The 60,948-nt window shown below is 52.1% G+C and overlaps 2 protein-coding genes and 1 long non-coding RNA gene across 8 annotated transcripts; 2 read left to right on the forward strand and 1 right to left on the reverse strand.

Annotated features, from left to right (window-relative positions):
• The first annotated feature begins 24,860 nt into the window (after positions 1–24,860).
• On the forward strand, positions 24,861–26,379 carry LOC311615765. Its single transcript, XR_014793806.1, has 2 exons — positions 24,861–26,175; positions 26,315–26,379. It is a non-coding gene; the product is annotated as an uncharacterized lncRNA (long non-coding RNA).
• On the reverse strand, positions 25,758–41,227 carry IKBKG (inhibitor of nuclear factor kappa B kinase regulatory subunit gamma). Of its 4 annotated transcripts, none has more exons than XM_084871106.1 (10): positions 40,816–41,227; positions 38,495–38,746; positions 36,796–37,007; positions 35,550–35,668; positions 33,300–33,452; positions 31,734–31,809; positions 30,242–30,385; positions 29,814–29,956; positions 29,572–29,621; positions 25,758–29,370 (listed from the first exon to the last, which is right to left on the reverse strand). In XM_084871106.1, exons 2-10 carry the CDS (start codon positions 38,679–38,681, stop codon positions 29,228–29,230), a joined length of 1,227 nt encoding a protein of 408 aa, XP_084727232.1. In that variant the 5' UTR covers positions 38,682–38,746; positions 40,816–41,227; the 3' UTR covers positions 25,758–29,227. The 4 variants fall into 4 exon arrangements, with proteins under 4 accessions (XP_084727232.1, XP_084727231.1, XP_084727234.1 ...); XM_084871105.1 differs by having other exon boundaries at positions 31,713–31,809; positions 40,816–41,226; XM_084871108.1 differs by having other exon boundaries at positions 31,713–31,809; positions 40,513–40,890.
• A 182-nt stretch (positions 41,228–41,409) lies between these two features.
• Positions 41,410–59,824, forward strand: G6PD (glucose-6-phosphate dehydrogenase). Of its 3 annotated transcripts, none has more exons than XM_084871085.1 (14): positions 41,410–41,545; positions 41,765–41,865; positions 42,411–42,541; positions 53,572–53,609; positions 53,701–53,809; positions 55,110–55,327; positions 56,017–56,175; positions 56,306–56,431; positions 57,198–57,291; positions 57,970–58,156; positions 58,349–58,584; positions 58,774–58,850; positions 58,965–59,057; positions 59,149–59,824. In XM_084871085.1, the coding sequence occupies exons 2-14, from the start codon at positions 41,769–41,771 to the stop codon at positions 59,237–59,239; spliced, it is 1,656 nt and encodes a 551-aa protein (XP_084727211.1). In that variant the 5' UTR covers positions 41,410–41,545; positions 41,765–41,768; the 3' UTR covers positions 59,240–59,824. The 3 variants fall into 3 exon arrangements, with proteins under 3 accessions (XP_084727211.1, XP_084727213.1, XP_084727212.1); XM_084871087.1 differs by having other exon boundaries at positions 42,414–42,541; XM_084871086.1 differs by having other exon boundaries at positions 41,493–41,604; positions 42,414–42,541.
• The last annotated feature ends 1,124 nt before the right edge of the window (positions 59,825–60,948 follow it).

Here is a 60,948-nt window from a genome sequence, read left to right on the forward strand (position 1 = left end):
CGCTGCTTCTGAAATCAATGGGAAAAATATCCAGTGAAGATTTTTTTAAAAACACGATACTTATATATATATATATATGCACCCAACCTGGGAGCACCAAAATATATGAAACAATTATCAATATAATTAAAGGGGGAAATTGACAATAATAGTGGGGGACTTACTTACACCTATGGATAGATCACCCAGACAGAAAGACACAAGGATGCCGAAACCAGTGTGACTCAGTGGACAGAGTGTCGGCCTTCGGACTGAAGAGTCCCGGGTTCGATTACGGTCAAGGGCATGTACCTTGGTTGCGGGCACATCCCCGGTGGGGGGTGTGCAGGAGGCAGCTGATGAATGATTCTCTCTCATCGATGTTTCTAACTCTCTATCCCTCTTCCTTCCTCTCTATGAAAAATCAATAAAATATATATATATTAAAAGAGAGAGAGAGAGAGAGAGAGAGAGAGAGAGAGAGAGAGAGAGAGAGAGCGTGAGCCGAAACCGGTTTGGCTCAGTGGTAGAGCGTCAGTCTGTGGACTGAAAGGTCCCGGGTTCGATTCCGGTCAGGGGCATGTACGTTGGTTGCAGGCACATCCCTGGTGGGAGGTGTGCAAGAGGCAGCTGGTCGATGTTTCTCTCTCAACGACGTTTCTAGCTCTTTATCTCTCTCCCTTCCTCTCTGTAAAAAATCAATAAAATATATTTAAAAAAAAAAAAAGAAGAAGAAAGAAAAGGAAGTCACAAGGAAATATTGCTCTTGAACCACACATCTGGCTGGGTGGATTTAATGATATTTGTAGAATTTTCCATCAAATCACGATATAGAAAGAAGACTCTGAGAAGGTGCTGGTGAGACACTGGGTGTGTTTTTATTTGTTTGGAGGTTCGGCAGCACACCCCTGGGTGCAAGGCTCCTTTCTTGTGGCCCGTGCAGATCCAGCAGCTAGCTGCAGGGTGGCTCTGGAAGCCACACACTTCCTGATCTTAGACCACAGCCAGGGGGAGTGTGTTCCCGGAACCAGCGGTGGAGTCAGCAGCTCCCTGATTCCCCACCTCCCTGTGGCCCGGGGACTGACGCCCTTGGCAGGTCTTTTCGGTGGTCACCGGGCCATTCCCGGCCTCAGCCTACATGCCACTCTTTATATGTCTATACCAGCCCTTTACATGTTCTGTAAGCACCTGCTCCCTGTGTAAAAATAGCCAGAGGCTTGCCGTACCTGCGAATGAACCACACCCACTACATGAGGATACTCCAAGTCATCCTAAGATGCCCGCATCTGCCGATGGAGTGCCAGTCAAGGCGCCACAGGAAACGAGTGGAACCTGTGAGGTTTGCTGCTAAGTTGTGCTTCATGTAAGGACCCTGCAGGGAGGTGTGAGCAGGGGCCAGGGACCAATGAGCAGAGGTGGGTGGGGGTGGCTCATGGGGGCTCCCAAGAACTGAGTGTTAAATCACTGGAAATTTGGGAGTTGGATGTTCAGTGCAGCCAATAATAAAAGCTTATTTTATCCTATTCTCCTAAGCATTTATTGAGGTATGCTTAACAGGTAGAGGGCTGAGCATATTTAATGTATACAACTCTACGAGGTTGGGGGTAAGCATACCCCTTAGCCATCACCCCCATCAAGGGCATAGACTATCATCAGCCAAAGTCTCCTCCCACCCCTTTATTATTTTGTTGGTAAGAATATTGATCATAAATCTCAACAGAGCAACTCTTAAGGCTATAATACAGTAATGTTCACTATAGGCACTGTGCTGCATAGTGATCTCACAGGTCATTTCTCTTGCATAATTATTAGAACCTTAATTACATGAAATTACAATCCAATTATAACTGAAATGAATTCTACTTCTGAAAGGTACAAAAACACCACTTTCTAATGGTTTTACTACATGGTACTGTCATCTACGCGCTTGTAGCTAATTTTGTGTGCTGGGGCTGCCAGGTGGAAATGGTGTACAATCCTGAGCGAGGACACATCTCTGCCTGACACGGGTTCCATGACATCCGCTGGTGGTTTGAAATCGGCCAGAGTTAGAATGTTGACACCACGGAAATTGGCAAATGGTGCAAATCAGGCCATGGCTTATTGCAGTGGTCGGCAAACTCATTAGTCAACAGAGCGGCAAACCATGGCTTATGAGCCACTTGTGACTCGTGAGCCCTGGTTTGCCAACCTCTGGCTGATTGTCTTGTAGATTGCCTAGACTTAAGGAAGTGACGGAGGAAAATATACTAATGAGATTAAATGTATTTGAAATTGTGTGTTACTTGTAGCTGGCCCAATGTGAATAGCATAAAAATGTGAGGAAATGCGTTTGCCATATTCCAACATTATGATTTGACAACATTATGATGGATGGATGTCTGTGCTGTTTTTGCCTTACTCAAGAACATGAATGAAAATATCAAGTGACAATCATGTCTGGACCACATTGGCAATTACAGATTGGCTACAGGTATAGGAGTTTGGCAAAAGTCAGCTAAAACAATCTGTGGGAATCCATGAAGTCCATGAAATTTACAATAAATAGTATCTTATATTTTATTATACTTTTAAATTGGGGGTACTACACATTCCTTATGGGAGTCAGAATTGTAACAGAGCTAGAATTCTAATAAACTTCTATACAGATGTATGTGCATACTTTCCAATTTCCCCACCTGCCCACACACCAAGAACAAGCTGACAAACATTTACCAGTATGCCACAGCCACCAAGGGTGGTCAGGCACCAAAATACAAAAACATCTTCTCAATTTATTCCTTTTCGTTAAGCCTCGCCTGAGGAAAAGCCACCTTGCCTATAGCACAGCCCGGGCCAAAGGGGCGGGACAGGGCCAGTGCTGCTGCAGCCCCTGAGAGCTGAGGAATGCGGCCATGCCCAGAGCAGCAGGGAGCCCCAGGAGCTGTGAGGAGACAAACACCCTTGCTTCCGACTCCTCCCACCCTCTGGTCTCCACTGGCTGAGCCCAACTGGCATCCTGGACCAAGGAGCGCCCTGAGTGGTGCCACCCACCTGGGCAGCTCTGGGCACAGAGCAGGGCTGGGTAAGGACAGGCACCAGAGCAGCAGGGAGAGGGGGGCCAGAGCAGCGGAGAGGAACGCAGACGTGGCCTGCGGCCCCCCTGTGCCTGAGATGTGGGGGTGGGGCCTGGCACAGGAGCAGGAGCATCAGCACCCCTGCAGCAGCCAGCTGGGAAGCAGGGTCTCCCAGGCCCCAGCCCAGGGGGGGAGGGCACTCCCAGGTGAACTTGAGAGAAAGTAGTGTGGGCCTCCATAGCTCTGTGATTCCGGGAGCTTCCTGAGGGCATTGGGATGGGGATTGCTTTAACAGATTGTTATCACAAAACCTTAGTGCACTGTCCTGTCCTGTCCTGTCCTGTCCTGTCCCGTCCCGCAGCTGGGAGTACCTGTGCGACCCGAGCACCTCCTCCTGTCACACAGAGACCGTGGACTCGCCATCAGTTAAGATGCTGTTTCGATATTTGGTCACATCCATCCTTAGCTCCCCGTTAAAAATACAAACACATAATGGAGTCAGGGAGGAGCACTCGGCTATGACTGAATGTTTGGGTCCTTCCCCGGCTCCCGTAAAATCCATGTACACTGAAGCCCTGACCCCCCGCCAGACGGTATTTGGAAATGGGGCCTTTGAGAGGTAATGGGGCTTAGATGAGGTCATGAAGGCGGGGCTGCACGAGGGGATGAGTGCCCTGAAGACACCCCTCACGCCTAACCTCCCAATTTGGGGGACAACCTTTTCTTGGAAATCACGGGCCTGTCCTGATGCTTCTGTCTGGTCTTTGGATGCATGTGGGGGAGGGTAAGGGGTGTGCAGGTGAGGCGGTAGCTCATGTATGTGGGGGAGGGTAAGGGGAGTGGAGGTGAGGCGGTAGCTCATGTATGTGGGGGAGGGTAAGGGGAGTGGAGGTGAGGCGGTAGCTCATGTATGTGGGGGAGGGTAAGGGGAGTGCAGGTGAGGCGGTAGCTCATGTATGTGGGGGAGGGTAAGGGGAGTGGAGGTGAGGCGGTAGCTCATGTATGTGGGGGAGGGTAAGGGGAGTGCAGGTGAGGCGGTAGCTCATGTATGTGGGGGAGGGTAAGGGGAGTGGAGGTGAGGCGGTAGCTCATGTATGTGGGGGAGGGTAAGGGGAGTGGAGGTGAGGCGGTAGCTCATGTATGTGGGGGAGGGTAAGGGGTGTGGAGGTGAGGCGGTAGCTCATGTATGTGGGGGAGGGTAAGGGGAGTGGAGGTGAGGCGGTAGCTCATGTATGTGGGGAGGGGAAGGGGTGTGGAGGTGAGGCGGTAGCTCATGTATGTGGGGGAGGGTAAGGGGAGTGGAGGTGAGGCGGTAGCCCCTATTGCCTGCCTGGAGCAGCAGGTTTGGGAGCTGCTGTCGCGGCCGTGGGAGTGGAAAGCCTAAAGGCATCTCTTGGGGTCTCCACGAGCACGGGGGCCTTCTACAGCCGTCCTCGGGGGCAGTGAGTTCCTGGGTTGCCCCGAGGGAACTGGCTGCTTGTGGGACAGGAGCCCATCAGTACGTTTTGAGAAATACTGTTTATTCTCAGATTCCTAAAAGTCTGAGGCTGGAGGAGACTTTTAACATGGCCAGCTGTCCCCCAGCGGGCCCCCCGCCCCTCGCCATTTACTGATGGACACACAGTGAGCCCACAGGGACACCGGCCATGTCCTCCCTTCAGGGCACGGCCTGCAAGCCCGAGGGCTGGTGCTCCTGCACGGCTGAGGCGGCCATGTCTGGAGCCTGTTTCCCGGCCACATTCCACCCACCTTTCTGCTGGCTTCCGGTGGATGGTGGACGCACTCCGCCTCCCAGCACCCAGGCCTTCATTCCAGACCGGCCCTTCCAGGAGGGCGGGGCCCGCACAGAGGGGCGGGGCTTCGTGAAGCACGAGGGGCGGGGCTTCGTGAAGCACGGAGGGGCGGGGCTTCGTAAAGCACGGAGGGGCGGGGCTTCGTGAAGGCGCCCAGCCACTCCTCTCGCGGGCTCTCCCTGCAGGCAGAGGCAGCGGGGAGCCAATCCAGTGCCGGGAGCCGCCCCCAGGTCAGTGTGCGCAGGCGCAGCCTGCAGGGGGCGGAGCTTCTTGGGAAGAGCTATTTTCTCACCGTGTGAGTGTGAGGGGACCTCCGGCTTGTGGTGACAGAGCAGCCATGCAGGCGCCAAAGGAGGACGACGACGGCAGGGGTGGAGTGGACGGCGGTGCTGGGCTACCCGATGGCCCAGAGGGCGCCGTGGGCTCTGGAGACCAGAACAACCCCAGAGAGGAAATCCCTGCTGCTGAGGGAGCCCCCGAGGTCGAGAGGGCCTCGCGGGCCTCGCGGGCCTCGCGCCCCTTGAGGACCTCGCGGGCCTCGCGGGCCTCGCGGGTCTCAGGGCAGGCTGCAGTGGATTCCACCTCCCACAGACGCCAGAGAGCTCGAGTGTCGGAGTTGTATCTTTTCCATGGAGCCCCCTCCCGTGGGAGGAAAGGGTGAGGGGATGGGCGGGAGGTGGGGGGACTGAGGGGGTTGGGCAGGATAGGCTTCGGGGTCCGGGGTGGAAATCTGGGAGGACAGGGGGACTAATGGAACCAAGGTGGCTGGGGGAAGCAGCCGTGGTGGCCTGGAGACACGGGAAGTGGCTCACCAGGGGCTGTGGTTCAGAGTCCTTGAAGGGTCATCCTGGAGGGTCATGGGGGGCCTGAGGGGTGGCCTGGGGCAAGACCGGCCTCCGCTGGGCAAGGGGGCTGAACCGAAAAGTCTGTGTGGATGGAGCCTTTACCTTAACCCCACCAGCAATCTCACGGTGCCTTTCCTGTCCTACGTGGATGCGGAGGTGGCCCGCAGGTATCTCTTGGCAGGTGCTGAAACCTACCACGGGAGGGTTCACTTGAACCTCTCGGTGACTGACTGCGACCTGTTTATGTAAGTTCCAGAAGGGACTGGGCGGGGGGGGGAGGGCGGGGGGGGTAGCAGCAGGGGGCGGGCGGGGCCGATCTCTGGCCCAGGGGCGCTGTTAGCGATGTGGGGACCCCAGAAGGGTGGCCTCAGGGTGGCCTAAGGGTGGCCGTGGGGCACCGGGGCAGCCTGGGCGCCTCCCTGATGAAGGAGATGGTCAAATTGCCAGTGGGGGGAGGGGTTGGAATGAGGAAGGCGCCGAGTTACAGCCTCTAAAATGATTTTTCTTCTCCCCTCGCTCTTAGCCGATTAACATCTGAGGACGCTGACCTCCTGCAGATTTCTACTGCTTCCCTGCTCCACCGGCTTTCCATCGTGGTGCAGACCATGCAGCACTTCGTCCCCCAGTTTTGCTGTAAATGTCAGACCCAAAAGGGCGCTTGAGGACACAGGGGTGTCCCGTCCCCAGGAAATACATCCTTCCCTGGGGCCATGATTTTTGCAGTAGCTGCCGTTTGATTTGGGGAGTGGGGTTCCTTCGCTGTTTGCCTACACCAGCCCTGGGGCACTCTGCCCTCTTGTTTAATTGCTGCTTAAATGTCGCCTAACTCCAGTAGTAAAAGTGACCTGCTATTTTGCATCTGAGTTTCTTGTCAGCGTCGTTTTTTCTTGCCTTTGTCCTTGGGTTGGAGGGAAGGTTCTGGGGTTCCAATAATCAAAAATATTCAAATATTAAATGGAAGACGTTTTCGGAAACAGGAACCAATGAAAGCTACTTGGATCTTGTCAACTAGCAGTTGGGAACACTTTTATAGTTCTGGAATTGTAGGTCCACAGTGAATGTAGATTTTTCAAGGTTAGCATTGGGGGTTTTTTTCCTGAAATTTTCTCATCTAGTATCTGGGCCTTAGTTCTTATTGAATGATGCATGGAAGATGCATTATAATGTCATTATTCAACACGCGAATCATTTTCATTTTCCCCATTATACATAATGTGTTAGTGGGTTTATTGTATATAATATCTGCATGGTTGTTTTCTTAAGATAGTAGATTCCAACAGGTAGATCTATAATGCAAACTTGATTTCCAGAAAATGTGCCCACCCACACCAGAATGCCCACATCCCTGTCACTGCTGGAATTGTTTCCTGCCACCAAATACACACACACACACACACACACACACACACACAGATACACACACAGAGACACACACACACACACACAGTTTGCATGAACAGAGCAAAGAATCCAGAAACACTAGAATAAGAATTGTGTGCTTTCCCTGGCCGGTTTGGCTCAGTGGATAGAGCGTCAGCCTGCAGACTGAAGGGTCCCAGGTTCGATTCTGGTCAAGGGCACATGTCTGGGGTGCGGGCTCAGTCCAACAAGCAGGAGGCAGCCGAGTAATATCTCTCTCTCATCATGGATGTTTCTATCTCTCTCTTCCTCTCCCTCTCTGAAATAAATATATATATATATATATATATATATATATATATATATATATATATATATATGTTAAAAAAAAAAAAAAAAGAATTGTGTGTTTTACTGTCCTTGTTTCAGGTCAGAGAAGCCAAATGCTGGGGCAGATGGTTAAGACTTTGGGGCAGGGAGAGGGGGAAGCAGTGTACTATAGTCTTCGGGAACTATAATTAAAAACAAAGCCGAAACCGGTGTGGCTCAGTGGATAGAGCGTCGGCCTGCGGACTGAAAGGTCCCAGCTTCTATTCCGGTCAAGGGCATGTACATTGGTTGCGGACACATCCCTGGTGGGGGGTGTGCAGGAGGCAGCTGGTCGATGATTCTTTCATCGATGCTGCTAGCTCTCTATCCCTCTCCCTTCCTCTCTATAAAAATCAATAAAAAATATTTTTTTAAAAGATCTGTATGTACTTGACCGACATTGTTATATACACTGAGTGGCCAGATTATTATGATCTCTGGCAATCCTATATAATAAAAGGGTAATGTGAAAATTGTCCCCTCGACCAGGAATTCGACCAGCAGGCAGGCCGACCAACCGCCCATGTCCCCTCCCCCTGGCCAGGCTGGCCGGACCCCACCCATGCACGAATTCATGCACCTTGCCACTCAGTGTATAATTCTCAAAACAACCCAGTGAGCTAGATACTATTATACCTTTTGAAGCTCAGAGAAGCTAAGTAACTTTCTCAAGGTCACCCAGCTAGGAAGCATCAGAGGCTGGATTTGAGGTTTTATTTGATCCAAGCACCCACTCTCCTAGCCACGGTATCATACTTCCCTCAGCACTGCCACCTGGAGCCCCCGGGAGGCTGGGGTAGTGCTTTCCCTCCCGGAGGCTCTGGGGAAGGCCCATGTGACTAATGTGGGGGGCAGGAGTGGACAAGTGCAGGGAACGGAGAAGAGACAGGTTGGTAAGAGCCCACCCCCGCCCCTTTCGGGTGGCTTTCCTATGCTCCCAGGTCCTTCCATATCTTGAAACACTTCACCCTCTTTGAGCTGGGGGCAATGCTGATACCCGTTTCCCTCCCCCCCCCTCAACCATGAAGAGGGCGCTTTTCAGGAACTTTTAGTAGCCAAGGAATAAAAAGTAGGACTAAACCTTCTGCCCCCCAGGAAACGTCTCCCTTACAAAGGCAGCAGTAAAGCAGTTTTGTGATTGAGTAACCATTGCACCTGATGGACATCTGGGCAATCTGCTAAGAGATTCCAAGGACAGAAAGAAATGTAACCCTTCTGCATAGCCAATACAGATCTCGTCCTCGAATAAGAGAACTTGACGCCACCGGTCTCATATACAGTTCATCCTAAGCTTATCTGGTAACTGGGTGACCGTGCGTATCAGATCACTGGGGTTTTCTGTGGGTTTTGTATTTTTAAAAAATATTTTTACTGGTTTCATGAAGGAAGAGGAAGAGAGAGAGAGAGAAACATCAATGATAAGAGAATCATTGATCCGCTGCCTCCTGTTCGACCCACACTGGAGATTGATCCCGCAACCAGGCACATGCCCTGACCAGGAATCAAACCATGACCTGGTTCACAGCTCCATGCTCAACTGAGCCTCAGGGCCAGGCAGTTCACTGGTGATTTGGACCGAACGTTTGTGTGTCTCCCCGCCCCCACCCCATTACCTCAAAGTCATACACTGAAGCCCTAAACCCTGCATGGCTGTATTGGGAGATGTGGCCTTTTAGGAAGTAACTAAGGTTAAATGAGGTCCTATAAGATCAGCCTCCTGGCCCTGGCCAGTGTGGCTCAGTGGATAGAGCGTCAGCCTGCAAACTGAAAGGTCCCAGGTTCGATTCTGGTCAAGGGCACATGCCCAGGCTGTGGGCTCTATTCCCAGTGGGGGACTTGCAGGGGGCAGCCAATCCATGATTCTCTCTCATCATGGGTGTTTCTATCTCTCCCTCTTCCTTCCTCTCTGAAATCAATAAAAATATATTTTTTAAAAAGGTTGGCCTCCTTATAAGAAGACACCAGAGTTCATTTGCACTACCTTCTCCTCCTACTCCCCCTCCTCCTTCTCCCTTTCTCTCTCTCCCTCTCTCTCCCTCTCTCTCTCTGTTCCTCCCTCCCTCCCTCCCTCCCTCCCTCCTCCCCTCCCTTCATTCCTCCTTCCCTTCCTCCTTCTCCCCCTCTCTCTATCCCCTTGCACCAGGGAAGGCCATGTGAGGACACAGGAGAAGGTGTCCACCACAAGCCAGGACGAGTCCTCCCCAGAAGCTGGATTTCCTGGCTCCTTGACTGTGGGCGCCCAACCTCCAGGTCCCTAAGGAAATAAATGCCTGTCGTTTGAGCCCCCCTGTTGGCATTCTGCTGGAGCAGCTGGAGTAGAGGGAGATGGATGCCTTGTTTCTGTGTGACAGGAGCGAGTTTTGCAGCTTGGAGCCAGGCGTCCACTGGAGTTAGGCTTCCACCTCCCACAGAAACCGGAGGAGGGCCGCTAACTTGCTTGATGATTCCATTGCAAAGAGCTGCTCCCCGGGCCCGTGAAAAAGCTATTCCTGGGCCAGAAAGCTGGGGAGGGGCCTAACAATGGATACGTGCCTCCTGCACTGGACTGTGGGTGGGTGCGGGCTGCTGGGGAGCGCGGGGAGAGCTACTGAGGGCATCTCCCCTGTTTGCAGGGTCCACCCCGTCTCGTCCACACCCTGAACTTCCTCACGCCTGTCTCCCCAGCCTCGGGTGCCTCCTGGCCCCTGGGGTCTGCGCACTGAGTGCGTGGCTCAGAGCTGGTTTGTGCGAGGCCTTAACTAGGAGAATGTGAGGGGGTCCTGCCTCAGGCCGCACAGGGGCGGTGCTGGAGCCACAGCTGTGCTCGGCCCCAGTCTCACCGGCTCTGGGTCCCTTTCTGGGCCTGTGTTTGGCATGGGGACAGGCTGCCTGCGTCGTGGAAGGCAGGCAGAGGACAGGCGGTGAGGTGTTCCTCATGCTCGGAGGATCCACCCTGTCCCTTCCCACGGGACAGCTGGGGGACTGCCGGGGACTGGGCCTGAGGCTCACGGAGGCGGTGTGGGTGCATTCAGATCCTAAGACGTGGACTCCCCACGTGGCTTTCTGGGGATGAGCAAGATGGCTTTCTGCACATCCAGGTAGTGCCTAGTGGCCAGTCACGGGCTGGTTTCTTGTCTCCTGCAGAAAAAGAAATGCACATGCTTTCAAAGAGGCATGAAGTTACAAGCTTTCTAAAGTAAATGCTTTACAGAAGGGGAAGTGGGGATGTCTCCTATGGCAACAGGGAGAACTAAGCCTCTTATTTTGAACTTTTACACGTTCTTCTAGTTGCTCTCTCTAAAAAGATGTTGCCTTGCCTGACTGGTTTGGCTCAGTGGATAGAGCGTCAGCCTGTGGACTGAGGGGTCCCAGGTTCGATTCCTGCCAAGGGCACATGCCTGGGTTGTGGGCTCGATCCCCAGTTGGGGGGGGTGGTGCTGGAGGTAGCCAGTCAATGATTCTTTCTCATCATTGATGTTTATATCTCTCTCTTTCTCCCTACCTCTCTGAAATCAACAAAGAAATATATTTCAAAAAACAAATAAATAAAAAATAAAAAGATGTTGCCTCACCTGACTGGTTTGGCTCAGTGAATAGAGCATTGGCCTGCTAACTAAGGGGTCCCGGGTTCGATTCCAGTCAAGGGCACGTCGTACCTTGGTTTCGGGCACATCCCCAGTAGGGGGTGTGCAGGAGGCAGCTGATCGATGTTTCTCTCTCATCCATGTTTCTAACTCTCTATCCCTCTCCCTTCCTCTCTGTAAAAAAATCAATAAAATATATATTTTAAAAATAAAATAAAATAATAAAAATAAAAAGATGTTGTCTCCTGCAAACTTGCGAAACTCCCTGATTAGTCCAGTAGCTCTTCTGCAGAAACCGTCAGATTTTCTCTGTGGCGATCATCTCTGCAAATAAAGGACCGTTTTTCTTTCTTTCCAGCCTTCTCTTGCATGATTCCTCTCCTCATTATTGGTTGTTGTTTTTTCTGCTTCTGATCGGCTTCTGGATGCCAGACATTACAATTTTCCCCTCAGTGCAGGGTATCTTTATAGTCCTAGACGTACAATGTGGGGCAAAAGTAGGTTTACAGTTGGGAGTATGTGGAACAGAGTTTATCCTTGTGTCATTGTTTTTTATTTATTGTTTAATTTTCCATACAAACAACTGTAAACCTATTTTGCCCTACCCTGCATCTTTTTTTTTTTTTTTTTTTTTTTTTTTTTTACCTTGCATCTTTTGAGCTTTGTCCTTGATGCTGTTAAGTGTCTTGGAAACGGTTGGATCCTTTAGAATCTGGCTCTGAAGATTTGCTGTGTGGGCCCTTATTTGAAAAATTATATTTTTTATTGTTTTTTTTACAGAGAGGAAGGGAGAGGGATAGAAAGCCAGAAACATCGATGAGAGAGAAGCATCGATCAGCTGCCTCCTGCACACTCCCCACTAGGGATGTGCCTGCAACCAAGGTACATGCCCTTGACCGGAATCGAACCCAGGATCCTTCAGTCCACAGGCCGACGCTCTATCCACTGAGCCAAACTGTTTTTGGCCCTGTGGGCCCTTTCTGTGTAGGACTCATTGTCCCCACACTACTGAGGCAAGACCCTTCTGAGCGCCCGCCCTGCCCGGTGCCTCCCGAATCCTGAGGTCTGCCATCCTGGCTGCCGGGGACAGCCACAGTCCCTGTCCTGCGTGAGCGCTAGGCAGCAGTGCCTTTCACCCTGCGGTGGCTACTGCCCAGCCCCACGCAGTCCCTCATGCACGTGTGCTGGTCAGTGGTCAGCGGGATAGTCCGGGGGACCCTCTGTGGACACGCGGGGGTCCCGCCCTCTGCCACTCTTCCCTCTGGGCCTCCACCCCCCTAAACTCTGGGTGTGAGAACTCCAGTTCCTTCTCCTGAATGCGGGGTGGCCTCTGGCCTCTGCCAGGAAGCCCCTCCCCACACCGTCCTGGGGCAGAGGCAGGCACACCTCCTGTTTCTCCCAGACAGCTCGGTCCTTCATTGTCTGACGCCCCTTTTCTTTACAGCCTGTGCTTCACATATTGTGTCTGGTTTGGAGGTTCTTTCAAGGAAGTGGCAGGGCCAGGGCAGTCCCTGTTACTCCACCGGTGTGAACAGTCTGCCACTGAGAGCTGGGGGCACATTGTGAGCTGGAGGGAGAGAGGTATGTCGATGGGGATACTGCTGGTGGTCATGACAACAGTGAAGCATCTCACCGGACAGCGTGCAGCTGCTGTAGTGGCTACAGGGAGGGTCTCAGTCCTCCCTCCACCCATACATTCCTCCCTTCTTTTTTGTAAATTTGGCCTTTTTTTCTTCCTTCCTTCCTCCAATTTCTCTTGCTTTCCTTCCCCTCTCTTTCTTCCTCCCTTTCTGTCTTCCTCCTTCACCCCATCCTTCTCTTTCTCTTCCTCTCTTTCTTGCTCCTTTCTTCTTTTTCCTTTCTTGCCCCTTATTTTTTAGAAATTAATTGACAATGAACAGAAGAGAATTCAGCCCTGACTGGTTTGGTTCAGTGGCTAGAGCATCGGCCTCTGGACTCAAGGCTCCCAGGTTCGATCCCGGTCAAGGGCATGTACCTTCATTGTGGGCACATCCCCAATAGGGGGTGTGCAGGCGGTAGCTGATCAATGTTTCTCTCTCATCAATATTTCTAACTCTTTATCCCTTTCTCTTCTTCTCTGTAAAAAAATCAATAAAATGTATTTTTTAAAAATAAGAGAATTCAGCCATTTTACAATACTGTCCACTCTCTTCTGCTCCTCACTCTTCCATTATGATTCTAGTACATTTTGTTCATTTATGAAAATTTGGATATTTATTGGTTAAAATAGTACAATTCATTGGATGTTCTATGTGGCATTGCCAACAAAGGGCACAGGAGGAATCCAGAGCTCCATTCTTCCACGCAAGCAACTAATTAGCTGGCAAAAAGTATCAGATCAACATTTACAGAAGTCTGGAATCTAGACAAAAATGTACCACGAGGGCCTGGCCCGCGTGACTCAGGGGTTGAGTGTCAACCTATGAACCTGGAGGTCACAGTTCAGTTCTCGGTCAGTGCACATACCCAGGTTGTGAGCTCAGTCCCCAGTGTGGTGCGAGCAGGAGGCAGGCAATGAATGGATTCCCTCTCATCAATAACCTCTCTCTCTCTCTCTCTCTCTCTCTCTCTCTCTCTCTCTCTTTCTCTCTCTCTTCCCTCCCCATTCCTCTCTGAAATCAATAAAAATATATTTTTAAATGTACTACCAGGGAAAAGCTTGGCGAAAAAAGAAGGTGTTGATTTGTAGTAAGAGAGTGCAATGACATTTTAAATTGCCTGCCCCGCATCCTTAATATCCAAACCAGCAGAGGCTGGAGCGGGCAGCCAGCACACTGGGTGCAGGTTGCTGGTGCCATCACCTTTCCTGCTTCCTTCTCCTTTGAGCAGAGAGGCTTATACAGCATGTACACAACAGGGCTTAGAATCTGTGTGGCTATCCTTAAATTCTACCCTCCACAGAAAAGGATTGGGGAAAGGCCCTGTGTGTGAATTATAATCTCTACCTTTTATGGTTTTGTATGTATCATGGAAGTATTTTACTTAGAGCACTTGTCAGTTTTTAAATGGAGAACCAATGAATATTAGAGTGTATCCTATATAATAAAAGCCTAACATGCAAATTGCCCCTCTGCTGGTCGTTCAACCAGGAGACCAGGAATTTGGCCACTCACTAGGAAGTGTGCTGACCACCATGGGGTGGCACAGAACATGGCGGGCATCGGCGACGTGCTGTGACCTCTCACCGGCTCCCTGGAGGCAGGGGTGACAGGGACAGAGGTGTGGTGAGAATAAGGGGGTGTCTGCTGAGCTGGCTCTCACTCCCCCTGCTACCCTCCCCTGGATGCCAGGGCTTGCACTGGGGAAGTCAGGTGTCAGGCACCCACAAAGAGCCCACCCGGCACCCGCATGTCTCTTCTGGGTGAGCCAGGCCACAGCCACCAGGACTGTAGGGGCCAATTGGGCTTCCCTTGGGTCCGCACAGTAGCCGGTCTGCAAGGCCGGCTTGGAGAGAGCGTGCTGCCCCGCCCGGTTTCCATGCAGCGCACTGGGCAGCCCAGAGGCCCACACTGTGCCCTGGCCCACAGTGTCTGGCCGCGCTCACCACATCTCGCATGAGGACTTGGGCACCATAACTCAGGTGGAGGGGGGCACACGGGGACCTGGGGGCCCAGGTGATGCCCAAAGCCCCGAGGTCAGCTGGGAACTGCCTTTCCATGCCAGATGCTTGCGCTTCAATCACCAGGCAGACAATATATCGTATACACTGAGTGTCCAGATTATGATGATCTCTGAACACATAATAACCTGGCCACTCAGTGTATATCCTATGTAATAAAAGGCTAATATGCAAATTGTCCCCTCGACAAGGAGTTCAACCAGCAGACAGGCCTGCCAACCACCCATGTCCCCTCCCCCTGGCCAGGCTGGCCGGACCCCACCCATGTACAAATTCATGCACCGGGCCTCTAATATATATGTATACACACTAAGTGGCCAGATTATTATGCATTCAGAGATCATAATAATCTGGCCACTCAGTGTATATGTACATGTGAGGAAGTTGGGGCAGTAGGGAGCCTTTGAATGGTGTCAGGGGGAATCAGGGAACACTGATAGGTTTCAGGACAGGGCTGTACCATGTACCAGCATTCTCTACTCGTCCTGGCTCAGCCCCTCCTGTCCTGAACAAGTTGTTTTTCTCCTGGGCTCTCTAGACTGGGCCTGCTGGCTGTTTCTTTCCTAGTCATGTGCTGTCAGGCACGTAGGATAGCAAGAGGTTACCGTTGTGGGCAATTTACTTAACGTCATGGAGCATCACCGGCTCAAAATAAAAGCTTGCCCTTCATAGAGAATGTTCTTTTCATTTAAATCACTTCTGATCTTTTTGTTAAGCTCTTCCCTTGCTGTCCTGAGACACACGGCCACTTGATCACACTCTCGGGCCTGGTGGTTGCGCTGGAATGTCGGAGGGTGTCCTAGATCCTATGACTGGTCGGGAATGTCTGGCCGGTGGGCTGTATAAGGCCCATGAAATCATTTGGTCTGTCCCTGCCAAAGCATTAGGGGTGAGTTAATTAAATGTCTGACCATACATAGCAGGCTAATTTCTGAGTGGATGATTGTATATGGCCTGTGAATGATGTTATACAATATCCAAAAGGCCCTGGGAGGAAAAAAGGTTCCGCGCCTCTGGTCTAAGATAATAAAATCCTGTGAACCCCAGCCTTCTCTTCACCCTAGAAAGGTCACACTCGTTCTTTCCATTTTGGAGCTGAGGCTTTTTGTTTGGCTCTCTGAGGTCCCTCAGCAAATTTCCTAAACAAAAACTGAAATCCGCACACCTCCTCTGGCATTGCCCTCTGCCCCATGGCCTCGCTGCCCACCACGTGCAAGTTCAGGTGCAGGAAGCAGAACCAGAAGCAGCCTGACACGTGGGACAGTGGCTCCGAGCGTGGGCTCTGGAGCCAGACTGCAAGGACTCAGTCGAAGGCCCTCCCCTTGAGAGCTAGGTGACCTTTGACCAAAAGCCACCAGCTCTGGACCTAGGCTTCTGGGTCTGGCTACTGGAGATGGTAGAATACCTACCTGGCAGCATTGTCTTGAGAAGTAATTCAAATGGATATAGTTAAAGTGCTTGGAATAAGGACGTGTACAAAGTCAGTGTCATGGAAAGCTTAGCATCCATATTTCATTGTTTTGCTGTGGCAACATAAGAAATCACCCCCAAAGTTAAGCTACTTAAAACAGCCACATGTTGCGGGGAGGCTGGCTGAAGTTGTTGGCAGAGTAGGTGATCTTGCTAGCAATGCCTCCCAGAACCAAACTGGAAGTTACAACTAAATTAGGGAACAATCACCCTGATTTACCAAGTGAAAACTCTCTGAAGAGGAGACTTTTAGCCAAGGACTGGCAGAAGTCACCTGGAGACTGGTAGGAAGGGCAGAGACCTAAAGGGGCTGGCCCTGCTCCTACAGGCGGCAGGCCAAGGTTATGGAGGGATAGCTCAGCTGTGGGAGGTTCCCTCTGAGGGGCGTGAAGTCTCAACCCCAGACCAGGTCCCCCAACCCGGAACACAAGAGCCAGGAGCAGGCACCCTCATAGCATTCCGCTGTGAAAGGCACAGGGTTTATGTCCACCAAGGGGAGGCAGAGCCTGCTGCAGACACAGCCACCCCTTAAAGGGCCAATGGACAATTCTTCCCAGCCACTTACCCTGGGCTCCTGCAGAGGAAGGTGGTGCAGACTGGAGTTGCCTGAAGAGTCTGGGGCGGGTGGCTTTGGGAAGACATGTGGGAGAGCAGCCACTGGGACTCTAGGGCTGGGCCACCCTCTGCTACTGCAGCTGCCATTTTTCTTGGGAGAAACGATCCCCTCCAAGCAGCATCAGCCTGGAGAAAAGCAATTTCCCCACCTCTGAAATCCCACTCATCCCACCCTGCATCTTAAGCCCTGCTGAGGAGTCAGTGGTATGCAGGGGTCTTCAAACTACGGCCCGCGGGCCACATGCGGCCCGCAGAGGAGTCTGATCCGGCCCGCCAGGTTTTTTGGGCAGTGAGCGCAGCCGAGGTGTTACAGTAGGAATTAGTAGTTCATATAGTCCGGCCCTCCAGCTCTCGGAGGGACCGTGATCTGGCCCCCACTTTAAAAAGTTTGAGGACCCCTGGGCTAGGGCATAGAGGTCTGAGCGGTCTCAGGGGGTGTCATAGACTGGCTTTGGCGGGGGGAGGGCATTCCCCCCACTTTCTCATGAAACTGACTGGCACTTCCCCCTCTCAGGAGGTCAGATAGAAACGCCCTTCCTGCTTCTGGCAGACCCAACCTCTGTTCCAAGTCCCACCCACTTGACTACTAGGGGCTCTGCCCTACTGAGGTCATGGAAAAAAATCTGGGACAAACTCAGACATGTGGCTCTGGGGCAAGGAACACATCCATCATCTTCCCTGAAATCTGAACAGCACCACCCCCTCACAGGAGATTCAATCGTCCCATTCTCCGGATTCCGCCAGAGGCTCTTTCAGAGACAGCCTTTTCAGTGACTAAGCTGGCAAGCTGAGGCAGGCAGAGGCGGATTCCTGGGCTCACTTTGGACATTTGCTGACCCACCCCGAGGCCCTGTGCTGGTAAAACCGGGCCTTGGAATATGGCTTAGTCCTTCCCATGTTCAACCAAGCCCAGCAGAGGCAGCCACAAACTATGGATCACTTTTCGTTTCAGAAAGATTGTCAAGGGCAAAGCATAGACAGCATCTGACATTGCCTTACATCAGAGAACCTCCCCTGAGGCCTAGAACCAACACACCAAGTGGTCAGCTTCAGACAGCATTGGAGCAGGATCCAACTAGCTTCACAAACAGCATACCCAAAGGGAGATCACAGCAGGCACTAAACTGCTGCAGAAAACTCCACTTTTTTCGTTATTCTTTTCCTTTTTTTATACTTTTCTATTTTTTTATTTTTCTCTGTTTTCCTTTCTATTTCTTACTAGAGGTCTGGTGCACAAATTTGTGCATGGATGGGGTCCCTCAGGGTGGCCCCAGCTCGAACCTCCCAGCCTCACAGCCCTGCAGCCCCACCTGGCACCCCACCTTGGCCCGGTCGCTGTCTGTGGGGCAATCAGCGGGGCAATCAGGCCCTGCTCATACTCACCTTGGCCTGGCACTGCCCGCTCACCTGCTCCACCATCCCGCCAGGGTCCTGCTCTCGACAGGGCCCATCAGGGCCGGCAGCGCCTCCACTGCTGCCCACTGCCAACTGTGTCGCTGACACCCACCATATTCCACGCCACCCATTGGTGGTCCGCACACATCATACCTATCAATAATAACCTTAGCCCTAGCTGGTGTGGCTCAGTGGATAGACCATCAGGCTGTGGACTGAAGAGTCCCAGGTTCGATTCCAATCAAGGGCACATGCCCAGGCTGCGGGCTCAGGAAGCAGCTGGTCATTGATTCTCTCATCACTGATGTTTCTATCTCTCTCTCCCTTTCCCTTCCTCTCTAAATCAATAAAAAAAAATATATTAAAAAATAATATGCCGAAACCGGTTTGGCTCAGTGGATAGAGCGTCGGCCTGCGGACTGAAAGGTCCCGGGTTCGATTCCGATCAAGGGCATGTACCTTGGTTGTGGGCACATCCCCAGTGGGGGATGTGCAAACGGCAGCTGATCTATGATTCTCTCATCGATGTTTCTAACTCTCTATCCCTCTCTCTTCCTCTCTGTAAAAAATCAATAAAATATTTTTTAAATAATAATAAGAATAAGAATAAGAATAACCTTAAATATAAAAGGATTAAATGCTCCAATAAAAGGACATATGGTAGCTGAATAGATAAGAAAATGTGACCCATGTGCCCACTTCAGAACAAAAGATTCCCAGAAGCTGAAAGTGGAGGGATGAAAAATATATTCCATGCAAATGGAAACAAACAAACAAAAAAGCTAGGTTACCAATACTCACATCTGACAAAATAGACTTCAATGCAAAGGCCATTAACAACATCCAAAAAGGTCACTACATAATACTAAAGGGATAACTAACAAGAAAATATAACCCTTGTAAACATATACACATTCAATAGATGAGCACCTGAATATATTTTTAAAACTCTTGGTAGACTTTAAGGGAAAGATCAATAGCAATACAGTCATAGTAGGGGACTTAAAAACCCCATTGTCATCACTGGATAGATCTTCCAGACAAAAAAATCAACAAAGCAACAGGGACTTTAAATAACAAACTAGCCGAAACCGGTTTGGCTCAGCGGTAGAGCGTTGGTCTGTGGACTGCAAGGTCCCGGGTTCGATTCCGGTCAAGGGCATGTACCTTGGTTGTGGGCACATCCCCGGTAGGGGGTGTGCAAGAGGCAGCTGGTCGATGTTTCTCTCTCATCGACGTTTATAGCTCTCTATCTCTCTCCCTTCCTCTCTGTAAAAAATCAATAAAATATATTTCAAAAATAAATAAATAAATAAATAAATAACTAGATCAGATGGATTTAATTGATATTTACAGAACATTTCATCCCAAAGCTGCAGAATATACATTCTTCTCAAGTGCATATGGGATATTATAAAAGATAGACCACATGTTAGGACACAAAATAAGCCTTAACAAATTCAAAAAGATTGAAATCATATCTTCTTGGATCACAATAGCATGAAACTACAAATCAACTATGATAAAAATAACTCAAAAACACTTAAACACGTGTAGGCTAAATCACATGTTATTAAACAATGAATGGGTTATCAGTGAGATCAAGGAAAAAAATTTTAAATGACCTGAAAACAAATGAAAATGAATATAAACAACCCAAAATCTATGGGGCACAACCAAAGCAGTCTTGATAAGGAAGTTCATAGCATTACAGGCCTACCTCAAGAAACAAGAAAAATCTCAAATAAACAATCTAATCTTACAACACAAAGAACTAAAAAGAGGACAATAAACGCCCAGAGAAAGCAGAAGAAAGGAAATAATAAAAATTAAAAAATCAATGACATAGAGACTAAAAACAATACAAAAGATCAATGAAACCAAGAGCTGGCCCTTTGAAAAAATAAACAAGTTTGATTAACCTTTAGCCAGGCACATCAAAAAACAAAGAGAGAGAAGAGAACCAAGATGGTGGCATAGGTAACAACTGTACTTGCTGTCTCTCACCACCACATCAAAATTACAATTAAAAGGCAAAACTACCACCCAGAACCACAGGAAAGCTGGCTGAGTGGAAATTCCACAACTAAAGAGGTGGAGAAAGCGCATTGAGACTGGTAAGATGGCCCTGACCAGTTTGGCTCAGTGGATAGAGCATTAGCCTACAGACTGAAGAGTCCCAGGTTCGATTCCAGTCTAGGGCATGTACCTTGGTTGTAGGCACATCCTCAGCAGGGCATGTGCAGGACACAGCTGATCAATGTTATTCTCTCATCGATGTTTCTAACTCTCTATCCCTCTCCTTTCTTCTCTGTAAAAAAAATAATTTTAAAAAGTTTTTTAAATAAATAAATAAAAGAGACTGGTAAGAGGTACAGAGGCACAGGAAGTGCTGGCACCTGGGTGTGCTGCTCTTTTAATCGGGAGGGAGATACAAGCTCTTGCTTGCTCTGAACTCCAATTCTGGGTGAGACTCTGGGGAACCCAGACACATACAGGGAGAAACTGGACTGTCTGGCACCAGGACAGGAACATGAGGGAAGATTTCTCTCAGAGGTGCTCACAGTGATCATTGTTCCTGCATGGAGACGAAGGATGCAGAGACCCAGGGACCTCTCTGGTGCAGGGCTGACTGGCAGCCATTGTTGTTTGCTCTACCCTGGTGATTCCCAGAGACCCCACCCCACCCAATTTACAATCCCACCCAAGCTGTGCACATTGGCTTTTGAATATGAATGGCCTGTCCTTTCTCCACCTAAAACCTGTCAAACTGCAGCTGGGTCAGAGAGCCCCAGAGCATCCAAAAGAAGGCCCGAGGCCCGGCAGCAGCAGCCCACCTTGCATCACAGCTGGGCCTCATCTGGGCACTTCCAAACCCCAATCAAAGAGGAGGAATCTGCAGATCTCTCTGTAGCTCCTGCTGGGTGATCCCACCCAGTGGCTGACCTTGCACCTCCTTGGAGATCCAAGAGCCAGTGTACCCAGTGGTCAGAGTGAGACCATACTGGATTACAACTCTTCACATCCATAAGAGACTCACTCAAGGGACAGACTCAGTGAGCACCAAAGCCCCACTGAAGCAAGTCTTGCCCCATAAGAGTGTCTCCTTGCAACAGATCTTCCAGTATAGACACAGATGGTCATCACAGCAATTGTCCTGGAGGTCAATTCCTCACAGTGATACCAACAACAATCAAGGCTTAACTACAACAAAACTGTGCAAACAGCCCACAGAGGTGTGCACCAAGAGTGTTCACCTCAGGTGACTGGGCCACTGGGCCCTATAGGACACCTACCACAGAAGGCCACTCTATCAACTCAAGGAGACTTAGCAGCTACCCAATACATAGAAACAAACACAGGGAAACAGCCAAAATGCAGAGTCAAAGAAGCAAGTCAAATGAAAGACATGGATGAATGCAAAGTACTGGGTATAGAGTTCAAAACCATGGTTATACAGATACTCAAGAATCTTCTAGAAACCTCCAAGAAATGTAGTGAGAACCTCCAGGATATGAAAAAGGACCAATCATAAATTAAGCATACACTGACTGAAATAAAGAATAATATACAAAGATTCAAGAGCAGACTAGAGGATTCCAAGAATTAAGTCAAAGATTTGAAATACAAAGAAGCAAAAAACACCCAACCAGAAAAGCAAAAAGCAAAAAGAATCCAAAAATATGAAGATAGTGTAAGGAGCCTCTGGTACAACTTCCAGCGTACCAACATCCAAATTATGGGGGTGCCAGAAGAGAGAGAGCAAGATATTGAAAACCTATTTGAAGAAATAATGACAGAAAACTTCCCCTACCTGGTGAAAGAAATAGACTTATAAGTTCAGGAAGCTCACAGAACCCCAAACAAGAGGAATCTAAAGATGACCACAGCAAGACACATCATAATTAAAATTCCAAGGGCAAAAGACAAAGATAGAATCTTAAAATCAGCAAGAGAAAAACAGATACCTACAAGGAAGTACCCATATAACTGTTAGCTGATTTCTCAACAGAAACTATGCAGGCCAGAAGGGAATGGCAAGAAATACACAAAGTGATGAATAGCAAGAACCTACAACCAAGATTACCCAGCAAAGCTATCATTTAGAATTGAAGGTCAGATAAAGAGCTTCCCAGAGAAGAAAAAGCTAAAAGAGTTCATCACCACCAAACCAGTATTATATGAAATGATGAAGGGTATTCTCTAAGAAGAAGAAAATGTTAAAGATTAAAAAAAAAATGAACAATAAAGTGACAACAAATACATATCTATCAACAAGTGAACCTAAAAATCAAATGAATAAAAAAAAATCTGATGAACAGAACAGATTGGTGAATGTAATAGAATCAAGGGCATGGAAAGGAAGCATACTGAGAATTCTCAGGAGGAAGGGGTTGTGGGGGGTGCAGGAAGAGATTAAACAAAGAGCTTACACCTATGGATGAGGTCAGTAGTAGGGGGAAGGCCTGGAGTGGGGTGAGAACTGGGTGGAGGGGAACTATGGGGGAAGAAAAAAGAAACATCTGTAATAATCTAAACAATAAATATTTTTTTAAATAACAACAACAAGGAGAGCCCTGACTGGGTAGCTCAGTTGACTAGGCATTGTCCTGATATGCCAAGGTTGTGGGTTCAATCCCCAGTCAGGGCACATACAAGAAACAACCATTGAATACATTAATAAATAGAACAACAAATTGATGTTTCTCTCTCTCCCTTCTATTCTCTCTAAAAATCAATCTTTAAAAAAAATAAAAAAGGTACAAAGAGAGAGGACCCAAATAAATAAAATCAGAAATGAAAGAAGTAAAGTAACAACTGACACCATATAAATACAAATGATCATAAGACAAGTACTATGAACAACTATGTATAAGCCAACAAGCTGGACATCCTGGATGAAATGGACAAATTCCTAGAAAAATACAATCTTCCAAAACTGAATCAGGAAGAACCAGAAACCCTGAATAGGCCAATAACAGCTGGTGAAACTGAAGCAGCAATCAAAAAACTCCCAGCAAACAAAAACCCTGGTCCGGGTGGCTACACAGGGGAGTTTTAACAAATATTCAAAGAACTAACACCTATCCTCCTTGAACTATTCCAATAAATCAAGAGAAAAGAAGACTTCCAAGTTTGAAGGGGTACCCATCTCTTTTCTCCACTTGGCTCACAGCCCACTGAGTGTGCCGTGAAGCCACAGCCCGTGCATATACAGCCACCTAGTGACAAGGGCCTCCAACTGCACATTTTGTCCTCTTAGAAGTCACAGGAGCCTCTGTAGTTCCTCCTAAAAAATCATTCCTATACCAGCAGGAGGTGAGCATGTCATCCCTTCTTTTTTCTTTTTTTTTTTCTTTCTTTTTCTTTTTTTAATATATTTTATTAATTTTTTTACAGAGAGGAAGGGAGAGAGATAGAGAGCTAGAAACATCGATGAGAGAGAAACATTGATCAGCTGCCTCTTGCACACCCCCTACCGGGGATGTGCCTGCAGCCAATGTACATGCCCTTGACCGGAATCGAACCTGGGACCTTTCAGTCCGCAGACCGACGCTCTACCACTGAGCCAAACCGGCTTCGGCTCATCCCTTCTTTTTTAAAATATATTTTATTAATTTTTTACAGAGAGGAAGAGAGAGGGATAGTCAGAAACATCGAAGAGAGAGAAACATCGATCAGCTGCCTCCTGCACAGCTCCTACTGGGGATGTGCCTGCAACCAAGGTACATGCCCTTGACCGGAATCGAACCTGGGACCTTTCAGTCTGCAGGCCGATGCTCTATCCACTGAGCCAGTGTTTCCCAAACTTTTGACATATGTGTAGCCCTTCTATAATTTTCGTAACGCTGAGTACCCCTCATACTCATGAGAACGTAGAATTAGGTGCAGTGCATATCCAAACCAAACTCTGGTGCAACGCGTACCCCGACCAAACTCTTCCTGTACCCCTGGGGGTACGAGTACCACACTTTGGGAAACACTGAAGCCAAACCAGTTAGGGTGCCATCCCTTCTTGATGACACTCTCCATCAAGGAGCACCCTCAGAAAGTGCGAGGTGGTTTGTGATTAGCAGGTACTTATTGGTCCAGCTGGGGAAAGCCGAGACCCCCATCACACTGCAGGAGAGGGAGGCAGAGAGCCCAGCTGTCACCGTCCCCCGTGGGCAACTGGCTCTCTGAGTGCTCTCTGAGGGCCAGCTCTGGGATTTGGGCAGAGGCTGCCGTGAAACCATTTTTAAAAGTGATGCCGAGACCGGTTTGGCTCAATGGATAGAGCGTCGGCTTGGGAACTGAAGGGTCCCGGGTTCGATTCCGGTCAAGGGCATGTACCTTGGTTGCGGGCACATCCCCAGTAGGGGGTGTGCAAGAGGCAGCTGATCGATTACTCTCTCTCATCGATGTTTCTCTCTATCTCTCTCCCTTCCTCTCTGTATAAAATCAATAAAATATATTTTAAAAAAAATAAAAATAAAGTGGAAGAACAAATATGCAAGAATTTGGTGATGGGAACTTATAATTTGATGAAGATGATATTTTAATTCAGTGGGGAAATATGGGTTAGTCAATAAATGGTGTTGGCACACCTAAAACTTTGAAGAGAAAACAAAGTTAGATCCTGATGTCCTTTGTCACTGAAATAAATTTCCCGTAGATTAAAATGTTAAAGTACTAAAGGATCTTGTGAGTGGAAAGTTTTATAATCTTATCATCACTTTTTCATAGGACACAACATCCAGGAAACATCATGAAAAATTGATCACATGAATACATTTACACTTTTTATTTATGCGTAGAAAAGGACTGTGAACAAAGTTAAAATGCAGCAATGAGTAGGAAAAGTATTTTCCAATTAGGATAAAGATTTGATATTCTGAACGTGTACAGAATATTTACTAATTAATAAGAAAAACATGACTGTCCCAGATAGACAATTCTCAGATGACTAGATGCCACTGGGCAAATGTCACACACATTATCATTCAATTGTATTAAAATCAAAAGGAAAGTGGAACACTGCTGAGATGTGATTTCAGTTACTATATGTATTTAGTTTTACAAAAATGTAAAAGTTTGAACATATTCTGTGTGAGGTGGGTAGTGGGAAAATGGTCTTTCATACACAATTAGTTGGAGTTCAAATTGGTGCAAACTTTGGGAGGCAATTTGATGATATGTATCAAATACCTTTTCGTTTTGTCTTGTTTTGAATATTGTTGGAGGTATTACATATGCCCCCCTCTTTTCCCCCATTGACCCCCTCCAGCCTGCCCCGCCCCAGGCCTTTACCACCCTATTGTGTGTGTCCATGGGCTATGCATATATGCACACAAGTTCTGTGGTTGATCTCTTCCCACCCACCCACCTTCCTCCAACATTCTGCACTCTGTTCCATGCTCCCGTGTCTCTGAATCCACTCTGTTCATCGGTTTATTAATTAGATTCCACATATGAGTGAGATCATGTGATACTTGTCTTTCTCTGACAGGCTTATTTCACTTAGCGTGATACTCTCCAGGTCCCTCCATGCTGTCTCAAAGGGTAAAAGAGTCTTCTTTTTACAGCTGCATAGTATTCCATGGACCAAATACCTTTAAAAGGATTATACTTCAACCCAACAATTCCCCTTCTAAATATATATTGCACAAAAACAAATGTACCAGTACAGTATATTGATTTCAGCACTGTTTATAATAATAAAACGAGAACCGAATAAAGGCCTATACATAGGGGACTGGTTAAAATAGCTATGGAATATACATCTGTGGATTATTATATAGCCTACTGCCTCCTGTTTTGGGATAGAGAAACTTAAAATCACAAAAAGGTGCCCAATGGCTCAGTAGGTGAGCATTGGCCTATGAACCAAGTCATGGTTCAATTCCCGGTCAGGGTTACGGGCTTGATCCCCAATGTGGGGTGTGCAGGAGGCAGCCGATCAAAGATTCTGATCATTTATGTTTCTATCTCTCTCTTCCTCTTCCTTCCTCTCTGAAAGCAATAAAAATATGTATTCTTTAAAAAGCACAAAAAGGTGGGGGAGGGAGAGGGAGAAATAACATCCATGCAAGAGAGAAACATTGATCAGTTGTCTCCCGTACACACTCTGACTGGGGATCAAACCTGAAACCCAGGTGTGTGACCTGACCAGGAATCAGCCTTTCTCTGCATGGGACAATGTCCCAACCCACTGAGCCACACTGTCCAGGGCTGGAAAGATGTTTTAAAGGATTCCCCAGGCATCTTTGAAAAGAGAAATAAACTAGACAAATATCTGGAAAGATTGAGATTTTTTTTTAAAGTTACACATTCTGAATAGAAATGATACGAGTAAAAAGTATATAATACAGTACAGCAGAGATTTTTAAATGATAGGATAAATTTATTGCAGTAAATTTGAAGTGATTAACTGAACACTGTGCTAAGAAAATATAACTTACTCAAGAAACAAAACACCTGAGTACAACTAAATTCAAGAAATGTTCAAGAAAATTGAATCAGTGGTTTAAAATCTACCCTCACCCATATGAAATCCATTAGATCTAAGCAGTTTTACCAAGCATTCAAAGAGCAGCTATTCCTAATGTTATGCAAACATTTATATAGAAGAATTATGAATGTTCTCACAGCTCACTTAACAAAGCATCATATATTAATTTCATGCACAAATACTGGTTTGTATCCTTAAGAGAAAGGGCCTTGTTTTTTTTTGTTCAAAAGACAATAATACCATTTCCCACTCAAATGGTGGCAGGGTATGCATCTGCAGCTTTTACTCTTTTAAAATATATTTTACTGATTTTTTTCAGAGAGAAAGGGAGAGGGATAGAAAGCAGAAACATCGATCAGCTGCCACCTGCACACCCCCCAATGGGGATGTGCCCGCAACCAAGGTACATGCCCTTGACCGGAATTGAACCTGGGACCTCTCAGTCCGCAGACCGACGCTCTATCCACTGAGCCAAACCGGTTTCGACAACTTTTACTTTTTTATTGGGGTCATACTTTATACATAATTTTGTCTACTGGCTTTTTCACACCAAACTGCTACAGAGCACGCTCCACACTGCAAGATGTTCGCAAGCCTCGCTGTGTGGGCCCATGTGGACCAGAGGGAAGCCTCCTCTTTCACCATAACTTTTGGCAGCTACAAATGATGAAGCAGCCCGGCCAGTGTGGCTCAGTGGTTAGGCATCAACCTATGAACCAGGAGGTCAAGGTTTGATTCCCAGTCAGGTCGAGGGCTCAATCCTCAGTGTGGGGCGTGCAAGAGGCAGCCGATCGATGATTCTCTCTCATCATTGATGTTTCTATCTCTCCTTCCTTCCTAAAATCAATAAATATTAAAAAAAAAAAAAAAAAAAAAAAAAGAGCAGAGGTTCCCAGCCACAGCTAGTGCCGTGTTCAGCCTCTGACAGGTGGTCCAGGGCCCGGGCAGAAACATTTGTAAAGCTCCCAACTGCTGCCTCTGCGGTGCAGCCCTCATGGGTGCCACTATCAGAGCCTCGGGAAAGTCCCCCCCAAAAAAGAATGTCCACCTCTCACTGCTGTGTCATTACCTGCTTTCTCTCAACCCCCCTTCGGAAGAGGGAGCTGGTCAGAGGACTCCTACATGCCTTTGTTCACCCTGTGAGAAGTACAAAGCCAGTAGCCACCACCCAGGGCGCAGCTGGTCTGACAGCTCCATCGTACTGCAGCCTACCCCCTCCTCCCACTCACATCTGCTGGAACAGTATCAGACTTCTGGAACATGAGGAAACATGGCTGCCACCACTCACCCTGGGTGGTGATGACCTCGGGAAGGACAAGAGCATGTTGGGAAAAGGAAAAGTGTACTTGGGAGCCTGGCTGGTGTGGCTCAGTGGTTGAACATCAGCTTGTGAACCGGGAGGTCACAGTTCAACTCCTGGTCAGGGCACATGCCCAGGTTGTGGGCTCCATCCCCAGTAGGGGGCGTGCAGGAGGCAGCTGATCAATGATATTTCTATTGTATCCATCATTTATGTTTCTCTCTCCTCCTCTCCCTTCCTCTCTGAAATCAATATATATAATATATATAATTTTGAAGTGTACTTTCAGCTGGCCAGCATAGTTGAACATCTACCTATAGACTAGGAAAGTCACGGTTCGATTCCCGGTCAGGGCACATACCCAGGTTGTGGGCTCGATCCCTGGTCAGGGACGTGCCTGAGGCAGCCAATCAATGATTCCCTCTCATCATCGATGTTTCTCTCTCTCTCCTTCCCCCTTCCTCTCTGAAATCAATACAAATATATGAGGTGGCCACAACTCCAAACCCAAAGAAGGCGGGAAGGGTGGGGAAATGTGCCTACACAAAGATAACAAACTTCAAGTCCAAACCGCGCTAGTACCAAGTCAGGGTGGGAAAAAGATCACTGCACCTTCCACCACATGGCAGAGCTGACCCCACTAAGGGCCAAAGAGCTCCTACAAAGCGAGGAACAAGAGACTAACAGCTCAAGAGCAAACTGGTCAACCGATACAAACAGGCCATTCACAGGTTGACTATACCCTCCCCAGGGCAAGACTATGGGGAACGAGGGGAGAGCGGGAAACCACACTGGCGGGCACAGGCACCATCTACCCCGTTTGCAGATGCTCAGTGTGGCCGCTTCTAAGAATCTGACCCAAAGACACACAAGGTTGACCCAATGCATTTTCACTGCGACATTATTTATGATAATAAAAAGGCTGGCAACAAGGCAAATGCCGTGATGCAGCCTCCCAGCGGAAGAGCACACAGCCCAGGACTGTGCCGGCAGCGCATGCGCTGGAGCTGGGCCAGAGGGAAGGGCTCCCTCCCATCTCAGGCTGGGAAGCAGTCCTTCTCTGAGAGCCTTGACCTTGATTCCTGACTTCCCCAGTGGAGGTGGAAGAGGGAGCCCGAGAGGCAAGTGGTTCAAGCAGGCAGAACGGACGAAATGAGCACAGCGGCAGGCTGGGACCCCGTGGGCCCTGAAAGAGGCAAACCAGCGGCCGGGGAAGCGGAAGCGGAAGTCCCTGCAGCTAGCTCGGGGCGCTCAAAGAAGCAGCCTGCTCTTCGTCACCTCGCCTGGAACGAGGCAGGCGGGAGAGGAGAGCGGAGATTGCACTGTCCTGGGCTGGTCGCTGGCAGGCGGCTCTACTGAATGCACTCCATGACGTGGATCTGCAGGGTGTCCATGTCAGGAGCCTGATACTGGCACTTGGGGCAGCAGAAGTCAGGCGGCTCCTCGGGGGGGCTTCTCCTCTGGTTGAACAAGGCGGGGTGAAAGGACTGGTGAGCTGCAGAAGGAGAACAGGCACCCGGTTACAGCACAAACTGCAGGGGGGGAGGGGACAGAAAGTCCTGAGACCTGATCGGACCATCGGATCCAAGTACCAAGGTCACTGCCACTAGCGCCTTCCCATTCGAGCTCCTGCCGCCCAGGCTCCCCAGGCTGCCAGCACCCTGCCCTGCCCAGCCCCTCCTCCTGCAGCTCTCACCTTGGGCAGGGGGCTGCGAGACCTCATGCCGCTTCCTCATATCTTCAATCCTTTGAGAAGAGAAACTATGCAATCAATACGTGCAAGCCAAGCTCCGAGCGGGGTGCAAAGCTGACGGAAGGACGGGGCGGCAGGAGGAGAGACGGAGGGCCAGAAGCCCGCGGTCTCTTGCGCTCGCTGCTGGAGCCCCCATAGCGCCCATCCCGCTCTGCTCTGTGTGGGCCACGTGCTCCCAGACCTACCTGGCCGACTCCTGACAGCTGGCCTTCAGCCTGCTGTACTCCCGCTGCAGCTGCTCCAGCTGCTCCTGCAGAAACTCCTTCTTCTCGGCCAGCTTCTCCCGGGCCTGCCTCTCAGCCTGGAAATCAGCCTCGTAGATATCCGCCTGGCAACGCCAAGAGAGAGGAACGTGGCCCCCATCCGTCAGCCACTCACTGGACACTGTGCCGGGCACCAGAGGCGAAGGCAGAGCCCGCTTCCACCCTCCCATGGCCCATGGCACAGAGTCCCCAGGTGCACTGGGAGGCCAAAGTATAGTCACAAGGTCAGGGGGCTCTAAGAACTTCTAGAAGCCACTGCAAAATGACACCAGACATGCCAGGTGCCGGTGCCAGTGTCAGCACCAGCAGGCCTGGCCTGCTCACCGGCACATAGACCACAGACCCCTCACCTGGGCCTTGAGCACCGGAACGGTCTCCATCACAATCTTGTGCTGCTCCGCCTCTTCCTTCAGCTTATCGATCAATTCCTGCTTAGCCACAAGGGCCTCCTCGGCCTGCTGGAGCTGCTGCTTGAGATCTTCCAGCTGCATTCCCTGGGGATGGGCGAGGGGAGCTGATGAAGCCCGAGCTGGCCCGGCCCGGGGTCGTGCCACCCCCGGCCCGGCTGCTACTTCGGGCAAGAAGAACCAAGAGGAACAGAAGATCGGCCCCAGGTGGCCTGCCAGCCACAAGATGGCAGTGTGTGCAGGGCACGGGAAGGTGGAGGCTGAAGGGGACCCCTGAGGTCAAGCTCCCACCCAGGCCGACACTCCCTTCCCAGAATCCCAGCTGCACAGCCCTCCTCCAACCCACCCAAGGTCAAGAGCCGTGCTCCCTCCGGAGGCCGCACGCCCACGCTGAGCTGGTCTCACACACTAACACTCCACCACGCGCCCACTACCCCAAAACGCATTGATCCTTCCATTCTGCCACCTGGTCAAAGGTCTGCTGGTCCCTCCCAGACACCCACATACACACACACACACACACACACATACACACACACAGATACTCGCACTCAGACACACACATACACAGATGCACTCAGACATAGCACAAATACACAAGCACAGAAACACACACATATAGACAGGCACATGCACAGATGCACAGACACAAGGACACATGCATGCACACACACCACCCAGCCATCCCTTTAGAGATTAAAGGGCCGCAATATGGCAACTAACTCTTCCTGTGTGACTGGTTTCAGGCTTTACCCTTCTAAGTCTCTTCTGCGTATATTCGTGTTTGACCAGCTCCTTCTTAAATTATGGTGACTAAAAACTGTACCCAGCCCAGCCAGCATGGCCCAGTGGTTGAGCGTCGACCTATGAACCAGAAGGTCATAGTTCGATTCCTGGTCAGGGCACATGCCCGGGGTTGCAGGCTCAATCCCAGTACTGGGTGTGTAAGAGGCAGCCGATTGATGATTCTCTCTCATCATTGATGTTTCTCTCTCCCTCCCTCTCCCATCCTTTCTGAAATCAATAAAAACATATTTTTTTTAAAAAAACACAAAAACTGAACTCAGTAGAGGTCTAATAAGGACAAATTAGAAAAGGGCTCCCCGCTGACTTCAACACTGAGATGGAATCATTTCCAGAGAAATCTGAGCTAGGAGCCAAACTGATGACGGCTAGCAAGAGGACCCAGCCCAAGGAGGAGGTGAAGGCCCAACCCAGGTCACCACAGGCAGCAAGCAGCACAGCCTGTGGCCCCATCTCCCCGCAGTCTACCCTGAGCCAGCATACTGCGGCCTTGACAAAACTCTAAGATAAGTAGAGTGTCCCTCCCTCGCATTGGGGAGAGCAGGCCCCATAGGGGAGAAGCTGGGCCAGCGCAGTCCTAGCCAGTCCTGGGTGTGCCCGCCATACTCACTCGGTTTCGCTCATTACTCACGAGGCTACTCTTCATGTGGTTGTCATAATCTTGGAAGAGCTGGTGATAGGCTGCCTGGAGCTGCGCCAGCTTCCTCCTAAGAAAAAGGAGCTTTCCCTGGAGAAACCACCCTGTCCTGGACCAGCCACAGCTTTTCCCGTCTCCAAACCCCGCCCTCTTTCTTCTTCCCACAACCCGGAATGGGGCTGCCAGGGCACATACGTGCCTCAGAGGCCATCAGTTCCAAGGCATGCTTGGCTACATAGTTAATATTCTTTTCCTCATAGCTAGCATCATTTGAAGTATGAAAAGAAATGTTTATAATAAAATGAAACTGCACTCTTTAAAAAAGTCAACTTCAAAAAAAAAAAAAAAGTCAACTTCACACCCTAGCCAGTAAGGCTCAGTGGATAGAGTGTCAGCCTATGGACTGCAAGGTCCCAGGTTTGATTCTGGTCAAGAGCATGTACCTTGGTTGTAGGCTTGATCCCTGACCCTGGTTGGGGCACATGTGGGCGGCAACCAATCCATGTGTCTCTCTCACATCGATGTTTCTCTCCGTCTCTCCCCCTTCTTCACATTCTCTCTCAAGAATCAATAGGAAGCCTGGCCTGGTGTAGCTCAGCGATTGAGCATTGACCCAGGAACCAAGAGGTCACCAGTTCGATTCCTGGTCAGGGCACATGACTGGGTTGTGGGCTCAGGCCCCTGTGGAGGGCGTGCAGGAGTCAGCCAATTGATGATGTTTCTCTCTCATCAATGTTTCCACCTCTCTATCCCTCTCCCTAAAAATATTAAAAATAAAAACGTTTAAAAAATAAATGAAATTGAAAAATAAGAAATCAATGGGGGCCCTAACCAGTTTGGCTCAGTGGATAGAGCGTCGACCTGCAGACTGAAAGGTCCCAGGTTCGATTTCGGTCAAGGGCATGTACCTTGGTTGTGGGCACATCCCCAGTAGGGAGCGTGCAAGAGGCAGCTGATCGATGATTCTCTCTCACCGATGTTTCTAACTCTATCCCTCTCCCCTCCTCTCTGTAAAGAAATCAATAAAATATATTTTTTAAAAGAATCAATGGGGCAAATATCCTCAGGCGAGGATTAACAAAACAAAACAAAAAAGTCAACTTCATGAAAAACAGAAAGGCAGGACTAGTCAAAGGTATAGTATAGGGGGTCCTCAAACTTTTTAAAGTGGGGGCCAGATCACGGTCCCTCAGAGAGCTGGAGGGCCGGACTATATGAACTACTAATTCCTACTGTAACACCTCGGCTGCGCTCACTGCCCAAAAAACCTGGCGGGCCGGATCAGACTCCTCTGCGGGCCACATGTGGCCCGCGGGCCGTAGTTTGAAGACCCCATACACCAATCCTGGACCAGATGCTGCGAACACGTGGCCGAACAGTGGAGTCTGAATATGGCCTGGAGAACGCTGTCATTTCAAGTCTGAATCACTTGGGTGTGACAATGGTTAAGGAACTGAATCCAGCCCGCAGCCACCGACAGTCCCTAGAAGGGCTCTCCCACAGGCAGAAAGCCACCGTGCCCCTCTGGTCTCCATCCCTCTCACGTCAGGCACCACTCACTTCTCCTCGGAGGCAGCCTGGCGCTCCATGCGCAGAGCGGCCTCCATGCTCTGGTTCTGCATGCGCAGCTGGTCCACCTGCACGCTGTGCTGCTGCTGCAGCGCCTCCCGCTCGCTCTCCAGCTGCCGGGCCTGCTCACTGGCTGCCCGGGCCCTGCGTGGGGGAATGGGGAGGTCACGGTGGGGCCTCAGCAGGAGTGAGGGTGCTCACAGGAGCCCTGGGGAAGGCAGGTGGCAGCCAGGGAGCACTAGAAGCTCTGCAGTCTGAAGGGAGAGGACGGGGAGTCGCGGTTCAGAACATCCTGTCAATGCAGACCCAACACAGTGCGAGAAAGGGGAAGGTTGCCCTAGCCAGTTTGGCTCAGTGGATAGGACATCAGTTTTCAGACTGAAGGGTCCAAGGTTTGATTCCAGTTAAGGGCACGTACCTCAGTTGCAGGCTCAATCCCCGGCCTTAGTCAGGGAACATGCGGGAGGCAACCAATCGATGTGTCTCTCCCACATCGATGTTTCTCTCTGGGTCTCTCCCCTCCCTTCCATTCTCTCTAAAAATCAATAGAAAAATATCCTGGGGTGAGGATAACAAAACAAAACAAAGGAGGCACTGTCACTGGAGACAGGGACAACCGCAGGGCACCAGGTTAGGGGCAACGTGTTTGTGTCAATGCAGGGGCCCAGCCAACAACCCAGTGCAGGCGCCAAGGAGACCTGGGGCTCGGGTTCAGGCTGATGCCGTCCATTATGGAAGCCCCTTCAAAGGTGAAGGAGTGACCCCAGAAGAGGATGCTGATCGGCCAGGGGAGAGGAGCTCTCAGGAACCACCCCGTAGGGGCCAAGAGGCGGGGAATGGGCCCCAGGTAGAGAAGTCTCAGTGGAGGGGCCAGGAGAGATTGGCAGGAGAGGAAGTGGAGGCAGCCAGAAAAAAATAAGACTTTCTAGAAGGTGGGGGGAGCAAGGTAAGAAATAGGGTGGGAGTGGCCGGCCAGTGTGGCTCAGTGGTTGAGCATCGACCTTTGAACCAGGAGGTCACAGTTTGATTCCCAGTCAGGGCACATACCCGGGTTACAGGCTCCATTCCCAGTGTGCGGTGTACAGGAGGCAGCCGATCAATAATTCTCTCTCACCATTGATGTTTCTCTCTCTCTCCTTCTCCCTTCCTCTCTGAAATTGATAAAAAATATTTTTTTTTTAAAAAGAAATGGGTGGGGCAACTGGAGGGGGAGGCAGGGTCAGTGTGCTCAGGCAACTCTCTCCCTCCCAGTGACTATTCTAGAAGTGGCAAGGAAGTGACTGGCCCACCTCAGTGGCTCGTTTGGAAATCCAAACATCCACACCTGTGAGGAGAGCCTCCCGCCGGCCTGCCTGGGGGCAGCAGTAGCCTGGGGAGGAAATTCCTCTCCCTCTGTACCCCTGCTGCAGCAGCTCGTCTCTTCTCCCCTGGGCGCCCCACAGCCCCCCGTCTTCCGATTGAGGCCCCATCTTACCCCACAGTCCCCGATCTCCCATCTCCACATTCACATCCCCCTAAATCTACAGTTCCAGGTTCCAACACATCACCCTGCCATCCCGAGGCCTTCCGCAGGCCCCACTAGGAGGGCAACAGTGAGTGTTTCTGGGTGGGGGCAGGTTACTGGAGTTCATTCCCCACACCCATCCAAATATACACTGAGTGGCCAAATTATTAAGATATCTGAATATATAATAATATGGCCACTCAGTATATATACATTAGAGGCCAGGTGCATGAATTCGTGCATGGGTGGGGTGGGGTCCGTCCAGCCTGGCCAGGGGGAGGAGACATGGGTGGTTGGCCGGCCTGCCTGCTGATCTAACTCCTGGTGGAGGGGACAATTTGCATATTAGCCTTTTATTATATAGGATATACACTGAGTGCCCTATTATGCGTTCAGAGATCATAATAATCTGGCCACTCTGTGTGTGTGTGTGTGTGTGTGTGTGTGTGTGTGTGTATATATATATATTGAACACACATTTGCATCTGTTATCAGATAAAAGTTAGGTGCTGATGCCCAGCCAGCATGGCTCAGTAACTGAACATTGACCTATGAACCAGGAGGTCACGGTTCGACTCCTGGTCAGGGCACAGCTCAGCTAAGCACCTGTCTCCACGCCCCTATGCTCACTCCCAGTCCTCCAGTCCCACATCATAGAGGAACGCCCGGAGATATCTGAATGGCCTCAGTCTTCTCAGGTGCCCTGACGGAGGCCTCCGGGTGGGCTCGCCACTCACCTGGCCTCCAAAGCCTGCCGATCCTTGGTGGCAGCCTCCAAGCGGCTCTGGCTCTCCTGGAGCTCCCCCAGCAGGGACGTCACCTGGGCTTTCACTGAGGCCTTGTCCTCAGCCATCTGCTACATGGAAAAACCCACTTCCTGTCAGCAATGCTTTCTCACCAGCTGCCCACCCCTGGGGGCCCCATCCTCTGGGGCAGCCTGCGAGTGCTAAGATGTGTCACCCTGAGGGTTTCTCTCCTGCCCTTGGCACCCCCACTTATCTCCAGCAGTTTCCAAACCCCAGCAAGGCAACTGATGCAACCGTGTGGGGCATGCAGGAGACAGCCCATAGATGATTCTCTCTCATCATTGATGTTTCTCTCTCCCTCTCCTTTCCTCTCTGAAATCTATAAAAATCTATTTAAAAAGGGGGGGAAAAAATGTGTAGATCAAGTTTCCAGGCTAATTTTTTTTTTTAAAGAGCCCTTGCTGGTTTGGCTCAGTGGATAGCGCGTCAGCCTGAGGACCAAAGGGTCCCGGGTTCCAGTCCAGTCAAGGGCACATACCTGGTTGCAGGCTCCTCCCCATCCCAAGCCCTGGACAGGGCTCGTGCAGGAGGCAACCAATTGATGTGTTTTTCTCACATTGATATTTCTGTCTTTCCCTCTCTCTTCCACTCTCTCTCAAAATCAATGGAAAAATATTCTCGGGTGAGTATTTAAAAAAAAAAAAAGTTGCTCAGCCGGAGTGGCTCATGCAGGAGCCAGCCATTTGGTGATTCTCCCTCATCATTGGTGTTTCTATGTCTCTCTCACTCTCCCTTCCTCTGTGAAATCAATTTTTTTAATATATTTCTAAAAAACGATGTCAAAACTCACCACTGCCTGATCTCCCTCGGAACCAGATCCCCGTAACCTCAAGCTGCTCTAGCCTAGAGCTGAGATTCAGTCCTCCCATCACTGACCCCTGTGCAGTAACCCCTCCATAGTAACCGCCACTCCTGAGGGTGGTCGGGGGGTCCCCTCTGGAAACACTGACATCCCTGTGGGTTTTCAGAATGCATGAGGCTGGTCGCACAGGTGGCCAGAGCCCCTAGCTTAAGGTGCCCAGACGTCCCGCTTTTGGCAGGAGAGTCCCGATTTTTAACAATTTTGAAGCGGGACCATTGTTAAAAATCGGGACTGTCCCGCCAAAAGCGGGACACCTGGGCCCCTTACCCTAGCTGGGCCGCCCCTGGGAGAAGCCCTGCCTGCCCCCTGGGCTACCTGCTGGCACCGCTTCAGGTGCTCCACCTCCTGTAGGGCCTGCTCCCTCTGTCTCTTCAGGTCCAGCTTCTCCAGGTTCAGTCTCTCCACCAGCTTCCTGGCCTCCTGGAACTTCTGCATGAGGAACTCCTTCTCCTCCCTCTGGCTGCCCTGGAACCGCTGCAACTCCTCACAGCACTCCCGCAGCATCTGGTTGCTCTGCCGGATGGCATCTGGCAGAAGAGAAAACAGCCGAGGGGAGGTGAGCCCTGGCAGCCAGCCTGCCAGCCCCCTGGGCCTGGCACAGTGCACTCCCCGTAACACCGAGCCGCCTCTCACACCGAGTCTCACTGAATGAGAATCTTGTGATGCCACCTGGGCACGTGGGGCTACGCCTAAGTACCAAAGGGGCAGATTTGAAGCCCCGGAGGCATGATCAAGGGGTGAGGCCCCGTCACACAGAGAAGGGGGAATGCCCGACACCCAGGGACAGCCATGGCGCCAGATGGGCACAGTGCAATGGCCACTGGGACCTGGAGAAACTGCCCCGATTCAGGTGAGGATGTGGGGGTGAGAGTGGGGGCTGGGGTGGAGACAGGGATGGGGTGGTCAGAAAAAAACTCAACCCCCATCCACAAGTGGGGAGGAGGCAGTGGAGGATGGCCTTCAGCTGAGGACTCTTCACAGAGACACCTGGCCTGGGGTCTAGAGCCCAAGACTCCTCCCTTTCCTTCCCAAAGCAGCCCACATTCCCAGGACAGGCCACGCCCTTTCCCACAGAAGACCACGCCCCCTTTCCACAGAAAGTCACGCCCCTTCCCACAGAAGGCCACGCCCCCTTCCTAGGATAGCCAGCGCTTAATGACTAATCAGTATGGAAATATTGATACAAAGGCCTGGCCACCTTGGCTCAACTTGGGAGAACTCAGAAGGGTCATTCCAGCTCCAGAGCTCCCTGTAAGGTCAGCCAGCCCTGCAGCCCAACTTCTCCCTCTGCCACCCCTGCCTCTGCCCTGTCCTTCCCTTCCCTTCCCTACCCTTCCCTTCCCTTCCTCTTCTGGTCCTCAGAGCACTCTAAATAAACTTCCTACCCAGCCAGTGTGGCTCAGTGGTTGAGCATCTACCTATGAACCAGGAGATCACGGTTCAATTACTAGTCAGGGCACATGCCTGGGTTGTGGGCTCCATCCCCAGTGGGGGGCATGCAGGAGGCAGTTGATCAATGATTCTCATCACTGACGTTTCTCTCTCTCTCTCCTTTCCTCTCTGAAATCAATTTTCTAAAAAGAAACTGCCTGCATATTTATCTCTGTCTCACAGCATGCGTCCAGGGAACCCCATCCGAAACGCTGAGGGAGGGTGACTGAGCTTGACTTGCTAGCTGGCTGTCAGATATCCGCCTAGAAGTGACCAGATCGTCCCGCTTTTGGCGGGACAGTCCCTATCTTGAACAATTTTTCCCGCGTCCTGCGGCGTTTTAAAAAAGTCCCAATTTTTGGAAAGAATCTTTCCAATATTTCCAAAAATCGGGACTTTTTTTAAATGCCTCGGGACGGGGGAAAAATTGTTCAAGATCGGGACTGTCCCGCCAAAAGCGGGACGATCTGGTCACCTTAGTACTAGACCCAGTAGACGCAGAGGCACAGGTGAGCAGAATAAGCCTTCCCCCAGCAGGGCTGGGCCCCCTGACTTTTGACTCCACACCCAGTGTCCTCCTCACCTCGGAGCTCTTGATTCTCCTCCAGGCAGCGCTGGAAGGTCTCAGGAGCACCCTGCTCCGAAGGCAGGTGGAGCATGGCTGGCTTCCCCAGAGAAGGCTCTTCACCCGGCACGTCCTGGTCCCCAGCCGGGCCCCCGCTGGGCTGCACCATCTCACACTGCGGACTCTTCCAGGGGGGCCTGCTCATTCAACAAGTCAAGGTTTGGAAGAGAAAGGCAGCAGGAGCGTCACACGGGATCTGTGCGGATTCCCCTGCAGGACAAGGAGCGCAGATGTCAGCAGCTCTGGGGCCATGCTGTGGGCAGAATGCCGAGCACTCTGTCTAGTGTAAGAGGATGTGAGGGTGGGCTTTTGGTCTAAGAGGTGACCCATACTCCCATTTCAAAGGGAGGTGCAGGCCCACATGTGGGACTTGGGAAAAGCCATGGTTCAGCACTGGTTAGAAACTCTTGTCTAGCACCTGTCTCTGGGCTATAAGCTGAAATTAAGAATTTCATGCCCTGGCTGGTGTGCTCAGTGGTTAGAGAGCCAGCCCACACACTGAAGGATTTCCGGTCAAGAGCATATACCTCCGTTGCACGTTCTATCTCCAGCCTGGCCTACTAAAGGCAATCAATCACCAATCGATGATTTTTCTGTCTCCCCCCCGCCCCCTTCCATTCTGTCTAAAAATGAATGGAAAAATATGCTCAGGTAAGGATTAACAAAAAATAAGAGAAAGAAACAACTCACAAAAGACCACATATTGGCCGAAACCGGTTTGGCTCAATGGATAGAGCATCGGCCTGCAGACTGAAAGGTCCCGGGTTCGATTCCGGTCAAGGGCATGTACCTTGGTTGCGGGCACATCCCCAGTAGGGTGTGTGTAGAGGCAGCTGATCGATGTTTCTAACTCTCTCTCTCTCTGTAAAAAAATCAATAAAATATATATTTTTAAAAAGACCACATATTGTTTGATTCTGTTTATATGAAATGTACAGAATAAGCAAATATATAAAGACAGAAAGCTGCCCTGTCGGGGTGGCTCAGTGGTTGAGCATCGACGCATGAACCAGGAAGTCTCTGTGTCATTCCTGGTCAAGGCACATGCCCAGATTGTGGGCTTCATCCCCAGTAGGAAGCGTGCAGGACGCAGCCAATCAATGATTCTCGCTCTCCCTTCCTCTCTCTGAAATAACTAAAAAGAAAAGGTTTTTTTTAAAAAAAAAAAAAAAAAAGCTTAGTTGATGCTTAGAGGTAGGGGAGATGGAGTGATGGAGGTGATAGCTAAAGGGCAAAGGGTTTCTTTTTGAAATGATGAAAATGTTTTGGAATTACCAGTGATGGTTGTACAACTCTGAATATCCTAAAAACCAGTGGATTGTACACTTTAAATGGGTGAATTCTGTGGTATGTGAATTATATCTCAATAAAGCTGTTCTTGAGCAATAATAAATAATGAGGCAGGATTATAAGGGGTATAAACAAAATCGGCCATGAGTTGATAATTGTTCAAGCTGGGATGTGGGTACATGGGGTTTTCTATACGATTCTTCCTACTTTTGTACATCTTTTAAATCTTCATAATAAAATGCTCAAAGTACCATGTCTCCTATCAGGCCATCCTGTTCCTAACCTTGCTCCCTACAATCGGCCGGAAAAATCAGCCTAAAAAAGTAATTCCAATCACTTCCCTGCTCTAGTCAGACGCCTACCATGGATCCTCACTGCCCTCCGTGCAAAAGCCAAAGTTTCTAGTAGAGCCTAAAGATCCGGTACTATCTGATTCCCCATTACTTCTTCTCCAGGTGCCTTACTCCGATCCAGCTACAGTGGCCTCTTTGCTGTTTTAAAAACATGCCAGGATGGACCATTCATTCTCGAGTCACACACACACACACACACACACACACACACACACACACACACGGTATGAGGTCAGGTAGACAGTAATCGTTTTTGCAAGTGAGCAAACGGAGGCACATGGAGGTAAGATCGCTGCCAAATTGTATTGGGATCTTTTTTAAGAATTTAACAACCTCAAATGCAGTCAAGTTTGATGAACAGAAAATATCTCCGAACTAGAAGAGTCATCCACGAACTAGGGGCGTGGTCAAACTCCGCAGCCACGGAGGAGGGACAAGCGGAACAGTCAAGCTCGCCGCCAAAGTAACCTGGGTCCAGCATTGGCCCCGCCTGGGCCAGTGCCCTAGGAGCGGGCAGTAGAAACGGACCGGGGCCCAACAGGAGTAGGAAGCCTGGACGTCCGGGGGAATCTAGGAGGCGGTGGGCCGCCCACCGATGGTACCCTGTCTTCCTGTCTTCGGGGAAGAGGGCCACACCTGTCAGCAGAATCGATCCGACGGGAGAAGGGCGGGAGCAGCGGGTCGCGGGCGCACCTCAAGCCCGTCACTCCAAGTCCTGATTCCGCGGTAGCTCTTCCCTTCTCCGGCGGCTGAAACCCCCACTTCCGGCTTCCGGTGTCGTTGCCACGGTATCCGGGCTCCTCGAGTCAGTCACTACAAGTCCCGATTCCGCGGTAGCTCTTCCCTTCCCCGGCTGCTGAAACCCCCACTTCCGGCTTCCGGTGTCGTTGCCACGGTATCCGGAAGAAAAACACATAAGCCCTGCCCACGTCCAGGAGTCCGGCAAGAGGTGTGAAGGAGGCTGTTCCTCAAGAAGCCCGAGCCCGCCAGCCTCCGCCGGCCCTCAGTACGTTCCCTAGTGACGTGACCACCCGCTGCTTTTCCCGGCGTCAAGCCCACATTTCCCCTAGTCTCTCTGGCAGCGGCATCCAGCCCCGGGTCGCGCGGCTGCCCCGCCCCCGCAGGGGGAGGAGTCACGACGAGGCGATTTAATTGGACCGGTTTGACCCCAGCCACCTGGAGGCGGGGCCAAGCCGTAAACGGGGGTCCAGGAGGCGTGGCCACGCCGCCGGCGGATGTGAAGCCCTTCGGGAGGGCGCAGGGCGACCCGGGTCGGAGGAGAAAGCCGATTGCAGGGGCGGGGCCGAACCTGCGATGGATAAGTGAGCAAACGGCCAGAGCTGCCCCCGATCCTGCTAGGCGTCAGGTACGCGGAACAGTGGCGGCCGGAACGGCAGCTTGACCGCAGCTCAGGAACCGGAGCAGGTGCCCAAGGGGCGGGGCGGGCAAAGGGAGGGGGCGGCCTGGGATGCGCGCGCATCTGCCCGCGCCGCGCCCCGCCCCCGCGAGGGAGGGGTCCGCGGAGGCCCCGCCCACGCGCCTCGCCTGAGGCGGTCAGCTCAGCCCAGGCGCCCGCCTCCGCTAGTTAAATGGACCGGCGGGTCTCAGCCTCCGGAAACGGCCAGCAACTCCAGGGCTGCGAGCGCGGCGACAGGCGGCGGCAACCGGACACAGGTAACGAAGCGGGTGAGTGTCACGCCGTCCGAGGGGCGTGCTGCGCCGCGAGGCCCTCCGATGTGCGCGCTGGGTAGCCGGGCAGAATCAAAGGGTCTCACATCCAATCGTCCCCATTGGACCCCTGGGGAGACTGAGACCCTGAGAGGGACCGGGACTCGCTGGAGTCTCCCAGCTTGGCCGGAGGAGGGCTGGAGCTGCAGGGTCTCACGTGCTCCAGCTCACAGGGGAGTTTCCACCAGGGTTCCTGGGTGAGATGCTCCAGCAGAGTTTTGCTCACTCCTCCAGAATGGTGGCTCCAGTTGGAATCCACCGGTTCTTTGTGTAACTTTGTAAAGCACATCGTGAAAGGAGGCTGATCTGGGGAGTATGGCCGGAACGCACAGCCAGAAGTTTCTAACCCCCTCCCCCATTTTGCTCCTGCCCCCGCCATCCACAGCGAGTGGTTTCCATCCTTAGACCTCAGCTGGGTGAGAGCTCAAAAGACCCCTTAAGAGAGGGACCAAGTTCTCAAAGCTTTTCTGTTCCCCTGCCTTGCCAACAAGCCTTTCTCTCAGCAGAGAGCATCATGGCAGAGCAGGTGGACCTGAGCCGGACCCAGGTGTGCGGGATCCTGCGGGAAGAGCTGTACCAGGGTGATGCCTTCCATCAGTCCGAGACACATGTCTTCATCATCATGGGGGCCTCGGTGAGTCTCCCCTTAGCCCTGCCTCTGAAAATGCAAAGTTAGAGCGCGATGTTGCTTAAGAGCCTTTCCTGCCAGGTGCCGAGCTTCCCCAACCGATTGTTGGGGGGCCACTGGGGCTCCCCGTCTTGTTCCTGCCTCTGTGCCGTGATCCCCCCAGCCCCGCCTGGAATACACTCACTTCCAGGCATTTCTGAAATCTCTGGGCAGCCTTTGACTGCAGGCCTGTGTCCTAGCGCTGGGAGGTCCTTGGGGACGGTCTGATCGGGCTTCCTCCCCCCTGGGGAAAAGTGAGGTGCAGACAGGGGAGGCTATTCAAGCCACGCCTGTCTTTTTCAAACCTGTTTGTGACTTGACAAATGTCACACAGCCTGCTAATTCCAGAGGCGGGATCCGAGGCCCGATCTGCATCTCGTCTCTCTCTCTTACCGAGTCAAGTTCCCCGGGGACAAACTCCCATCCTTTCTTTGAACGCTGCCTCTTTGCCAGGGGTCCTCAAACTTTTTAAAGTGGGGGCCAGATCACGGTCCCTCAGAGGGCTGGAGGGCCGGACTATATGAACTACTAATTCCTACTGTAACACCTCGGCTGCGCTCACTGCCCAAAAAACCTGGCGGGCCGGATCAGACTCCTCTGCGGGCCGCATGTGGCCCGCGGGCCGTAGTTTGAAGAACCCTGGTAGCCAGTGGCGCCATCGTTTTGCTCTGAAAGGATCTGCTAAGCAGCACATGACCATTTTTGCCCGTAACTTAATCTTGAGCCAGAATTCTACCAAAAGCCCTGGTGGATGATGGTTAGAGTGTTGGCCTGATGACCGAAGGGTCTTGGATTCAATTCTCAGTCAAGAGCACGCGTACCTGGGTTGCAGGCCCGAGCCCTGGTTAGGGTGCGTGCTGGAGGCAACCAATCCATATGTATCTCTCACATGGGTGTTTTCTCTCTCTCCCCCATCCCTTCTACTCTCTATAAATCAATGGGAAAATATCCCTGAATTCGCCAAAACCGGTTTGGCTCAGTGGATAGAGTGTCGGCCTGCGGACTGGAAGGTCCCAGGTTCGATTCCGGTCAAGGGCATGTACCTTGGTGGCGGGCACATCCCCAGTGGAGGGTGTGCAAAAGGCAGCTGGTTGATGTTTCTCTCTCATCATCGATGTTTCTAACTTTCTATCCCTCTCCCTTCCTCTCTGTAAAAAAAAAAAAAAGAATTCTACCAAAACTAGTTGGCTCTTGACAGCGTAGTCATTGTCTCTCTGTGCCTTTCACATCTTGGTCCCCTCAGCTCTGGAGGACCTTGGTTCTTTGTTCCCTTTGCAGAGCCTGCTCCCTACCATCTTGGAAAAGGAGAGCCAGGGAGGAGGGTCTGCTGGTGGGGGGCAGGGAGGTCCCCCTTAAGCATCACCCTCTGCCTCCCCATAAGCCCAAGTCGGGGGGATGCAGAAGAGGAACACGGGGAGGAAGGCTAGGCCTCCAAGCCTGGCCCCCCCTCCCCCAGAGGAGCTGTACCTGTGTTGGCCGCTAACTTTAAGACCTAGGACTCTGACCAATAGGCCCTTTGTCTAGGACAGTGGTCTGCAAACCGCGGCTCTCGAGCCACATGCGGCTCTTGGGCCCCTTGAGTGTGGCTCTTCCACAACATACCACGGCCTGGGCGAGTCTATGTTGAAGAAGCGGCGTTAGAAGAAGTTTAAGTTTAAAAAATGTGGCTCTCCAAAGACATTGTAATTGTTGTTCTGTTGATAGTTTGGCTCTGTTCACTAATGAGTTTGCCAACCACTGTGCCAGGAAATAGTTTGGAAAAGAAAGTAACTTGGGACTATGTCTCCTCCTTTCCCTCATCCCCATACCAGCCTGTCACAGGATGCGCCAACAGAGCATCCCAGGCCACAAGAAATGGCTTACAGCCGAAACCGGTGTGGCTCAGTGGATAGAGCGTCGGCCTGCGGACTGGAAGGTCCCAGGTTCGATTCCGGTCAAGGGCATGTACCTTGGTTGCGGGCACATCCCCAGTGTGAGGTGTGCAGGAGGCAGCTGATCGATGTTTCTCCCTCATTGATGTTTCTCTCTATCTCTCTCCCTTTCTCTCTGTAAAAAAATCAATAAAATTTTAAAAAATGGCTTACAGCTCCAGGCCCTCACATTTTAGATGTTTCATTGAGAGCATCCAAGCTTGCTGTGTGACCTGGGGCAAGTGTCTTCCCTTCTCTGAACCTGTGTTTCTACATAGTAAATGAGGGCGCCTTTTTTTTTTTTCATATATTTTTATTGATTTCAGAGAGGGAGAGAGAGAGAAATATCCATGATGAGAGAGAATCATTCATCGGTTGCCTCCTACAACCTGGGCATGTGCCCTGACGGGGAATTGAGCTGTGACCTCTTGGTTCATAGATCGACGCTCAACCACTGAGCCACACCGGCTGGGCGCAAATGAGTTTTTTGAAGCAAGTGCCAGGGGTCCTTGGACTCGATTCTGTGACTCCTCACTGCCTTCAGCTGTAACCAGCTTGGGGTTGGGCAACTTTGTTTTCTTGCAATTAGTAGGGTTCCCCTTTGCTCTCCTCTGCCCTAGAGTGATAATCAGAAGCTTCTAGAGCAGAAGTAGGAAGTGCTGCTCCAGCAGGTGGAGTGGGGGAGCGCAGGGAGGGTGTCCGTCCTCCTGTTCATTTCTCCATCTCCTGTTTAAGGGCTGGAGCCGGGTGAGCCAGCCTCCCACACTCAGACAGCACGTAAAACAGCTCCCAGCGTCAGGCCTCCCATGCCTGCTCCTTCATTGCAGGACAGGGGTCTTCAAACTACGGCCCGCGGGCCACATGCGGCCCGCAGAGGAGTCTGATCCGGCCCGCCAGGTCTTTTGGGCAGTGAGCGCAGCCGAGGTGTTACAGTAGGAATTAGTAGTTCATATAGTCCGGCCCTGCAGCTCTCTGAGGGACCGTGATCTGGCCCCCACTTTAAAAAGTTTGAGGACCCCTGATTGCAGGAGGTAGGGGGGGGCGGTACTATGAGAAAGCAGTGAGTTTTCTGTTCAATCTTCCAACAAATGGCCATCAAGTGCCTCCTTGCAGCACAGAGACAGACCCCGCCCTCCCCCTGGGACCTGTGTGCTGGGGGCTCCGGACCCAAGGTGACTTAGCAACCCAATAAGAATTCAGAGTGGCGCGTGTGACAGAAGACACCCCTGTCCCTCAGCAGCCAGATCTCATAAGGAGAGGCCTGCGGAGGCAGGGAGCATTTCACGCAAAGGGAAGAGCAAACATAGAACCCCCAGTGACTGGTGGGCCGCCCCGGGGCAGCCTGGGCCCATGTGGCCAACTTCTGCCCCTTCCTCCTCCCCCACCCGCTTACCCAACCCTCGCCACACACCCAACTTCCTCCCGGAAGTGTTGTGATGCTGGCTCCCGGGGTTACCCAATGGGCTTGAAGCTGCTGTTGGTTCCCCCTGCTGTGTAGCCACTTCCCCCCTCATCAGGAATCCCAACCCAAGCAAGAAGAGCGTGTAGGTACCTCCTGCCCCAGTCCAGAAAACTTTGGGATAAAAGAAACCAGTTTCTGTCTGGCCGGTGTGGCTCAGTGGTTAAGTGTCAAGCAGAAGGTCACAGTTCCATTCCCGGTCAGGGCCCATGCCTGGGTTGCGGGCTCCATCCCCAGTGTGGGGCATGCAGGAGGCAACCGATCAGTGATTCTCTCTCTCATCACTGATGCTTCTATCTCTCTCTCCTCCCTTCCTGTCTGAAATCAATAATAAATAAATAAAATATTTTTTTAAGAAAGAAACCAGTTTTTCCTTACAGATCAGCATGAGGGGAAGAATCCTGGGCCCAGCAGATCCCTTTCTTCCCGATCTGGTAGGACCTGGGCCAGCCTGGGGTGACTCTTCCCTCCACGGATACAGAGAGGAATGGGAGTAGGAGAAAGAGACCCGACTGGGAATCCACGAGGACAGGATTGGCTGACCATGGTTCTCAGGGAGCCCCTCATCTCTCTGGGCCTCAGTCTCCCCACCTGGACCCCAGAGGCCATGGGCTCAGTGGGTGCCCAGTGACCTGGCCACCCGGCACCTCCCTCTCTTTCCTCGGAATGTTTCTGCACTACCTTCCCCTGGGGCCGATAAGATTCTTGCTGTGTCATGATGATATTGGCAACAACCCCCGCCCCCCCAAAGTCCTGGTGATTCACCAGCCCTAGGGTGGAGCAGGGAGCTCCCTTTGTTGGCTTTGCAGCTAAGCCTACCTCGGCAACCCTCAGTTATCTCAGCCCAGTGGCCAAGGGCCAACTGGGCCCCAGCCAGGGCCCAGGCTCCACCCCAGGAGACCCAGCAGGTCCTTTTTAAAAAATGTGTTTTTATTGATTTCAGAGAGAAGAGAGAGAGAGAGAGAGAGAGAGAGAGAGAGAGAGAGAGAGAGAGAGAGAAACAAGAATGATGAGAGAGAATCATTGTTCGGCTGCCTCCTGCACGCTCCCCATTGGGGATCGAGCCCGCAACCCGGATGTGTGCCCTGAGCGGGAATCAGATCACAACCTCCTGGTTCATAAGTCGACTGGGCCACGCTGGTTGGGCACCCAGCAGACTCTTGATCTCAGTGACCCTAGGGCAGGGGTCTTCAAACTCCGGCCCGCGGTGCGGCCCGCAGACGAGTCTGATCCGGCCCGCCAGGTTTTTTGGGCAGTGAGCGCAGCCGAGGTGTTACAGTAGGAATTAGTAGTTCATATAGTCCGGCCCTCCAGCTCTCTGAGGGACCGTGATCTGGCCCCCACTTTAAAAAGTTTGAGGACCCCTGCCCTAGGGGGACAAGATGGCCCACCCTTCAGGGCTTTGAGCTGGCAGCCAGCCCCTGGAGCGCTCTGTCACGCCTTTTGCCGTAAAACCCCCGCAAACACATCAGCGGTGGTTCGTGCTTATAAGACAGGCTACAGAAGTCAAACCTGGGCGGCAACAAGCGGGTGGTGGCCAGACTCCTCTGCCCCAGCCAGACCAGATACTGGTGGCTGGAGATCCCAGGCAGGTCCTGCTTCTCCAGCTAAGTCACATGTTCCCAGGCAGCTCCTCCCCACTGTGGTGCTCCAGCAAAATGAAGGGTTTAGGGCTCAGCCAGGGAGGCTCAGTGGTTGAGCGTGGACCTATGAACCAGGAAGCCACGCTTCGATTCCCGGTCGGGGCACACGCCAGGGTTGTGAGGCCCAGTTCCCTGTGTGGGGCGTGCAGGAGGCAACCGATCCATGATTCTGCCTCATCATTGATGTTTCTCTCTCTGTCCTTCTGCCTTCCTCTCTGAAATCAATATAATTTTTTTTTTTAAATGAAGGATAGAGCCGAAACCGGTTTGGCTCAGTGGATAGAGCATCGGCCTGCGGAGTGAAAGGTCCCAGGTTCGATTCCGGTCCAGGGCATGTACCTTGGTTGCGGGCACAGTCCCAGTAGGGAGTGTGCAGGAGGCAGCTGATCGATGTTTCTCTCTCATCGATGTTTCTGGCTCTCTATCCCTTTCCCTTCCTCTCTGTAAAAAAATCAATAAAATATATATTTTTTTAAAATATCTTTTAAATAAATAAATAAATAAATAAAAATCAATGAAGGATAGAGGAAAGATCGCCGCATCTCACCAAAAGCCCCTGTAATTGCTCCACACCCACGTATGGCATGCTTAGATCTGATCAGTGTCTTCCCACTGCCAGGCCGCACACCCTCCTCTGCCCTGGGTACTGTCACCTCTTCCTCAGGTGACCTGGGGCCCAGCGATCCGCTGGGTGCAGAGGCTGAGCGGAACAAGACCAGCAGGTTCTCTGGCTAATTAATCCCAGAGGGAATGGCAAGAGCAAACAGACGGGTGTGGGCCCCGTGACTCAGCAGACAGGAAACTAGTCCCTGCCACCACTCCGTGCCCACGGCCTGTCCGATTCCCCACGGCCTGCTGGAATGTGACGGTAAGCAAACAGCTCCTGCCATGAGGCGTTTGCAGGCCGAGCTTCTGATTATGTCTCCTGCGGACTAGTCCCCCCAGCAAACCCTCTCCTGGACAACAGGCCGAACACTGAGCCAGGTGACAGAAGCAGAGTCCTCACCCAGCCCCACTGATGGGAGAGGCCAGAGGCGGGCACTGCTGTTCGCTATAGGGCAGGGGTCTTCAAACTCCGGCCCGCGGGCCACATGCGGCCCGCAGAGGAGTCTGATCCGGCCCGCCAGGTTTTTTGGGCAGTGAGCGCAGCCGAGGTGTTACAGTAGGAATTAGTAGTTCATATAGTCCGGCCCTCCAGCTCTCTGAGGGACCGTGATCTGGCCCCCACTTTAAAAAGTTTGAGGACCCCTGCTATAGGTATTGCCGCCATGAGGGCTCCTGGGCCCCGAGGCACAGAGAGGGGAGCCTCGGAGCTGGTGAGGGCAGCCATCGGATGCCACTATGGTCGTGCTCCGTGTGGAAGGTGGCAGTTAGGGACGCGCTCCCAGCCATTAGAGGTCAGCGGTGAGCAGTTGGCAGGCGTGGGCAGGGGCACCGGCACGGCATACCCTGATTTGGAAACGGCCCGCTTTGCAAGTTTGGGGTCCCGACTGGAGACGGCCAGCCCACACCTGCTTGTGTGAGCTGGTGCTCAGCGGACTCTGGGCTGGAAGACACCTGGGGGTGTCCGCCTGCAGGTCCCCACCCTAAACCCTGGGTAGAGGTGAGGTCACCCAAGGACATTGAAGACGAAGCAAAGGACAGGAGGAGCATGAACATTCAAGGCACCAGGCATTCCAGGGAACCTACATTTTCAGAAACTGCCTTCCCCCCACCTCTGCCCACAAAGGGACCCCCCCCCAACCAGGAGCACCCTCCTAGGCCCCCAGTGCCTCCTGACTGCCTGTCTTTGGAGAAATTTTCTTTTATTTATTCTCAAGTGCCACTAGCCTTTTTTTTTTCTTTAATATATTTTTGTCGATTTCAGAGAGGAAGGAAGAGGGAGAGAGAGATAGAAACATCAATGATGAGCCGAAACCGGTTTGGCTCAGTGGTAGAGCGTCGGTCTGCGGACTGAAAGGTCCCAGGTTCGATTCCGGTCAAGGGCATGTACCTTGGTTTTGGGCACATCCCGGTAGGGGGTGTGCAAGAGGCAGCTGGTCGATGTTTCTCTCTCATCGACGTTTCTAGCTCTCTATCCCTCTCTCTTCCTCTCTGTAAAACATCAATAAAATATATTTAAAAAGAAAAGAAACATCAATGATGAGAGAGAATCATGGATCGGCTGCCTCCTGCACGCCCCACACTGGGGATCGAGCCCGCAACCCAGGAGGCATGTGCCCTTGACCGGAATCGAACCTGGGACCTTTCAGCCCTCAGGCCGATGCTCCATTCCACCCAGCCAAACCGGCTAGGGCGCCGCTAGACTTTTTAAAATATATTTTTTAATTGATTTCAGAGAGGAAGGGAGAGAGAAACAGCAATGATGAGAGAATCATTGACTGGCTGCCTCCTGCACGCCCCACACTGGGAATGAAACCCGCAACCCGGGCATCTGCCCTGACCAGGACTCGACCTGTGACCAACCACTGAACCACACCGGCCAGGCTGCAGAGGGGTTTTAACCAGGTTGGGATTGCGTTGGTCCCAGGCGCATGGCCTCCTTTTTTTCTGCCTGGGGCGAATTCAGATCCATCCCAGGCTAGCATGATCTTATCCCCGCCCCCACCCCATTGATTGGCAACGCCGAGTGGAGCGTGGGTCGTGTCCCGGCCCGTCCAGAGTTTCAATTACAGGGCAGGCAGATGAGAGGGCTCGCTGCTCTGTTCCTCTCCGGGAGCCTGTGACCGGAGGCTGACAAAGTGACAGCTCGTGGGAATGCCCACAGCCACTGGCGAGAAGGAACCTTGTGATTCTTAATAACAAGTCTGCCGTCAAGTTGGTGCGCTTTGCCATCTCGTTGCTCACAGTTGCCGTGTATCACACCCTTGCTTCCCTTTGGGAAACGTTCACACGCACACAGAGTCGACAGAATAGCCCTATGAATGGCCACTGGCCATGGCCCCGCTCCCACAGTGCTCTGCCATCTGCTTTACCCACCTTCTCCCCTCTGCTCAATTCCTGTGGGTTTGTTCTTTTTTTACCATATTTTTATTGATTTCAGAGAGGAAGGGAGAGGGGGAGAGAGAGAGAGAGACATCAACGATGAGAGAAAAATCATTGATCGGCTGCCTCCTGCGCGCCCCCCACTGGGGATCGAGCCTGCAAACCCCAGCATATACCCTGACCGGGAATCAAGCCCGGGACCATTCAGTCTGCAGGCCGATGCTCTAGTCCACATGTGTCAAACACAAGGCCTGCGGGCCAAATCCAGCCCGCCAGGCCTTGCAATGTGGCCCGTACCGCGCTGTCATCACTGCACTCCGCTGTCAGTTTATGACATTGTCAGTTTATGACTGTTTAGTAAACCATTCGGCCCGCGATTTAGGCTGGATTTTAGATTTTGGCCCCTTCTCTGATTGAGTTCGACACCCCTACTCTAGTCACTGAGCCAAACCTGGTAGGGTTTTATTAGTCTTTTTCAAACACCAGATTTTGGCTTTGTTCATCTTTTGCTTTGTTTTCTATTTTATTAATTCTTCTTTATTTCCCGCCTTGTAATTTGTTCCGCTCGAAAATTCTACTGTGCTTGCCCTGGCTGGTGTGGCTCAGCTGGTTGGAGCGTCGTCCCATGCACCAAAAGGTCGTGGGTTCGATTCCCAGTTAGGGCACATATTCAGGTTGTAGGTTCGATCCCCAGCCCCAATTGGGGGCACGTACAGAAGGCAGCCAGCTGATCGATGTTTCTCATGTCAATGTGTTTCTCTCTCTCTGTCTCTCTCTCACACACACCCCCACCCCTCTCTATAAATATCAATGCAAATGTCGGGTGAAAAAAAATTTAAATATATTTTATTAATTTTTTACAGAGAGGAAGAGAGAGGGATAGAGAGTTAGAAACATCGATGAGAGAGACTCATCAATCAGCTGCCTCTTGCACACCCCCTACTGGGGATGTGCCCGCAACCAAGGTACATGCCCTTGACCGGAATCGAACCTGGGACCTTTCAGTTCGCAGGCTGACGCTCTATCCACTGAGCCAAACCGGTTAGGGCAACAGTACAATTTTTAAAATTTTTTCAACTGGCCTAAGCCGGTTTGGCTCAGTGGATAGAGCGTCGGCCTGCGGACTGAAAGGTCCCAGATTCAATTCCGGTCAAGGGCATGTACCTTGATTGCAGGCACATCCCCAGTAGGGGGCGTGCAGGAGGCAGCTAATCGATGTTTCTTTCTCATCGATGTTTCTAACTCTCTCTCCCTCTCTGTAAAAAAGTCAATAAACTATTTAAAATATATATATATATATTTTTTAATTGTACTGTCCTGTTTTCTAACTTCCTAAATTGAATGTTTAGTTTCGAGCCGTTCTTTTTAGCCAACCTCAGCACATAAGGCCACATCGTACAAGTTCTTTTTTTTTTTTAATATATTTTATTGATTTTTTACAGAGAGTAAGGGAGAGAGATAGAGAGCTAGAAACATCAATGAGAGGGAAACATCAACCAGCTGCCTCTTGCACACCCCCCACTGGAGATGTGCCCGCAACCAACGTACATGCCCTTGACCGGAATCGAACCTGGGACCTTTCAGTCCGCAGACCGACGCTCTACCGCTGAGCCAAACCTGTTTCGGCCTTCGTACAAGTTTTGATATGTGCCACTTCCACTGCCATTCGGCTCCAGTGAGCAGCATATCCGGGTTTCCTTCAGCCCGGGAGCTGCCCGGAAGTGGGCTCTCTGGTTGGGGTTTGGCTCCCTTTGCTTGCACCGAGGCCAGAGACCACGGCCTGTGTGACTGCAGAGTGGCCAGGCTGGTCCTGGTGCCTCCTGGCCAGCAGAGGGGCCACCCAACTCAAGGAGGCTCCTGCGATAGTTCAGGGTCACCATAAAGGCTCTCATTCAAGCTCCTCTGACTACCTGAAGGAGGAAAACAGGTATGCTTCTGGCTGAGACCGGTTTGGCTCAGTGGATAGAGCGTCGGCCTGCGGACTGAAGGGTCTCGGGTTCGATTCCGGTCAAGGGCATGTACCTTGGTGGCGGGCACATCCCCAGTAGGGGGTGTGCAGGAGGCAGCTGATCGATGATTCTCTCTCATCGATGTTTCTAACTCTCTATCCCTCTCTCTTCCTCTTGGTAAAAAATCAATAAATAAAATATTTTTTAAAAAATACCAGGATATCTCTAAATCAGGGGTCTTCAAACTACGGCCCGCGGGCCACATGCGGCCCGCAGAGGAGTCTGATTCGGCCCGCCAGGTTTTTTGGGCAGTGAGCGCAGCCGAGGTGTTACAGTAGGAATTAGTAGTTCATATAGTCCAGCCCTCCAGCCCTCTGAGGGACCGTGATCTGGCCCCCACTTTAAAAAGTTTGAGGACCCCTGCTCTAAATTTAAAAAAAAACAACAACAAAACAACAGGTATGCTTCTGGTTGAGTGCTGACCCCAAGTGAGTACCCAGATCCCAAAGTGGGGTGACAACCTAGGTCGTGTCCCCAGCTTCTCTTTCTTTTAAAACATGTATTTTTATTAATTTCTGAGAGGAAGGGAGAGGGGGAGAGAGATAGAAACATCAGTGATGAGCTGAAACCGGTTTGGCTCAGTGGATAGATTATCGGCCTGTGGACTGAAGGGTCCCGGGTTTGATTCCGGTCAAGGACATGTACCCTGGTTGCGGGCACATCCCCAGTAGGGGGTGTGCAGGAGGCAGCTGATGGATGTCTCTCTTTCATCGATGTTTCTGGCTCTGTATTCCTTTCCCTTCCTCTCGGTAAAAAATCAATAAAATAGATTTGGGGGGAAAAAAGAAAGAAAGACTCATCAGTGATGAGAGAATCATTGATCAGCTGCCTGCTGCACGACCCCACTGGGGACGGAGCCCACAACCCAGGCCTGTGCCCTGACCAGGAATGGAACCTTGACCTCCTGGCTCATAGGTCAGTGCTCAACCACTGAGCCATGCTGACCGGGCTCCCCAGCTTCTCCTAACCATGCCTGTTCCCTCCGCCACAGGGTGACCTGGCCAAGAAGAAGATCTACCCCACCATCTGGTAAGCACCCCCCTCCACTCATCCCACTGCCCCGGGCCTTCCAGGCCTTCCCGCCCTCCCCGCCCTGCCCTCGGCCATGCTTTGCCCTCAGGTGGCTGTTCCGGGACGGCCTTCTGCCCGAAAACACCTTCATCGTGGGCTATGCCCGCTCTCGCCTCACGGTGGCTGACATCCGGAAGCAGAGCGAGCCCTTCTTCAAGGTGAGTAGCTGCTGGGGTCTGTGAAGGGGTGCCCTTCCCTCCTCCCATTCCCGCTCTCTGCTTCTCCTCCCCCCGAGCCCGACCCTCCTCTCCTTGTCCCGGTCAGGCCTTGTTAAGACAGCCACTGGGGACCACTCATGCCCAAGCGTCTCATCCTTCCTCTCCTCAAAACCACCCACACCACTCTGCCAAGTTGGCACAGAAAACTCTGCCTTCCTGCTTCTGCCACTTCCTTGATGACAGGGGGAGCGCAGAGTGGAGTATAGGAACCCCGTGAGCCTGAGACTTCTGTTTCCCAGCCCCCCTCATGTGGGTTCTCTGGGCCCCAGGACCAGGAGCAGAAAAAGCCTCTAGACCAGGGGTGGGGAACGTCCGGCCCGAGGGCCGTATAAGGCCCGCAAAATCCTTTGATCCGGCCCTGCCAAGGCATTAGGAGTGAATGAAATGTCTGACCGAATATAGCAGGCTAATTTTTTAAAGGCCGTTTATTTATTTATGTAGATGTTATTGTTAATTCTCACCTGAGGATATTTTTTCCATTGATTTTTTTTTATTCTAACTTCTCTAGATTCCTTTTTGTTTGTTTTATTTTTATAGATTTCAGAGAGGAAGACAGAGGGAGAGAGATAGGAACATCAGTGATGAGAGAGAATCATCGATCGGCTGCCTCCTGCATGCCCCCTACTAGGGATCAAGCCAGCAACCTGCATGTGCCCTGGACCAGAATCAAACCTGGGACCCTTTAATCCGCAGGCTGACGCTCTACTCACTGAGCCAAACCGGCTAGGGCTCCATTGATTTTTAGAGAGAATGGGTGGGAGGGGGATAGACAGAGAAACTTCAATGTAAGAGAGACACATTGTTTGGATAATTTTGTATGGCCCTCGAATGATGTTATAAATATCCATATGGCCCTTGCCAGAATAAAGATTCCCCACCCCTGCTCTAGACCATAGAAATCCTAGATTTGCGTTTTCCCAACACAACGAAGTTTGGAGTAATGACCTTAGAGAAATCTTTCTCCAGTGTGTTTCTCCCAGGTCAACCTTTCCCGAAGTCTGACTTCTGTCTTAGGGCACGAGGTCCCCGGGGGTGACTGCCCATCCTGGCCCTCACCTGGCACTGCGAGGCCCCATCCTGCAATGATCCGTGTGGGAAGGCCTCCCCTTCCAGTGTGGAAGGCTGACCAAATGGGGGTGTGAACCTCGTGTGGGGCTAGCGTGATGGTCTCCCAGAGGAGCCTGCTCTGGCTGTGGGATGGGTGACGGGGGGCTGACATCCCTGTGTCCGTCTCCCCCAGGCCACCCCGGAGGAGAAGGCCAAGCTGGAGGAGTTCTTTGCCTGCAACTCCTACGTGTCTGGCCAGTACGATCAAGCGGCCTCCTATGAGCACCTCAATGAGCACATCAATGCCCTCTGCCAGGGGTCGCAGGCCAACCGCCTCTTTTACCTGGCCTTGCCCCCCACCGTCTATGAGGCCGTCACCAAGAACATCCGAGAGACCTGCATGAGCCAGACGTAAGGCTTGTCTTTTGCCCTTCCTTCCTGCCTCCTCGGTGGGCCCTACCTGGAGCAGGCCTGCCCTGGCAGCTGTCCATGGACCCCGGGCACACCAGTCTAGGGAGCCGCCAAAAGGCTCGACGTTAATTAGCTCCACAAAGAATGGAATGGGCTGCAAACACGGTAGCTTTCCAACATCCTTACTGAAAATGCTACCACACATATTTACATTCCGAAGTCTTTGTGTGGACCCTCAAAGGTTTACCTCACTAGAAATTCGACTGTTCCTGGATGCAATCCCCAATATCACCACAAGGTGTCAGTGTGGCTCCATGAAACTGCCCGTTGCGGCTGCGTTGACTTTTTGGCATTTCCCAAGGTTCCCTTGCAGACCACAAGGTGGCGGTGTTGCTCCACAAGAAATCACGCTTCCTGGGCCCGGCCTTTCCCTTGTTTCCCCAGAGCCACAGCCATCTTTGTCTTTGGCCTGGTTTTGAATCCAGAACGCCATGTTAACTCTCAGTGGGGATTAACCAAAAAAGGGACTTTCTGCCATTTTAAAACCCACAGATATAATTGCCCCCTCCTCCTGTTCTCCCCCACTAGCTCTGGGGCCACTCGGGAGGAGAGGTTATTAGGAATGGGGAAGTTCTGGCCTCTGCTCCCCTCGGAGGCCGCGGGAGTCACGCAGCTCTGGGCTCCTGCAGGGGCTGGAACCGCATCATTGTGGAGAAGCCCTTCGGGAAGGATCTGCAGAGCTCCGACCGCCTGTCCAACCACATCTCCTCCCTGTTCTGCGAGGACCAGATCTACCGCATCGACCACTACCTGGGCAAGGAGATGGTCCAGAACCTCATGGTGCTGAGGTGCAGCCGGGGATGGTTCTGGGGGATGGGGGGAGGGGGACTGGGTTGAGGGCGGGCTCTGGGGGGCTTAGCCTGCCCTGTTGCTGCCCCATCGGATGCAGCACCAGCCTCTGCCCTGCCCCTCCTGCAGGTTTGCCAACCGGATCTTCGGCCCCATCTGGAACCGGGACAATGTCGCCTGCGTCATCCTCACCTTCAAGGAGCCCTTTGGGACTGAGGGCCGCGGGGGCTACTTCGATGAATTTGGGATCATCCGGTGAGAGCCCATGACCCCTTCCTAGGAGGCCGGAATGGGCATGGGGCGCAAGCCTGCCTCCTACAGGGTTCCTCCTTCCCCACCCGAAGTTTAAATTCTGCAGGAGAGTCTCATCAGTCAGCGGTAGCTATGAAGGGAGGGCCACTGCCTCCTTCCCTGCCTTGAGGGAACCTGGGAGACACTAGGATTAGGAGTCTTATAACTTGTGGCACAGAAGTCTCACTTGAGCCCTGGCTGGTGTGACTCCGTTGGTTGGAGCATCATCCCATACACCAAAAGGGCATGAGTTCGATTCCCAGTCAGGACACATACCCAGGTTGTGGGTTCGATTCCCAGTCAGAGTGCATGCAGGAGGCAACCAATTGATGTTCCTCTCTCACATCGATGTTTCTCCCCCCCCCCCAAAGAAAAAAATCAATAAAAACAATTGGCTCAGTGGATAGAGTGTCGGCCTCCAGACTGAAGGGTCCTGGGTTCGATTCCAGTCAAGGGCACATGCCCGGGTTTCGGACTCCATCCCCAGTGTGGGGAGTGCAGGAGGCAGCCGATCCATGATTTCTCATCATTGATGTTTCTGTCTCTCTCTCCCTCTCCCTTCCTCTCTGAAATCAAGAAAAATATTGGGGAGGAGGAAAAACAAAAAGTCCCACTTGAAGCCGCAGCCCCCAAAACCTGGCCCACAGGGAGGGGGCCGAGGCGGGCTCACTCCTCACACCTGCCTTCCAACCCGCAAGCCCTGACCCACTTCCGCCTGCTTCCCCGCCAGGGATGTGATGCAGAACCACCTGCTGCAGATGCTGTGTCTGGTCGCCATGGAGAAGCCAGCCTCCACGAACTCCGACGACGTCCGCAATGAGAAGGTGGGTGGAGGCGTACCCTCCTCATCCTTGCTGCCAGCTCTGTGAAGGCGTGCCCTGGCTGGCAGTCAGAAGACCCGGATGTCATGTGGCAGGACCAACAGTGACTGCTGTGTCTAAGCCTTAGCTTCTCCTTCAGGAAAAAAAATGAGGTTTTTCTGGGGGTTTCCGGGTCATGTGGCTCCTCATGCTGTGCTCCATCTTCTTTTTTTTTACAGAGAGGAAGGGAGAGGGAGAGGGAGTTAGAAACATCGATGAGAGAGAAACATCGACCAGCTGCCTCCTGCGCACCCCCTACCGGGTATGTGCCCACAACCAAAGTACATGCCCTCGACTGGAATCGAACCTGGGACCTTTCAGTCCGCAGGACGACGCTCTAGCCACTGAGCCAAACCGGTCAGGGCTCCATCTTTTTTTTTTTTTAGTACATTTTTATTGATTTCAGAGAGGAAGGGAGAGGGAGAGAGAGATAGAAGCATGAATGATGAGAGAACCATCGATCGGCTGCCTCCTGCACGCTCCGCACTGGGGATCGAGCCCGCCACCTGGGCACGTGCCCTGACCGGGAATTGAACCATGGCCTCCTGGTTCATAGGTCAATGCTCAACCACCGAGCCACACGGCCCAGGTTAGCTCCATCTTTTTACTCAAGGGATCCCTCTCTCCCTGCCTCTATCCCAGGTCAAGGTGTTGAAATGCATCTCAGAGGCGCAGGTGAAAAACGTGGTGCTGGGCCAGTACGTAGGCAATCCCAAGGGCGAGGGCGAGGCCGCCAAAGGGTACCTGGACGACCCCACGGTGCCCCGGGGATCCACCACCGCCACCTTCGCGGCTGTGGTCCTCTATGTGGAGAACGAGCGGTGGGATGGTGAGTGACACGTCCCAGAGCGCTTCTCCCCGGGGTCTGACCACGCGGGGACAGGAGACCCCGAAAGGGAAAGGGCCAACAGTGTGGGACCTGGGCGCCTCACTACCCAGGGCCACGCACACACCCTGTCGCACACACGGCCCGGCCTGGGCCGTGGCAGAGCCCGCCCTGAGGCAGCCCGCTCCCGCCCAGGCGTGCCCTTCATCCTGCGCTGCGGCAAAGCCCTGAACGAGCGCAAGGCCGAGGTGCGCCTGCAGTTCCGCGACGTGGCCGGCGACATCTTCCAGCAGCAGTGCAAGCGCAACGAGCTGGTGATCCGCGTGCAGCCCAACGAGGCCGTGTACACCAAGATGATGACCAAGAAGCCCGGCATGTTCTTCAACCCCGAGGAGTCCGAGCTGGACCTCACCTACGGCAACAGATACAAGGTGGGCGCCCAGGCCTGGCGGGGGGCACCCGGCCCTGGGGGAGGCACCCAGTCCTGAGGGTGGGCGCTCAGGCCTGGCGGGGGCACCCAGCCCTGGGGGAGGCACCCAGTCCTGAGGGTGGGCACCCAGCCCTGGGGATGCGGGGGGCTGGGGACACGCAGGCAGCCTCAGCACCATCCTCTCCTCCAGAACGTGAAGCTCCCCGATGCTTACGAGCGCCTCATCCTGGACGTGTTCTGTGGGAGCCAGATGCACTTTGTGCGCAGGTGAGGCGGTTCCCGTGCTCCTGTGTGCCCGGGGGCGGGGCTCCAGGCGGTGGGCACAGCCTGCGCCCGCCCTTCCCTCCACGTCCCCCCAAAGACGCACACGTGTCCCCCCAGTGACGAGCTGCGGGAGGCCTGGCGGATTTTCACGCCGCTGCTGCACCAGATCGAGCGCGAGAAGCCACAGCCCATCCCCTACGTGTACGGCAGGTGAGGCGCAAACAGGGTGAGGGCGACACGGAAGGGGACCCTGGAGCTTGGGGGGGGACACTCACGTCTCCCCTCTGCCTCTCTCTCTCAGCCGAGGCCCAGCGGAAGCAGATGAGCTGATGAAGAGAGTGGGCTTCCAGTATGAGGGCACTTACAAGTGGGTGAACCCCCACAAGCTCTGAGCCCTGGGCCCCTCCCCACCCCCCGTTGGTTTCTGCCCTCCCCGCCTCCCCACCGCCTGACTCCACGTCGGGAGGACTCCGGGACCATAGGCCTCAGCCTCACATTCCCGGCCTCGGGCCCAGCTACATTCCTGAACCTCCGACACCCGCGCTGTGACCACCCCTGGCCACCACGGGCCCCGCCTGAGCCAGCCTCTGCCTACGGGACTGAGCCTAAACGGAAGGAAGAAGAAAGTCCTTCCGTTTGTCCCAGCTCCTCCTAGGACAGGAGTCGGGGACGAGGGGGAGGATCAGTGGGTGGGCCGCCCCGGGCCGGTGGCCACCTACCCCTCCGCTGGCTGTGGGCGGGCTCCTCAGAGCCCAGGGAAGAGCCACTCTACATTCCTCATCGCCTGCTGGGGGGGACTTGGCGCTGCCCAGCAGTCCCCCGTGTCTTGGGCCCCCTGACCGTCCCTGCGCCCTGCCAGGCCAACTCTGCACTCCACGGCCCACCCTCCATAGGGGCCCCTCTCGCTACTAGAAAAGCAGAAGCAGCAGGTGGGACGCCCCACCTCCGCTCATGCCATTAAATCCACAAGCACACCTGTCCCCTGGCTGTTTCCTTTCTGCCACCCGTGACCACGAGGCCAGCCCACCTGGCGGGGGCCTCTGGCGCCCTGCCTTTCTCAGGACCCATCCCTCACCCCCTCCCTGTCAGCCCCTTCCCTCTACTGGCTGGTCCAGGAACCCGAGTGTCCCTCACCTCTGCCCCCGTTTCCTGTTCCTGCATCCCAGCACCCCGAGGGTCCCCCTCACCTCTGTGCCTCCACCCTGTCCCACCCCACAGGACACAAGGATAGAGCGAGTCCTTTGCACCTGAATGCTTCCATGAGCGTGCCGCCCGCACGGACCTGCACCCTGAGTGTTCCTGCAGGGACTCCATGAGGGCCGTTGGCACATTGCCAGTCCACGGAAGTAAGAAGGATTTAGGAAGGAAAGGCAGCAGGGCTCGTGACTAACATCAGAGGCCAAGAGGGAGGAGGTAGTCCAGGGAGGCGCCACCGCCTGGCCACTCTGAGGCAGACAGCTGGGGTCCCCAGGCCACCTAACAAGCATGCCCTGGGCCTTAGGAGAACTTACGTATCCCGTCACAATCCGAGAGGCCAAAAGTGTATTCTAGGAGTGGGCAAGGCCGAACTGCCTCCAAACTAGGGGAGGGACCTTCCTTTTCTCTTCCAACTTCTGCTGGTGGCGAGCACTCCTTGGCTTGTAGGCACATCCCTGTCTGCTTTCTTCTTCATGTAGCCCTCTCCCTGTGTGTATCTCTCTCCTGCTTTCTTAAACTTGCCTTGACTACCTCTGCAGACACGCTATTTTCAAATAAGGTTGCATTCCGAAGATCCAGGGAGACACGGACTTGGGGGGCACACTGTTCAACCCAGTATGATCGGAACAAAGGCAGCACCCCTCTTGCGGCTATCCCCCCTCCTCCCCAGCTCCTAAGCTGAGCACTGGAAAGATGGCAGGAACCAGCACTGTGGTCCCTGCATTCATAAGCCTGGGTTCCTTTAGGTGCAGCCAACCAGAAACAAAAGGGACAGATAAAATGATCAGATGGCCCTGGCCGGTGGGCTCAATGGTTAGAGTGTTGGCCCTATTCCCAGTCAAGGGCACATACCTAGGTTGCAGGTTTGATCCTGTGTGTCTCACATCTATGTTTCTCTCCCTGT

Source organism: Pipistrellus hanaki (genome assembly GCF_964339955.1).
Source record: "Pipistrellus hanaki genome assembly, chromosome: X".
Lineage (NCBI taxonomy): Eukaryota > Metazoa > Chordata > Mammalia > Chiroptera > Vespertilionidae > Pipistrellus > Pipistrellus hanaki.

Coding starts and splice junctions, on each gene's coding strand:
- G6PD (XM_084871085.1), top strand. CDS start 41,769: ATGGACCGGCGGGTCTCAGCCTCCGGAAACGGCCAGCAACTCCAGGGC. Junction 55,328..56,016: donor GAGACCTGCATGAGCCAGAC/GTAAGGCTTGTC, acceptor GGGCTCCTGCAG/GGGCTGGAACCGCATCATTG. Junction 58,585..58,773: donor CCTACGGCAACAGATACAAG/GTGGGCGCCCAG, acceptor CCTCTCCTCCAG/AACGTGAAGCTCCCCGATGC.
- IKBKG (XM_084871105.1), bottom strand. CDS start 38,681: ATGAGCAGGCCCCCCTGGAAGAGTCCGCAGTGTGAGATGGTGCAGCCC. Junction 35,669..36,795: donor ACCTGAAGCGGTGCCAGCAG/GTAGCCCAGGGG, acceptor TTTTCCATGTAG/CAGATGGCTGAGGACAAGGC. Junction 29,957..30,241: donor TTCCGGTGCTCAAGGCCCAG/GTGAGGGGTCTG, acceptor TGGCGTTGCCAG/GCGGATATCTACGAGGCTGA.